A 70,311-nucleotide genomic window follows, 5' to 3' on the forward strand; every position below is an offset into this window, starting at 1 on the left:
AAAATTTTCACCTAAGTGAACATGATGTAAAATAAATAGACCGCTAACTTTAAGTGTTGTTTTACACCAAGCAAAGTTCGCAACATATCCTTTATATTACTAGGTTGTCACATTCTCATTGTTGTCTGTATATGTTTTCCATTAAAACATGTCATACCAGTAAGAGTAATCGGATTTTAGCGGATGAGATCGTGTACCTTTTTTTATTTTTTATTTGAAATAGAATGAAATCATGAATATATAGGGAAATGCATGAATTAAAGATTACTGAACTTGGTAGCACTCAATGTCTCTATCAATGTCTTCATTCTCCAATGGTTTTGTTGACCCTTCAAGCTATCGAACTTACAACAAAAATTGAAGTCTAGAGTTAGCAGCTATACAAATTCAATTCAAATTCTTCATTGCACCCGTGGTTTCAAGTTTAACTTCAACTTTACTGTTTGACAACAGCATGGTTAATTGAGACTTAATTTGCTGTCCACAAATTGTCCATAATTGGCTTTATTTTATTTTATTTTATTTTTGTATAACAATTGGCTTTATTTTGTCTTGTATAAATTAACACCTCTTCAGCCATCACACACACTCACGGAGAGAATTGAGAGAGGGAGAGAGGTTCATTAAAGAAATGGAGAAAAAAAGCATAGATAGAAGAGTGCATTGTCTAGTCTTAGCATATCCAGCTCAAGGCCACATTAATCCCATGCTTCAATTCTCAAAGCTTTTACAACATGAAAAGGTGAGAGTAACACTGGTCACCGCCCGTTCCTTCTGCAAGAACATGCAGAACGTACCTGCTTCCATTGCACTTGAAACCATTTCTGATGGTTTTGACAATGGTGGAGTTGAAGAAGCAGGGAGCTACAAGGCCTATTTGGATTGCTTTGGGCAAGTAGGGCCAGAGACTCTTGCTGAACTTCTAGAGAAACTTGGTAGATCAAGTGATCATGTTGATTGTATTGTTTATGATTCATTCTTTCCTTGGGCTCTTGAAGTTGCCAAGAGATTTGGGATAGTTGGAGCTGCTTTCCTCACTCAAAATATGTGTGTCAATAGTATATACTACCATGTTCACCTAGGAAAGCTTCGAGTTCCCCTCATAGAAAATGAGATTACCCTTCCTGCATTGCCCAAACTTCAACTTGGGGACTTGCCTTCTTTCTTCTTCTTTACAGGTGTAGATAATCCAGTTTTGCTTGATTTTGCAGTGGGCCAATTCTCCAATATTGAAAAAGCTGATTGGATTCTCTGCAATGCATTCTACGAGATGGAAAAAGGGGTAGACAACTCAAGTCTTGTAACATACCATTACACTCTCACACATACATAACTCTTTGATTTGCATTTTTCCCTAGCACTTTTTATTAGGATTTCAAGTGTTAAGGTCCATCATTGGTTGAAAATAAACTAAGCAAACACTGTATAAGTGAAAAAAATTATATTTTTTGTCTTAAAGTTTGAATTAAGATATGGTATTCAGTCCATTGTTGGTAGTTCACTCATTTCCTTTAGCTCATTTGGGTGCTAGATTAATTTCATTCCTATGTTTTTTTCTCAATAAATATTTTTTTTTTTGACAAGTAATGGTTGGGGACTAAGAGGTCAAATCTCGAGTAGCGGTAAAACTGTTTCTTTGTTATAAGGATTGTTCTTACCCCCATTTTCACTAGTCAGGATTTAATGGTCAGTGGTTTTTTAATGGTTGGTGGCTACAATTGCTTGTAGGTAGCTGATTGGACAATGAAGATTTGGTCCAAATTTAGAACCATAGGACCATCCATACCATCTATGTTTTTGGATAAGCGACTTAAAGATGACCAAGATTATGGTGTTGCACAATTCAAGAGAGAAGAATGCTTGAAATGGTTAGATGACAAGCCAAAAGGGTCTGTTGTTTATATTTCTTTCGGGTCCACGGCAGTAATCAATGAGGAACAAATGGAGGAATTAGCTTGTGCATTGAGAGATAGTGGAAATTATTTCTTGTGGGTGGTGAGAGCCTCTGAAGAGACTAAGCTCCCCAAAGATTTTGAAAAGAAGTCAAAGAAGGGCTTGATAGTGACTTGGTGCTCACAACTGAAAGTTTTAGCTCACGAGGCTGTAGGGTGTTTTGTAACTCACTGTGGTTGGAACTCCACACTGGAAGCTTTGAGCTTAGGAGTTCCAATGGTTGCAATGCCACATTGGTCAGACCAGAGCACCAATGCTAAGCAAATTGTGGATGTTTGGAAAACGGGAATCAGAGCTTCAGTAGATGAGAAAATGATTGTGAGAGGAGAAGTATTGAAGCATTGTGTAAGGGAAATAATGGAGAGTGAGGGAGGCAAAGAGGTGAAAAGCAATGCCATGCAATGGAGGACTTTGGCTGCAGGAGTTTTTGATAAGGATGGAAGTTCTCATAAAAACATTGCAGAATTTGTGAATAGCTTGTTCAATTTACGACCACCATGTAGTGAACCACAAATTATTTCTTGATAAAACAAGCAGTTCTTATATATTGTTCACTGATTGTTGAGGTTCACTATGGTGCACCATTGCAATGATGCATGATACGTTTTCGGAACATTGTAAAATGAGGCATGGTGCGTCATAATTTATCAGCTTTCCTTTGCATTTCTGCTTGTACTAATTAGCTTTATTTATTGCTTGTACCCCTTCTATATTGCTTTATGTTATATTTTATTCCCAGTTTTCAATTGCTTTGTCTATGTTCCGTGGCCTTGCAATGGTTAGTAACTTATCCAGCTGATCATCAACTCTCATCCATTGGACAAGACTTACCTACTATTTTTTTTTTTTGGAAACAAACTTACCTACTATTATTAACTGCATTGTTCTATCCAAGTCTTTCTCCAAACGATGCATGAACATAGACCTTAATATATACAAACAAGAAATCTAGTCACGCATAAAGCAAGTTAATATATAAATCTGAGAAAAGACAACAAAGGAAAATTAACAAAAAGAGGAAGAGATAAAACTAAGCTTAGTCTAGGAGTGTAAATAGACTAGGCTGCTCTAGACTTTACCATAAAAAGGTCAAGTCCATGTAAAATACTTTAGGTCTGACTTGGTTTGTTAGCCTTATATAGATTCAAATTATAAATTTTATTTTGTATATTTAAAAAATAAAAGTCTTGGCCTTAGTTTATTTAAGTTTATTAGGCATTCAATAATTAAAATAGTACTACTTTATTATTCAAAATCATTGAAATAATAATTTATTTATTTTATTTAAAATAAATAATATGATATAGGCAATAGTCTGTAGGCTTATAGGCCTAGCATATAAAAGAAAGTATGTGTCCTGCTTTTTTAAATAGGTTTTTTTAGGCCTGAATCTGTTTTATTTGACTATATGTAATAGGTCGAGTCTAACATAATATAAGCTGAGTCGTAGGCCTTTGCCAGGCCAACTAGCCCATTTACACCCGTAGCTTCGCCCAATAATCTTCCTTTAATCCATGTCATGGCCTTCTTGCCCTAGACACTGAAGTTTGTGAAAAGTGTGCAAAGTATGCTCTTTTATTTTTAAGGGGAGTGTATCCTCTCACATTAAAATTTCACATAATCTGATCATGTGAAATTTTTATATCTATATCTTTTCACAAGCATTAAATAAGTGAGATCTAATTATAATAAATAAAGAAAAAAATAGATATAAAAATTTCACATAACCAAATCATGTGAAATTTTAACAAGAGAGAATCCATTCCATTTTTAAGTCTCTTTCTTCTATTTTTCTAGTCCTATTCAGGTTTTGTTTATTGATTTTTATTTTTATTTTTATAAAGATAATGACTGCTCAATTATCAGCTCCATCAAGTTTTGAATTTGGATAGGACTTTGTGTTTTGATAAAATCCTTTTTAATTATCTATCTTTAAGATATTTCTAAATTTAGTCTAAAAATCTTTTAAATTTTTATGAAAATTTAAATCAGACATAGTAAAAAAGACTAATTTACTTAAAAATTAAATAAAATTAATTAAAACTAAAAAAATTTATTAAAAAAAACCTACAGATAAATAAGTATAATTTGCAAGGCATCACCAAAAATGTTTTAGTGTTATCATGTGCTAGATTCACAAAATCGACCCATCAACCGATTCGATTCTTGCAATGGACCGGACAAGTGATCGACTCGGTATCGACCAGGTGAACCAGTCAAGAACCGCGGTTCAACCGGTTTTCGAAAAACTATTTTCAATGTTGAAACTGCTGGGATTCGAACTCGAGTCTCATGAGAATGCCCAACAACAACTTACTACTGGACTGAGTTTGTTTGTTGGTTAATATGCACCATTTAATATATATATTATCATTTAATAGAATTATTTTAAAATAACATTTAGTGGGAATCGAACCCTTGTTATGAAGAAATAAGTTATAGTCTTTACCACTAAATTATATTTGATTCTTAATTCACTTGCACCATTTAAAATATTTATTATATAATTGAGTATAAAATATAAATTTATATATATATATCTGATTTATACGGTTGAACCAGTAACCCACTGATCAAGTACTCCGACCAGATCGATCACCAATCCATAACATTGCCTAGATTTTTTTTTTTTTTTTTTTTTTTGATATAAATGGAGGGCCTAGCCCAGCAAGAACTACAACTGTAACTGATGCATGCTACAATTCACATGCTCTATCAGCAAATTCAAACTAAAAGAATTCCATATCAAATCTAAACTAACAGGGGGAGACTCAAACAAACATAATTCTTCACCCTTGTAGTTTAACCCTATCTTAGCAAGAGAGTCTGCTAAGACATTGCATTCTCTAGGGATATAATCCACACGGAAATGCTTAAATTCCTTGGCTAAGTTCCTGATCCTATCTGTTAGAGCAGCAAGCCTGCAGCCCGCAGCCTCATCTCCAATGCAAGCTATGGCTTCCTTGCTGTCACTTCCCACCCAAGCCTGGTTCAGATTTAGATGCATAGCTAATTTGATCCCCTGCAGAATAGCACAAAGTTCAGCTTCCAAAGGAGATGTAGCCCCTATACCGTATGCAAAACCCTGCAGCCAATTTCCACTTGATGAACAAATAAATCCACCACATGCACTTCTTTTGGTAGCTAAATTAACAGCCCCATCCACATATATTCGAACATCAGGATTCAAAATCACAAGGCTAGATCTGCAATTATTAGGAATTTCAGGATCTAATTTAAAGGGTTCCTTATTTCTACTTCTCTTCATTTCCTTTAAATAGCTTAAGATTCTAAGCACTGGATCCTGTGGTCTAGTAAATAACTCCTCATGAATAGATGCATTCCTCCACTGCCATATAAACCAGCAAGTTACTACAAAAATTTCATTCCAAGAATGCCAGAGATGGGATGAAAATGGCTTAGTCAGGTTTACTCTAAACCACTCCAGGTCCTCAGCACAAAGAAAGCTGTTAGGGATCTTACCAGCAAACCAGATTTCCCATATGCTCCTAGCAGAGCTGCAATCCCTCAACATGTGCATCAAAGTCTCACTGTCCTGTACACAGATGGGGCACAGTACTTCTCTTCCACTCCAGAGACTAGTAATGCTCCTCACTGGCAGCTTATTGAGGCAAGCTAGCCATAAGAAGACAGCTAATCTATAAGGACCTCTCCATTTCCAAACTAAAGACCAAATTTTATCCCTCTCCAACTTAGGCTCAAGCAGTAGGCAATAAGCATTTCTGACCACTGATTTACCCGAAATTACTTTCTTCCAGCAGAGCCAATCATCAGAACAACAGGGATTTGGGACAGCAATCTTGCTCAGCCTATTACAAGTGAGAGAATCCAGAAAGTTGTTCAAGTAGTTTCAATCCCAATCCTTTACTCCAGTGTCTACCACATCATAAACCTTCAGGTGCAGATCAGTAATAGGAGGTTTTACTGCTGCAATCTCCAGCAAGGGACTCTGCCAACCTCCCCACAAGTCAGTCCAGAAAAGTACAGTCTCACCATTCCCAATATTCCATTCTAAATTCTGGTCAATCTTGCTTCTTGCAGCAACAATATGCTTCCACAAACCCGAATCACCACTCTTGGAGGTTAGACTACGATTAGGATCAAGTTTTCTACCATATTTTCCAAGCAAAACTTGAACCCACAGACTGTTTCTATCCTCTACAATCTTCCAGGCCAGCTTGTGCATAAAGGCCTCATTTTGAAGCCTAAGGTTGATAATTCCCAGCCCACCACACTCCTTTGGTTGACACATCTTCTCCCAAGCTACATAGTGGGCTTTTCTTTTGGTTTCCACATCACCCCATATAAAGTTCCTCTGCAGTGATTCAATCTCTTTACATACATGTACTGGTATCAAGTTGTTCTGCATATGGTAACAGGGAATGGCTGAGATGACACTTCTAGCCAAAGTGATTCTTCCTGCCATAGAAAGGCACTTGGTCTTCCAGCCCTGCAGCCTCGATTGAACCCTGGCTTTGACTTCCGAGTAGTGTCCCCTTCCTATTCTGCCATGCCTGAGCAAAGCTCCTAGGTATCTGCCAAGATTTTTGACAGTTTTGAACCCACTGACATCAGCAATAGACTGCATGGTTTCCACATTCGTGTTTTTAGAGAAGTAGATGCAAGACTTCTCAAAGCTAACACATTGACCAGACATTTTTGAAAACTTGGCTAGGCAATTGATGATACAGCTGAGTTGGCTTAAGGAAGCTTCTGCAAACAAAATTATATCATCAGCAAACATGACATGAGAAATTTGAGGTCCAGATCTGCCAGCTCTAATGGGATTCCAAGCTTTACCCTCCACTTCATCCATGATCAAGTGTGTCAGCTTCTCCATACACAGAACAAAAATATAGGGTGATAGAGGGTCCCCTTGTCTTATTCCCCTTTGAGATTGAAAGCTAGGAGTTCTGGAACTATTCCATAGCACCTCCATAGTTGGACTGGTTACACAACCCATGATAGCTTCCACCAATGATCCAGGAAACTTCAATTCCACCAAAACTGATCTAATAAATTTCCAACTCAGTTTGTCATAGGCTTTTTCTAAATCAATCTTGATGGAGAAGAATCCCTTTCTACCTGTCATCATGTGCATAGTGTGAATGAGTTCTTGGACAATGATTATATTGTCCTGAATGTGTCTCTTAGGCACAAAACTGGCCTGATTTGGGGATATCAACTCTTCCAGCATAGGTTTTATTCTATTAGCCAGAATCTTGCTGAAACCTTTATATATGGTATTGCAGAGAGCTATAGGCCTGAACTGCTTCATCAGGCATGGCCTTTCCACTTTCGGGACTAGAACAAGGAGGGTGTGGTTTATCTCCCCAAGCTTATCTGGGTGTTTCAAGTAATACTGCATGCTGATATTGACTTGATCTTTAAGCATCTCCCAAAATTTTTGATAGAACATTGCTGGATACCCATCAGCCCCTGGGGCTTTTAAAGGAGGCATTTGAAAGAATGCTTTTCTCACTTCTTCTTCAGTTACCCCTGCTGCCAATCCCTCACTATGATCCTCCCTAAGCTTCGGCCAGGAGTTAGTGGTTTGGATCCAGAAATCTTCATCCTCAGCTTTCTTGAACAGATTAATAAAGAAACCCCTTGCTAGATCAATTAGCTGTTCTTCTTCAGATACCCAGTAGCCCTTATCATCTTGAAGTTTCAAAATCTTATTCCTTTTCCTCCGGATGACAGTACTAGTGTGATAAAACCTAGTATTCCTATCTCCATCTCTTATCCACTCACCCCTGGATTTCTGGAACCAGATTTGTTCCTCTAAATCAAGGATGTCTTCAAGCTCCTTCTTTAAACTAGCTTCCAATTCCTCAAATTGACAGTTGTTGTAAGAGCTAAAACTCTTCTGGATTCCCTCCATTCTGGCAATAATCCTGTTCTTCCTTAAATGAGTGAAACCAAAAATGTTCTTATTCCAATCTTTCAGCTTAGGAACAAGAGCATTTAGGTTATCCAGCAACCCAACAGAAGAAGACCAACTAGCTTTTAGGAAAGGTAAAAATCTTGAGTCATTTTGCCAAGCAGCCAAATACCTAAAAGGCCTTTCTTTCCAGTTACTATCCTCTTTTATCAATCTGACTAGAATAGGATTATGATCCGAAAATAGCCTAGGCAATGTGATAACATCAGCCTCCTCAAAAGCAGCTCTCCAAACCTCATTGCCCACTGCTCTGTCTAGTCTTTTAAAAACTCTTTCTAAGTGTAAGAATTTTCGGCCCTTTCCAAGTGAATCTATTGCCTCCCCCTCCTAAATCCAAAACCCCACAAGAGTTGAGCATATTAGCAAACTGATTGCACCTATTAGTATCCACAGGACCTCCTCCTTTTTTCTCGGAGGCCATAGCTACCTCATTAAAGTCACCAGTCAGAAGCCAAGGTTCATCCATACCCCTTCCCAGATGTTTAAGTTCCTCCCAAAGCAACTGACGAATCCTTACTTGAGGGCTTGCATAGACAGCAGTCCAATAAAATCCCTTCATCTGGAAAGTCCACCCACACATGAACAAACTGTTCATGTTTGGCAACTAGCTTTATTTCAACATCCCTACTATTCCATAACAACCAAATACCACCAGCAAAGCCATGTGCATCAACAATTATATAGTTAGAGAAACCTAAGCTACGTATTATTTTAATAGCTTTAGAGCCACTCACTCTAGGTTCAAGAATGGCAGCCACTCCTATACGATATTTCCTACAGAATCTGGAAAAAATATTCTTAAACTGTTTTTTTGCTGCTCCCCTACAGTTCCAAGTAAAAACATTCATTATGAAGACTGATTAATTTGCAAGTTTTCAAAGCACTTGCTGCTTAACACATGCTTATCAGAGCAAGCTATCCTAGTTACAGACATCTCCTTATCATCAACATGCTCACAGACGACAGCCATAAGAGAGTTATCAGGTTCTTTATGAGAGTTAACAGGTTTTACATGAGTAAGTTCAAACTCCATACCTGATTGACTCACCCCCTCCTTACTAACCACAAGCAAAACTGGATCAGGAGGTTCTGGCTCAACTCCAACATCTTCAAAGCACACATGCTCTTCTGCCTTTTTCTCCTCAAACTGATCCCCATCTCCCTTCTCCAAAGGGCCTTCTACATCCATCATCAAGTCTCCCCAAAGTTTCCTTTTGCTCTGTTCCCCACTTTTCTGGCCTTGCACCACCTTAGGAAGTTGCCCCACCGACAAGCTAACTGAAGCCACACTAGCAGGGCTATGAACAGCAGCTCCTTTGCCTTTGTTAATTGTCTTCTTGACAACTTGATTTTTGTTTGAGAATACAGTATTTTTTCCACCAGCCTTCCTAGGTTGATTTGATACTTCAGCTGCGAATTCCATCCCCCCAATAGGGGTTTTAGCTTGACACCTCCCATTCTCATTCTCCTTATACACTGGATTGCTAATGATACCTTCTACAGATCCCTTCGCTGGCCCTGTCTCCTGACTGGTTGCAGTATGCCTATCTGGCTTCTCACTCTCCTTTGTACTCTTCTTATTAGAGATATCCTCTCCGAATTTCCTACTAATTGGAGTCTCCTTATTCTGGTAGTTCTGCTGATTTCTCTTCCTCCTCTGGACCACCATCCAGGGCCCCAAGCCTTGATTATGTTGTTCTACCACCACTTGATGTGCAGGACCACACTCCTCTGTACTCGGTTGCTTAGGCTTGGCATACTCAGGGCACGATTCAGCATTGTGCCCATATTTACCACATTTGAGGCAAATAAGAAATAGACCTTCGTACTCCACTTTCTTTCTACAGCCGTCAAGAATATATTCTCCACGCAGTGGCTTTGAGAGGTCCATTTCAATGCATATTCTCGCAAATCTGGCCCTATCCCCTGTAGATGTTGTTCTATCCACCTTCAGAACCTTCCCAATAACAGTTCCCAGTTGGCTCAGGAAAGGAAATTCGCAATACTCTTGAGGCACTCCAGGGAGACGAACCCATGCCGCTACCTTGTGTATATTTGCTTTGTCAGGATCAAAGCAAGGTTCCCATTTTCGCGTAGCAAGGTAGTGGCCTAGGATAATCCAGGGACCACCAGTGATGGCTAGATTAAGGTCCTCAAGTGAGCTGAACCTCACCGAGAAGAAATCATTCCCTAGATCTGCCACTGTAATGCCACCAGCTTTGGCCCAAAGAGATTCGAGCCTCTTTTTCATAAAACCCACCCCAATTTTCTTCCCCAGCAGCTTAACTATTAAGGCGTTCCTCCACCGTTGACGCATTCTCGCCCTTGCTTCCTTGTTACTCCTAATCTCCACTGATCCGTCTTCTCTGTAGATCGTCTGGAAACCCCAAGCTGAGATCTCACCCAAGCTTGGGTCCAAAGGCTCCAAATCTGGCTCCTCTTCATCGATCAACCAGGGTAAAGAGTCTCCAGCCACTCCGTTTTCCTCCCCGGTGACCTCAGCAAAGGATCGAGTCTTAGCTTTCCCTGATTCATCAGATTGAAAATTCTTGACCGCTTCCCTCATTCGCACCTCAGTCTGAATCTCCACTCCATTCTTCGTCCTCTTAGTGCTCTTCCGCGTCATCAGCAGCGCATCATCACTCACTACCTCAGATTCCTCCATTTCAGATCCCCAAAAGAGAAACTCACAAAAAACCCTAGCAGACGTAAAAAAATCGCACGCGTGAGACGACGCGCCTAACCCATAAGGATATTCTTTTCTTGCCTAGATTTACTATTCTGGTTTATTAAGTGTAATATGTAAAAAATGGTTGAACACATTATGGCTATGTGGAACTTCAAGGAACACACACCTTACTAAAAACAGGCACCTTACTAAAAGTAACAAGAAAAGAAATGCCATTTAATGGCGAAGGCTCACTTGGGTCCCATCGTGTTACTTTTGTGGACCTCTTCCTTGCGCATTCGAAAGCATATTATACCATTTTGGATTGAGGAAGTTAGAAGAAAAAATAGAATTAAAAGGGGAAGAAAGTTTAAGTATTGCTTTCCAATTTACGAGAAAATTTTACTACTTGTAATTGTATTTGTGGGTTTATGATGTTAAATAAGAAAAATGATATGAGCCTGTGTTGTAATTGATGTGGATGTAGCATGAGATTATATTCACTCAAAATATATTATACTATATGAACAAAATTAATTGCACTTTTTTAAACTTAATTATAACTAATGTCTCATAAAAATAAATTAATTTTCATGCTTTATGATTTAATTAGTGTTTCCAAAACTACAGGACTAATTTTATTTATTTATTTTCCCAATAACAACATTTGGGGTTTGTGGTGATCTTAATAAAAACAGAGAGAAAAAGTGAAAGAACTCACCACAAACATCAAAGACTAAAAAACCCCAATGGATTTGAATTCCTCTCCTTCCAATTCCAACAACACAATTGCTGTGAATGGAACAATACCTGTTGTTTCCACCTTGGCCACTGCTACCATCACCACCACCACCCCTTTGGAAAACCCTTCTCCGGTCAACGGTTCCGGTGACCGGAAACCCATCGCCTTGTGGCCGGGGATGTACCATTCTCCGGTGACAACCGCTCTATGGGAAGCAAGGAGCAAGATTTTCGAGAGGCTTCTTGACCCACCAAGGGATGCTCCCCCCCAGAGTGAATTGCTCAACAAAACGCCTTCACAGAGCAGGACCAGCATCCTCTACAATTTCTCATCTGATTTTGTTCTTAGAGAACAGTATAGGGATCCCTGGAATGAGGTCCGAATTGGGAAGTTGCTTGAAGATCTTGATGCCTTAGCTGGAACTATTTCTGTCAAGGTCCCATTTTAAAGTTTCAATTTTTTTGTTTTCCCCTTCTTTTTAACTTTTTTTAATTTTGTGTTATTTGGAATTTTTTAGGTTTTTATAGAAACTTATTATGTGGGTATTGCTTCTAAGTTGGAATGTAAATGATGAAGGGGATGAACTTCAAACTAGGATTGTACTTTGATGACAGGGCATTTGTGGTTTCAGCGTTTTTTTTTTTTGTTAATTTATTTTCAGTTGTGTTTTCTGAATTTTTTAGGTTTTCATTGGACTTGATTATGGGGGTAGTACTATGATTACATGGTCAAGTAGGGATGTAAATGGTGATGAGGTTGAACTTTAAACTTGGTTGTACTTTGATGAAAGGAGTTTGTCGTAAATGACTTGTTTGTTATGTAATAGGTCAAATGTAGTTTGATACTTACATTCAAGAAGTTTTGACATGAACATTCATTTAAATTCGGAAACCTGAACTGGGTATTGCACTAAGTAGATTTTGACCTTTCTTGCAATGAGCTGATTTGCTACTGACTAGCTTGCTTATGTTATTTTGAACTAAATGACTCCATTGTAAATTTTAATCAAGATTTCATGTACCTATTGGACTGAGTTATTTCCTCTTTGTTTGGGGAATAGCACTGTTCTGATGAAGCCGGCACAACCAGGCCACTTATAGTTGTCACTGCTTCTGTCGATAAGATTGTGCTAAAGAAGCCAATTAGTGTTGACATTGATCTCAAAATAGTTGGTTCTGTTATATGGGTTGGGCGCTCCTCAATAGAGATTCAAATGGTGGTTACTCAGTCCAAAGAAGGTACATTTCTTAGGGCTCACACATATCTCTGACAATTTGAGTAATTGATGGTCTCCAAGCTTAAAACAAACTAGTTTCTTAATTTCTCTTTGCCTCCAATGACATTGTTCAACATGTTGTACAAACCTTAAAAGCAAAAAAGATTCTCATTGTGTCCTCGTAACATTTATTTCTGGTGTTGTTGCACAAACTTTCATTGTAGAGTAATGTCATTTTCATTTTTTAATTTCCTAAACATTTTCTTAGATTCTCATTTTTTTTTCATATTAAACCACACTTGCTCCATAACCCATGCATCATCAAAATGCATGCAGAGGGCAGCGATTCAGACTCAGTAGCACTAACAGCCAACTTCATATTTGTTGCCCGAGATTCAAAAACTGGGAAGGCTGCTCCAGTGAATCGAATTTCACCAGAAACTGCTCATGAAAAACTTCTTTATGAACAAGCTCAAGCAAGAAATAATTTGAAAAAAAGGAAAAGAGAAGGGGAAAAGAGGGACTTTCAAAATGGGGAAGAAAATAGACTTCAGCCCCTATTGGCTGAGGGAAGAATTTTCTGTGACATGCCAGCCTTAGCTGATCGAGACAGCATTCTTCTGAGGGATACCAGCCTTGAGAACTCTTTAATGTGCCAACCACAGCAAAGGAACATCCATGGTCGAATATTTGGAGGCTTCTTGATGCATCGTGCATTTGAATTGGCTTTCTCAACAGCATATACCTTTGCTGGACTAGTTCCTTGCTTTCTAGAAGTTGATCATGTTGATTTCCTAAGACCTGTGAGTATTTTCTCCATTCCTTCAAAAATATCATAATTTGACTGTTACATAAATCTGTACACATCTGGAACAATCTTTGAAATTTCTTTAGCCAATTTAAATTCAACTACAGTTACTTGGAAAAAATATGATTCAGGAGTTTCATATTGTTTGAATAGACATCCAAAATCTAGAGTAATTTCTTTGTCGCTTATGTGTTTTGAGTCTGTGAAACAAGGGGAAGGGAAGTATTACAAATTACAGAGGTTTTTTTTTTTTACTGTTAATTTTGTGATATTGTTTGTGGCTCGAATTGTAATTAAGAGACCAAGCCTAGAGCAGTGATAAAATTGACTCTGTGTGATTGATAGGTCACCGGTTTGAATTCAGAAAACAATCTCTTTGCTAGAAGTGAAAGGATAAAGTTGCATGGATAGATTTCTCTTACCTCTACCCCCAAGTCGGGGTTCATGGATAGTGGGTTTTTTGTGTGTGATTCTAGCACCTTATGTGTACTTACAATATTTCATACATAATGATCCTTCAAATGTGTTTCGGCTCTTGTATTTCCCTAGCACCCATCTCCTTCCTGAAACTTTTTTTACCTATATTTTTAATGTTTCTAAAGGATAAAAATAATGAAAATCAAACAATTGGCCAGTCTCATATGTATTAAAGAAAGGGAACTATTGAGCAGGTTGATGTAGGGGATTTCTTGCGTCTCAAATCCTGTGTTCTGTACACTGAACTTCACGATCCAGATCAGCCACTTATCAATGTTGAAGTTGTTGCTCATGTTACAAGACCTGAGCTGCGATCGAGTGAGGTTAGTCTCATTAACTGTTCTTTAGACAATACATAATCATTAGTCAGTTGCTCTTTCATTCTTGCAACTTCCGAGTTACTGAAGATTGTAATAAGCTTTGTCTGTTCTGTTGTATTATGTGAATACAGGTATCAAACACTTTCCATTTCACTTTCACAGTACGTCCAGAGGCAAAGGCAATGAAAAATGGATTCAAGCTTCGAAATGTAGTACCAGCAACGGAGGAAGAAGCACGCCGTATATTAGAGCGCATAGATGCTGACAACTTGAATGAATTCTTCAGAACATAAGAAGAGAAACAACAATTAGCTGGTAAACTATTTAAAACATCTACTACTACTAATTATGTGAGCAGAAGTTCAAAGATTAGCTCTTATATAATAAATTTACCGTCCAATCATTGAGGGCTCAAGTTTGCCTTATATATCTGGCATCATAGGACTTGATAGAAGGTAACTGGCTCTTAGATAACATGTATATGAAACTTATTTCAGTAGGCACCTGCTCATATAATAGATGAAGACTATATTGTCTGGCGTGAATTTATCTACCTCCTAGCTTGTTTGTCTTCACATGTTTATTGTAATTTTAAACCTTGATTAAGCAGCTTTGTGAACTTAAGAGCTGTGCAAGTAGCATGAAGAAAAGCGTTGAAGTAATAAATTCATGAAAGAAAACATTCAATGTATTCATTCAGTCCAAAAATAACATCAATGATGGCTATAATGGATGCCACGTTTATTAGGCACTTAGGCATATAAATCAAGTGATCCCAAGGTGTTTTAGGATATTACTGCTTGAAGTCTAAATCAGATAGTTTTACATGCACTTTAGTTCACCTTCCATAGAATAGTGTCTCATTTTTAGCCAGAAGACAAACTGCACTATTTTGCCGTTTACCTCTTTATTTGGTCCATTGTAGTTCACTAAACTACACTATCCGCATCATTTTCGTGGCATCTGGTGCTGGCAAATGTGATAATGCATAGAACATTGAAGTTGTTTTCAAATGAAGAAGTAATCAGAGAATGGCAGTGAATTACATAAAGGGGTTTTGCATTTGTTATTTAACATGACACAACAAACTTTCCTACGCACACAATATTTTGTGGGGTCCACACTTTTTGAAGAAAAAAAAAAAGAAAAAAAAGAAATTACGGCACGCAAAACGAATCTCTATAACATTATACAATTACTTTTCTTACAACATAACTCTTATAAAACCTTTACATAAATTCCTTCCTCGGGTTTTGGGAGGGAATTTTTTATATTTAAGTCAGATGTTTATGCGCCTCATATGTATGTCCAAAAATTTTACATTTGAGCCAAATGTTAGTATACTAAATGCTTGTCAAATTAAATTCATTAAAATATTCTATGAATTTAGAATTGTTGATTTTGCTTTCATGTTTTTTTTTTTTTTACAAACTCATTCATTCGTATTAATAAAACTTGTTCAACTTATGAATTAATAGAAAATCTATATAATAACGAGAAAATTATTGATGCGTTCAATTGTTAAAACCTTATTGATCCATATAACATGACAAGATTTTACAATTGTACATCAACCCTCTTTTTTTGTGGTAAATACGTCAACGCTCTTTTAATTGGGTTTTATTAGTCTTCTTTTTACAGAAAAAAAGATATCTTATGTGCCAGACACAAACCAGCCATGGGTCCCACTTAAAAAAAAAACATGAAATAATAAAAATAAAAAATATAAGTAGACCCTACACCTTTTTCTTCGACAGAAAATTAATAAAGCCCTTTTTAATTTGAGGTAAGCATGAGAAATTAAGTCGTCATATATCTACGACAAAGAATCTTGAGCAATGACGAACTATAATTTTTTTATTCATGTAATAGAAATCATATAATAAGAACAAGAATTTCTTTTTCTTTTTTTTTTCCTTTTTCATACAACAGACAAACGTTTAGAGTGTGTTTGGAATAAATTGTTTTGGAAATTGACTTAATTTTTTAAAAAATAATTAGTCGATTGCCTAACTCTCATTTATTTATTAATACTCTTCTCTCATTGTTTTTAAACAAAAACGACATTTTAGCTAAAAAAATTATGTGCAACATTTTGAATTTTGATGGTGTGGCAACTCCAATTGCAAGCAAAGGTTCTCTCTAACTGAAAATTGAAAAGCTCACAAAAAACAAAAAACAAAAAAAAAATTTGAAAAGCTCTGTACATGCTCATAACATATCCTATTCATATAAGGCTAGTTTCCCAAAAAGAAAACCTTCTACTCTCTTTCTCTCTATATGATCTACATAAACTGAAAACTTTTACAAATTAACAAGAAAAAAAAAATTTACAACAATTTGACCAGCCAAAATCAACTGGTTCCAACTTATAGGTTGCCTTTAGAAGATGCAGCCAAGAAGCCACTCACATGAGTGATATAGCTAAGGTTATGGACTGTCATCACCTGAAGAGTTATCACACTGTTGTCTTCCATGTAATCCAGGAAGGGGTTGTGGAAGCATTGGGTTAACTGGAACAGGGAATTTATGGGCTGAACTAACCATGGTTCGCTCATTTATCATACCAACTTCTTTGCAAACTCGGTCAAGAACTGCTAAAAAGTCTCTTACAACCATAAAGATTCTAAATGGATGAGCTTCTTCCTTTGTCAAGTTCCCATGAAAATACTCAGTTATCTCCTTCACAAGGGACAAAGCAACACTTTCTTGGGCTTGAATTTTTGGAATTTCCTCCTCAGCCATTCTAATGAATTTGTTCATTGATTCTGTAAATTTATGACTGCTTTCATCTGATCCTGCCATTTTATTTAATTGCATAACCTCTGCAATGTTTGCAATTCCTTTGGAAAGTTTAAGGACATCACTGCTGAGAACTTCAGAATCCATAGCAGCAGCCTTCTTCACATTTGCTAGCTCTGAACTCAGATTAGATACAACTTGTAGGCCAAGCTTCCTACACTTGGCATCTTCACTCAAAGTAGAGCTTGAACTTTGGTTAGTACCAGAGAGACGAACACCTTCAGTTCTAATAATTTCCTGTACAACAAAATGCAGTAGTGTTGTTTTCCCATCTGCTCCTTTGACATCAGCCAGTTTGATAAGTGTATCAAGTTTGAAGGCTTGTGCATCACCACGGTTTGTCCCCACATTCATGCGGTTCCCAGTTTTAAGTACAGCCTCAAGAAGCTTCAAGAACATTCTACAATTTCGCAGCTCTTCACAGGCAGCCTGCAAAAGCAACAATCAAAAGATGGGCTGAAACGAGAACTCATGACATACAAGAGAAGCTTCCTGACAAATAACAGGGACATTACTGGATTTTGCTTGAAGAAAACTATGATAAATTAGCACAACTAGAGAATAATATAGAGACAAGAGTGAATTGAAAACATATTATGATGGTACTGGCATTTAAGATGGAAGCAAATTGTTAAAGAAGTACACTGGGTAAGCATAACAAGAATTAAAATGGGCTCACACCTACGGCATACCTGTTCAATAAATTTTACACGTTTAAGCCAAAAATATCAGAAACAAGAGTTCATCCTCAGTATTCAATAATTCTCATAATTGCAAAAAACTAACTTCATATCAAATATAAAAAAAATGTTTAAATAACTTCTCATGTTTATAGCATGAGTAATCCTCAAGAAATGAATAAACCGGTAAGAGCGTGACTGATTACCTCAAGAGTCTGAAAGGATTTCCTAAGATACTCCACTTCAGACTCAAAATTGACTACGTACAGCATTGCTTCAACCCTTTTAAATGCGAAAGGTACATCAAGCACTGCCTTCAAAAATTTCTCAGCTAGACCAAGCTTGGTTGGTGAGTCATCTTTATGCTCCTTCAATTTACGTTCTTCTTCCTTGCTTGGTGCCATTTTTAACAAGCTTTCAAGTAATTCTGTTCCAATTGTATCGGTACTACCTGTAGAAAGGTCAATTGATTTAGTTGCACATTCAATACCAATGTAGAAATTTGAAGGTGGTGGAGACTTGCAGCCAATTAGCAAACTCTTATGCACAATAACATAACTATTTAAAGACAAAGCTGTAATAATTCATTTTTGTACACAGAAAAGAAAGGCAGAGAAATCTCTACCAGTTGGTAAACCTTGAGAATAAATGATATCTGTAACTAAATAATAACACTGATCTTGTGTCTCTTGTACCCCAAAAAAATGATGTATGATTATTATAAGAATCTATGCTTTGAGTAAGCAGAGGAAAGAAGGAATACAACTACAAATATTACGCTGAAATACAGCAGCAAGTCAGCTTAACAAAATTGTTCACTAGCTTCAAGTGGGATTTCATAATCACAGATAATCATCAGTCTACATTTTTATTTATAATTGTAAATGAGAAACATACATATCATTCCTCTCAAGAAAGACTGCACCTAATTTCTACACTAAAACTAATACAAAAGGAAAAAGATATTGCGTGCCAAAATAGTGTAAACCAATCTTGCTGTTATTTATATTATTACAAATCTTATCTATTTATTGTTTAACATTGTGACGTTCACAAGTTCATTCCACAGTAAAAGAAAGGGATTGTCAAAAGTTCTTAACAACTCATTGACTACTAAATATTTCTCTTCTATTCTTTTAATAATCCCCAATGTGCCCGAGTAGTAGTTCAATTACAGGTCCAATCATTAGGTACCAGTCTACAACAAAAACTACAGAAAATTAAATCTTATCCTCAGGCCGGAATGAGAAAATACCTTCTAAAAGTGCTTCACACACTTCCTCTATTGTGACATTGAGAGCTCTCAGCAAGATTGCAATATTTTGGGACTTTTTGGGATCAAGAACTCTGTCCTCCTGATTTGGCGGGAGAAGAACTGAGTGTGGAGTAGCATCCTTGGACTTTGAGTTTGGTGTGTTCACAACAAACAATGTTTCAATCATTTCCTCATTCAATCTGCAGCCAACCCAATTCGATGCACTTAATTCAAGAACACCGATTGCAGCATATACACAAGAATTGTAAACTACAAAGTGCTATTCACAAGTCATAACCATATTGTACAAACTGAGATTAACAGTTCAAGAATAAGATTTCCATGAAAAATTGTTCAAAAGCACCATGAAATTTTCACAACCAATTTCAAGGGAATACTAAACTGACAAAGAGATATCTAAAAGGCTAAAAAGCTAATAAACATTAGAGGGTTTATAATGAGAATTGAGAATCTTACTTAAACGAGCTCGACTTCAGCTGATCCCACACCATTTCACGATCAGAGCTTGTTCTAACTTTGTCCCAATGAAGGGGCTTCAGCTTGGGTTTCAAGGTCTCTTCAATTTCCCCCAAACTCGGAGGCAACTCAACAGGGGAAACACTCGTTGGCTTTTGCAACACAAAAGGCCTCAAAGGAGGTACTAATTCCGGTGGCCGTAAAATGGGTTGACCAACAGGAGTTGAGGGACCTGGCACTTCCCAGTGCTTCCGCTGCCGCTGCAAGGGTGGTGGTGGTGGTGGTGGCGGCGGCGGCGGCGGCACTGGAATCTTCCAGTGCTTCCTCTGTGGAGTAGCTGGGAATGCTGCAATGTGATCCATAACATTGTCAACACTTGCTGATTGAGCAAAGGGTGTTGTTGTTGATAGTACAGGAATGTCCCAGTGTTTCCTCTGTGCCACAGCCACGCCATCACCATCAGCAACTGTTGAAGTGCCATTAAGTGCTCTTTCAGTTTCTGGTGACAAAACCAGGGCGGGTGATAAAGGCAGTGATGACAAACCCGGTAACCTTAACCCGTCGGAGACACTGGACATCCTCGGAGACTGATCCAAACTGTGATGATGCATCACCTTCTCCGGTGAAGAGGGCAGAGAAAAAGCTGAAGATGATGATATGGACTTTCTACTTCCATTGGAAGCATTAGATAACCTTAGTGATGGTGATGGTGATGGTGATGGTGATGTATCTTCTTTTTTCTCCAAAATTCTCTCATGTGAGGACGATGCACGTGCATTTGTTTCATCTTCAACGAAAGCTCTCTCTGGTGTTGAGCATGATGAACACAATGAAGAACAAGATTGCACTTGTTGATTGTTGTGAATTGGTGATAAGATTGCACGTGTGGATTCTGGTGATTTTGGTTGTGTACTCCGGGGACTTGAACTCGCCGGCGAGGAAAGGCTGATCGAATGATACCGGTCCGGCGAACCGGAAGTGGAAGAGCGGGGAGAACCAGAGCTCGATTCGCGGCTTCTCTCGGCGGCGATGATGGCGGAGAACGCTCGCCGGGAACCCGATCCGGTTCCGCCGGAGCTCTCGCGGCCTCCCAGAGACGACCCTCTCGGCGAGAAAAACTCCTCCTCTTCCTCCTCCGCGGTTGTCGAACCCACGTCATCACTCCGCGGCGGCGCCGGCGGCGGAACTCCTCCGTACAGCGCCGGACGCGAGAGCGGGGGGAGGGGATGGAGCTCCGGCGATTCCATTTTCCGAGTAAGCAAATCGCCGCCGTCGGAATCGTCTTCGATTGCGCGGGAATTCACGACGGTGCCTAGGTAGAGAAACTCGGAGGTGCCCATGGCGGTTGGGGGAGCATTGTGCGGGAACAACCTGAGGCTGCTATCAGAAGTTGGACTCTTGTTGTCGGCGGCGTCGGCGCGGCGGTTCCGGCGGCGTCGCCGACAGTAAATTCCGGCGAAAATGGCGACGGCGAAGACGGCGCACGCGACGGCGGAGAGGGCGAGGGGGAGGAGTTTGTTAGAAGAGGAGTTAGGTTGAGGGGAGTGAGGAATAACAAGAGAGGATATGTTTGCAGGGAATGAAGCAAAGGTGGTTGGTGAAGGAGGTGGTGGTGGTGGTGGTGGTGAAGAGGGGTAAGTTGGGAAAAATGGAAATGGTGATTGGTTTGTGGTGGTTGTTGTTGTTGTGGTGGAAAATGGGTATTTGGGTTTTGGGGTTGAAGAAGAAGAAGAAGAAGGATGAGTTGAATGAGGTTTTGGTGGATCATTTGGAGAAAGAGTGTTCATTGGCACAAAGGGTTCATGGAGGATCCTTCTGTTGTTGTTGTTGTTGGTTTGAATGAGAAAGTGTTTGGAAGAGGCTAATTGCTGAGGTGCACATGATAATAATAACAAGAACAATAAAAAGGACAATAAGAGGGTTTGCATTTGATGTGTTGTTGTTCTATTGTGTGTGTGTGTTTCTTGCTATCTATGAAAGTGTGAGAGTGAATGAGGGTTTGAGAGAGAGTGGAAGAAGAAGATCTGTGGGGACTATTGTTATAAAGAGTGATGGACTGTGCACAAAGAAAGAAGAGGAGTTTTTGTGTGTGATTGTGTTTTTTTTTCAAAGGTTGAAGTTATGGTTTGTGATGAAAAAGCAGAGTGTGAATTTATGTAGTGTTGCATACAGCTAAGATTCTGCTGATCTTTCTGTCTTGCTACTTACAGGTTACTGTGCCATGCAACTTCCCACTGTTGAGGTTTTGTGTATGCCACTTAACACCAATCATTGTTTCTTCCTTTCTCTTGTCTTTTTTTCTTTCTTTTTTCTTCCTATTTTTGAACTTTTTAACATGCTCCATTCAGTTGTTTCTAGCAAAAAGAATACACATATAAAACAAAGTGACATGCAACATTCATAAAGATTTTTAGGTATATTCGGTATAAAACATTATCCTTACAATCTGACATTAAGAATTTTTTTAATCTGACATTAACTTGTTTTCAAAATAATAAGTTTAGTGGTGATTCACATAAATAATAAGGAATGCACTTAATGATACAATGTAAGTGGCATGTCTTAAATTAAAAGTATCTAAAAATTTATCTCATCACTTATCTATTTAAAATTTAATGGATTTGGATCTTCTCATGTAAAAAAATAGTCATGTGTTCATTTTATTTGATCACAATCACTCATTTATAAGTCATACATTTTTCTCTCTCTTATCTTATTATTAATGAGTGGTTGTAATCAAATAACATTATCACTTTTTTACGTGAGAGGATCCAAATTCAAAATTAATACTGAGTGTTCGAAAATCGATTTGATTCTATTTTAATTAAAGAATAAAAATGAACCAAATCAAATTAATATTAATTAATTTGTTATGTTCAAGCAAGTGTACTTGGACATAATGAGAGATCGTTTTTGAGCTTTCATGGGTGAAGGTTATATGGTGATGGCAGATGGCTTCTCTATGTGTTTAAACAAAAGAGGGAGGTGTATTTATAAATTATTGTCACACAACCGATGATAACTCAGTTGGGAGTTAAGCAGATGAGGATGAGAGTATATGTTCGATCATTTTCGATATTATCTTTGAGAGAGATTTAAAACTTTAATCTTGAATCTGTCTCAAACAGATTGCCTAGTTGTGGAATGTGAAGCTAAAATACATACATCTTAAGCCCCTCAACGAAGGTCAAGGCCCTTGCTTATATGCAGCCATGGGATGGTTAGCCATGTTCTTAGTGATTGAAGTGAGAGTAAAGAACAACCCTTTTGGGTGAATTCACTTTGAAGAGTTGTTATTTAATACGATATTTATTGATGGTGTCATACAATTTGTCTTATCGTGAGGAGTGGGTAAAGAGCTTCATGTCGAGACCACGAACCAATTCTAAACAAGTTTAGTGTGGTATGATTAGTTTTTTATCAAACATTTTTTTCTTAAATAGAAGACAAATTTGAATTATTATTTTTCTATTCATGACTTAATTAACCACAAATTAATTTAAAAATAATAATAAAGCATCATGAAAAAATGAATAATAAGTTTAAAAAGTTTCATAAAACATCAATAAGTTAAACTTTAATCATCAATAAAAATGTATATTATTCTTTTGAACATATACACTTTCATCTTAGGAAATTGTAGTATGATAATAACCGTATTATGAAATCCATGATAATAATGTAGATCAGTAGGGGTCATCTTAGGAAATTGCATGCTTGTGTCCAAAATTGTAATTTGATAGGGTGTCCTTTTCCCATTTCTTCAAAAATACACTTTGGGTTTTACTTTAAACACTGCACATTAATTAAATGTTTTTCACTTTTTAAAAAGAATAAATGGGAGCACTTTTTAATTTGGAAAAATGACAAACAAGAAAGCCGAAAGTGTACTAAATGCCTTAAAGTCCGGGGAAAGATGGTCATCAACGGAAATAATCCATTATGAAGTCAAGGTTGGATAAAGAAAAATGTGTTTAGTTCTTAGACAAATCATAAGACAGATGATTTTATTGTTTCGTTCTTGATTAGGAGAAAATTGAAACTTTAGAACGAATTATATTCACCAATGACATATTATTTTGTAAATTTTAACCACTTTAACTATTTGTAAACAAAAGGGAAAAGCCTCTTTTTTTACTTTAAAAGAATATTTTCCATTTCATTTTTATTTAACCTTAGTCTATAGTTATGATTTTCAATCAAAGTTGAACACGTCGAACGGCGTTTTGTAACACACTGATGTATTTAATAAGGGAAAAATGTTTATCATTTTAAATGACATAAAATTATGTTATTTTAAGAGAGATAGACATAAAATAATTTTTTTATTTAAAATTTAAATTAAAAAAAAACACTCACTTTCTCTCTCACATAATTTTTATTTTTTGTGTCTATCTCTCTTTTAAAATGACATAAGTTATGTCATTTAAAATAACAAACACCAAACTCATTTAATAAATATGTATAAGTAAAATTGTGAAGAACGAAAATTGAAATATAATAAATATGTATAAGTAAAATTGTGAAGAACAAAAATTGAAATATATGAGTAACATGTATTATCCTTAATTTAGCAATATGTTATCCTTAAATTCAGTCAATTTTATATATAGTTGATAAGAAATGTCATTTTGAATTTCTTTAACCAACTTATTATATATAACATCTTAATTTGAATTTTACTAGTAAGTAATTAATAGATGTGAGTTGAAAGTTAAATGAAAGAAAAAACCAAAAATAATTCGAATTCGAATTTATATTTTCAGTATTAAAATAAGATTCAAAAAATTATTTTGTCATTTAATCTAAATCAAATCAATTATTACTGATACTTTAATTGAACTTTTACTTTATTTTCATAATTATTATCAATATATACAAATATAGTAAATGATCAACTAATATCCATATAAAACAAGGAAAATAAACATATGCTATTTTGTATTATTATTTAACAGAAGATTATTTCTGTATCTGTGACAGAAATTATTTTTCTGCCTGACACAAAATAAGAGTGGGCTTTATATTAATGTCTCTCCCTCTTTTTTATGGTTGGTCTGTCTCTCTCTCTCTTTTATGGTTGCTTTCTCTCAAATATTTGTGTCTGTGACAAAAATTATATTTCTACCACAAATGCAGAAATAATTTGCCCAAGTTTCTAAAGTTTGCTCAACTAATTCACTTCTCATTGCTGCTAAAATTTTGCTACAATCACTGCATTGGCAACCAAGTCTTTTGGCTGGGGTACAACAAATACTACTTGATTCAGTTTACACAGTATATGGTTACGTACTTTGCATTATATCTCTAAAACTCAACATAAACTCATAAAGGAAAGAAGGAATAATTGTAATATTAGAAATTAAACAATTTGACAGTCACCAGATTGTGTATTTGTATTTCTCTCTTCACATCATTATTGTGGCTTTGATGGAGTTGGGGATGATGGTGGCTTCAAATCTGGGTACTGCAAAAAAAAATAAAAAATAAAAAATGATGAAACGATTCCAAAAAGTTAAAATATAAGAAAGCAGTGGCACGCAAATATTTAAGTAATAAAATATAGATGTTCACTACGGCTCTGTTTCATGTTTTAAAATCGTGCAAGCAAATATTTTAGTAATAAAATCGACTACAGTTTTTTATAGTCATTTTCCATTTTTTTCTTTATATTCGGGATATATAAAAGAGAACACAAATGAAAAGGCAAAGTTGGAGTCTCTATAAGGAAACAAATCTATGGTCTAGTGTACATGTCCATTCGAATTCTGATAAATTTAATTCATTCTTAAATTTACATAATGACGTCACTTTGAGATACCAATAGTTCTTCGCATATGATTGTTTAAGATACAATTACTATCAAGATTCAATACTTCAATCTTAAAAGTATGATTCCTCATAATTTAAAGATATTGCATAACTATTAACTACACATGAAGTGAATCCTAAACTTTGTGAATTTGCATCAGAATAGAAAGAAAACTAAAGAAACAAATAAATAACATGCCAATGATTCCTTTCTTTTCTTTTTACATCCAACAAGGTTTTCTATAATTGATATAAAGGATTTAGCCTTCAAGGATGACCTCCAAGGATTTATTTTATTCATAAAAGGAGGCTACTAAATTAGCCTTCAGGCGCCAAGAGCAACTTCATCAATGCTGTGTTTTTTACGTTATTTATTTCAGTTTGTTCTGTTTCGATTTTTTCTATTCATACAATATTAGAGTTCTGATTCCTATTCCAATCACCAAACCAAACATGAAATGGGAAATGATCATTTCCATTTCATTCCCTCTAACACCATCCACTGATGATGCAGATGCAATGGATATTGCAGATGCAATTGCAACTTAGTGGAACGCACGTGACTTACATTTAACTGATTAAGTTAAAAGCCACAGCTGTATCAGTTACAACTGACTTAGTTAGCTTAGTTAGTTTTCTGTTATTGTTTAGTTACTGATTAGTTACTTAACTCAGTTAGATTACCTTAGTTGAGTTAGTTTACTTCATTTAGTTTAGTTTTTGTTCTGTGTATATAAGCCTCTGAGGCTTCATTTGGATGTATCTTTTTCACAATTAATCAAATATTTTTCATAAGACCCTCCAACCAAATATGCAGTCATGCACTTAAGTTATATGCAGAGGATGAACTAGAAAAAACTCATTGAGGGGGGTTGCAGAATTCATATTTTAAGAGGGTTGAAATCATATTTCATAAAAATAAAACTGAAAACGAATGGTAGTTTTTGAAATTTTGAAATATTTGGCTGCAAATATGTAGTTCTGCCCATGGTTATTTGGACCCTGAAAATTTTGGCTGGATTCTGTATAATGCTAATAACCCTAAGGATTTGTATTCAGCATCTTTCAGCCTTATTATAATTTCTGACCTAAGAGGTTTCTAAACGATAGAACCTGTCTAATTATCATTCTATTTCAATAAATCCTACTTCTCTTCCCAATTTCTATCATTAAAGCCATTGTCTATCATCTTCTACCACAACAATGAGGATATTACTTCATCAATTGAAAGGAAGTCAGGTCATTATCCAGCCTAAAAAAGAATAATGAAGTAGCTAACTGTACCCAAAAGAAAGAAAGAAAGGTTAGCTGAAGCATAGCCAAACTCAATTGAATTAGTTATTTCAAGAGCAGACAGCTCCTCAAATTTTTTTTCCTATATTTCTAGGCAATCTTTGGTGAAGACATACATTTAGGGATGGCAGTCATGGCACCATGCGAGGTGGAGGCAGGGGCGGGAGGTACCTCCTCACTCCCTGTACCGAATGGGACAGTCTCAGATATATTCCCAAAGATCACCAGAGACATACATTTAAGAATTTTGGTTGTTTTTAAGGCACTGTTCTCTTCAATACCGGGTCCACCTTACAACTGTATGGCACAGGACAGATTTGGCTATTTGAAATATTGACAGAAAATAAATAGAGGAAAAGAAGCTGTTGAGATTATATAAAACCATTAATGTATCCTCACCCAATAGCTTAAGCTTTTGGGTTGAATTGGTTCTTTAACATGGTATCAGAGCTTGCGTGACCACGAGGTCACGAGTTCGATCCTCACCGCCCCCTACTTTCTCTTGTAGAATTTTCTTAGCACAGGTAGGTGGGCCTGTGCATTATCCACCCTTCAAGCCCGGTGGGCTCTCATGTGAGGGGGCGTGTTAAAGTATAATATAAACCATTAAAAAGCCCTTATCCACCAGCTTAAGCTTTTGAGTTAAATTGGTTCTTTACATGGTATCAAAACATAGCGTCCCAGGTTCGATCCTCGCTGCCCCCCACTTTCTTTCAAGTGAAATTTCTTTGTTCGCACAGGTAGGTGGGCCTGTGCATTGTTCACCCTTCAAGCCCAGTGGGCTCTCGTGTGAGGGGGGGTGTTGAGATTTGTTGAGATATATAAAACCATTGATGTAGCCTCACCCAACAGCTTAAGCTTTTGGGTTGAATTGGTTCTTTACATGGTATCAGAGCCTTGTGTCCCGGGTTCGATCCTCATCGCCCCCCACTTTCTTTCAAGTGGAATTTCTTTCTTCGCACAGGTAGGTGGGCCTGTGCATTGTCCACCCTTCAAGTCCAGTGGGCTCTTGTGTGAGGGGGCGTGTTGAGATATATAAAACCATTGATGTAGCCTCACCCAACAGCTTAAGCTTTTGGGTTGAATTGGTTCTTTACAAGATTATATAAAATCATTAATGTATCCTCACCCAATAGCTTAAGCTTTTGGATTGAAATGATTCTTTATATACTGAATGAACCTTGCAATTGGTTTATTTGTGTGAAACAATGAATTATGGTTTGTTTTGTTGTTTGGTCTCATATTTATGGTTTATGTTGTAATGAGATTGGAATAGTTTATGATTTAGGTTTCAGCAAGATGCTGGTATATTTTGTTTTCTCTAATTTTTAGTTTCGTAGTAGTTTGTTGACTTTATGATCTTTAGTCATTGTTGGACTTAAGTTTATTTTATTGTGGACATTATTACTTAATTTGGGTTGATTTATGATTTTTATTGATCTTGTAAATTTCCTTTTATCTGTTGGTATATATTTGTTTATTGTCCAATCGTAGTCAGTTTACAATTATGTTGTAAGCAAGAACTGTATTGCCTCCTAGGTGTGACCTCTAAACCCATTTTACCTTTTTTCTACTTTGGCTTCTGTTAGAGTATAATATAAACCATTAAAAAGCCCCCGCCAGCTTAAGCTTTTGGGTTGAATTGGTTCTTTACATCGTATCAGAGCCTCGCGTCCCAGATTCGAGCCTCGCCGCGAGGCAGACCAAAAGATGGACTTGTGCAGCACAAGGCAGACCAATAATGAGCTTGTGCCATATCCACGCTTCAAGCCCAAAGGGCTCTTGCGTGAGGGGGTGTGTTAGAGAATAAAATATAAAACATTAAAAAGGCCCTCACACAACACCTTAAGATTTTGGGTTGAATTGGTTCTTTACATGGTATCAGAGCCTCAGTGTACCGGGTTCGATCCTCACCGTCCTCCACTTTTTTCCTAATGGAATTTCTTTCTTCGCACAGGTAGGTGGGCCTGTGCATTGTCCACCCTTCAAGCCCAGTGGGCTCTCGTGTGAGGGGACGTGTTAAGATATATAAAATCATTAATGTAGCCTCACCCAATAACTTAAGCTTTTGGGTTGAATTGGTTCTTTATACAGTAGAAGATGATAAACAGCAATGTAATGATAAAATTTGGGAAATAAGATAAATTAAAGTGGAAAAATAATAAGAGTTAATCTAAGGTTTAGAAACCTCTCAAATTTTAAATTTTTATAATATAGCTGAAAGATGCTGAACACAACCTGTAGGATTATTTACAAATTACTAGACACAGTCCAATCATCCAAAGCCCAAAATAACCTTAAGGTCCAGCCTCATTAAAATGTCACATGTTCCTCTTGTCATGTGACAACTAATTATTTAGAAAACAGATTAAAATGAAAACAAAACAGACTGAAACAAATAATGCAAAATCTAGAGCATTAAAGATATCGCTCGTGCGTCAAGGGTGAATTTATGCTAACCTGATATATTCAAGACAAACAAACCATACCAAAGTGTGTATATTTATGGATGTATCTCTGAAACCAATGAAAAATGTATGTGCAGCTCTAGTAAGTTTGAATGGTTAATATGGCCAAAACATTGATGTCATGTGTGAACCAAAATATGATCATACACTTTTACTGCAGCAATAATTTCATGCAAATTTACAGATGGGCAGAATGATTGCAATGAGGTAAAATTTTCAAGTTGCAAATCTCAGCAATCAACATTATGACTAATTGATGGTTCTAACTTAAATTTTTAAGCATGCATTTTTAGAACATTAAGGGACACAATGAAAGAGGGAGAGAGAGTTGAGGATAACATACATTGGGATAGGGAGAGGAGGAAGCTACTGAACCAATTTTCACTTCGGGAACAGACTCTACAGACCTTTTCACATGACCATTGTCTGTCTTTTGGTTTCCATTTTCAGGGGTATCTGGGGATAAGGCACTCTCATTATTGCTAGCATTTTGCGGAATGGCTCCATTTCCATTTGTAGTGAGTTGTTGTGAAGCTTTAGTCTTTTTCCTTCTGTATATATGCACAGAAGGGGGCAAAAGAGTATCCTGTATAGCCTGCAACCACAAAGGTTCAACGTATGAACTCGATTAACTTACTTCAAATAGATTTTCCACAACCAGATACATACATTCCTCAGTTGGCATCAAGATGAAGGGTGGGAAATGAATTGCCAAAATTTCATTTTTGAATCCCTTATTTAGAACTTTCTGTATGCTCTAAAAAGTAAGAATCTTTAATAGCTACATAAGTGCTTTGATAGAAAATGAAGAATGCCAACTTACATAAATAGTTTTGTAAGGTAAGAAATATATTTATAGAATGTGGATGGAAGTTTAGTGATTTCTGATAAACAAATAACAGGCAGAAGAGAAGAGAAAGGCCATACTATCCACCCTTTCTGGCCTCTAACTCCACCTTTGATTGCATAGGCCTCTTTGAAACCATTCTTGAATAGTAACTCAGCAACTTTCATAGAATTACCGTCAAAACTACCTTACACTCAAAAGAGAAACAAGTCAGGAATTTTGTAGACATGTACAGTATGGTTAAAGAAAATGAAATTACTTCTATCAACAATGTGACTCCTATAAAGAAGTCAGAGTAATACTATAAACAGATTTTTTTTCCAATCTTTAGTAAAATGTTAATGTAAAAATTGAAGAGACAACATAGGTGAAATGTCCAAACAAAAGCCATAATTAAAACAAATCATCTTGTAGAAACAATAAAATGCAAAATTGCAGAGGTAATTTTGACCAAAAGATCTCCAAGGCACTTTCCAAGCCAGATAACCATAGTTTGAATCAGTCCTCTATTCATTCCTTCACAAGGATATATTGAAGAATGAGAAGGGGGAAATATTTTGAAAAAATCACGGCAAATACAAGCTATCTATCATGTGCAAAGTCTGCAGAAAGATTTCACATTCAAATAAAATCAAGTCAAGAGAACGGTCACAAAACTGGAATATTATCTCTCCAAATTGTATCCCCACTCCCCATAACTTAGAATAGAAACAATAGACGCTGTATCTTATTCAAATTCCAATACTAAAATTTGTTGAGACATTTATTGTATCCCAATATGAGAAAAGCCAAACACAAACAAAATGTCAATTAATTAGTTAAATAACTTCATTTAGTTGTCATTTCTTCAAGCTTCATTTTGCTCATTCTTTTTTTTTCTTTTTTTTTAATATCTTATATTCTCATTTTAAATTTTGGTGGGTAAACATATAAAGCATATCTTATCACTATGACTTAATGTCACTTAGCAGCTCTACAAAACAAAAGGGACTTCTATTGGAAATACTAGTGTTATTCCAGCATATGCCAAATTAAACAACCCGTAATATCTTCTAAATGATCAGAGACTTTTTCCATTTTCGTTCTAAACTTAAAAATGCAAAATTTTATCCTTTTTTTTTTATTTAGTTTCTGTCCATGATTAATAATTTTTATTTAGTTTCCTTTATCTACTTCATTTACACATGATTCAAAATTCAATTTCATACAGAATAAGTTCCTATAAATTGCTGCAATACAATTTCTTTCTACTTACCTATCCAAAACACAGATAACAGTGTTTGGCGCGTCCTTGAATCTCTCCAACACCTTCTTCACAAACCCATCTTCATTTTCATCAGTGAACTCAACCTGCACCACTTCCTTCTTCAAAATCTTCAAATTGGGAGACCCCAGAAACCTCACGCCCTTCCTGTCCCTTATATCCAAGAGCTGAGAATCAGGGTCATCCCGGAGCTTCCTGAATGCATCAATGGCTGAAATAAACTTGTATTTCTTGAAATACTCTTCTGTCAGAGGGATAACAACCATCCAAATGAAGGTACACCCAGCAACGAAAAATGGGTATCGATTGAAAAAGTCATCAATTGAAACCAGAATCGATTCCAAGTTGATTTTGCCTGCATATGACTCAACCAAAGTGGGAGCTGTGGCTTCAACAGCAAGGCATGAAAATGGAGTGAAGATGTCAATCATTGTAAATGAAAAACAAGAACTTGCTAAGAGAAGGTTTTGAAGTGAGTTAGAGGAATGTGTTTGGGGTGCTGCAGAAAGTGTGTTTTTCTTGGTGAAGGGAAAATGGGGTTGTTGAGAAGATGCAGAAGATAGGATTGTAGAGAGTGATGGGTTATGGTTTGAGAGAAGAGAGAAGAGTTTGAAGGAATGGAGTTTCTGGGTTTTGGTGTGGTTTTTGTTAGGGAAAGGATAAGAAGAGAGGAGTGGAGAAAGTGAATCCATGAGAGGGTGCGAAATGCATACACCTCACTAAAGGTACTCTGAAAAAGGATCGAGAAATACATCTTATTCTTATCTAGGTATTTATAAATTATGCGATAGTGTATTATGTTTAGGGATAGGATATTGTGACATCTAAGTTATGTTACACTCATGTGACACTCAGTCAATCTCACCGTTAGATTGTTTATGTTGATCCAACGGTTATATTTATTTCCATCTTTGTAAGGTCATGATTTCCAAAATTTAAAGTGAAAGCATTGAATATGGGAAATCATAATTATACAAAGGTAGAAATAAATATAAAATATTAAATTTAGGAAATCATGACCATACAAAGATGAAAATAATGGATTAATATAAGCGATCTAACGGTGAGATTGACTGGGTGTCACATGGGTGTAACATAACTTGGGTGTCACAATATCGTATCGTTTAACTTTTTTTTTTTTATGCTTATTCTTCCTACCATTACATTAGAATTTATTTTATTTTTTGATAACATACATTAGAATTTTAAGAGGAGAGTGTGAAAGTAAATTAATTAAAATTTTGATCGGAGATAAATAGATAGAATTGATATGAAAAAATGTAGGTATAATATCTTATCTCTTAATTTATATATCAAAAAATATAACACATAATCCTGAAGGTATAGTTCAATTGATAAGTATATTGTAGCTCAAGAGTTAGACTCTGGTTGGTGGGGGATGAAGTTATGGGTTCGATTCCTATAATAAGTACTTTGGGGTCGTTGGTGAAAACATTTTCACTCCAAGCCGCAAAGGGATCAATCTCATCATATAGGATGGAAACACTATGAGTTTATATATATATATATATATATATATATATATATATATAGGATTTAATGTTTGTCATTTAAAAAGATGATCCTATTAGATGAATGAAGTGTATTTTTTTAAATTTTAAATTACAAAATTTTTCCTTCACTTTCTCTCCCTCATAACTTGTTCCTTTATCTCTCTTAAAAGGATATAAGTGTGTGTCCTTTTAACACTTTTCCCATATATATATATATATATATATATATATATATATATATATATGAAAAGTTATATTTATAAAAAATTTATTTAAAAATTTTGAGTGAAGTGATAGTTGACTTAACAAATCAATCATAGTGACTTAACAAACCAATCTTTTAAAGATGGATAATTTATTTTGTATTTACTAATTGCTAATATTATGATTTATCATAGTAATTTTCTTGGAACGATGATAGTTGCAATTAAAAGAGAGCTAATTTACTAGTTTATCAATTGGTTAAAGTCGGTAAAACAAAAGAGTTATGTAACGCTATATTGTAGGATTTTTAGGAGCTTTTCACAATAATAAATGTGGTATTCGGATTGCCCGCAGCCCAAATTGAATTGAAGGGTGGTGCAGTTGTACTACAGTTGCTCTTTTTTTATATACTACAATTTTTTTTTTATTTCATATAAAAAAAATTCATGGTGAGGTTTCTCTCCTTCAATAAGCATCATATAGTTAAAAAAAATACTAATAATTTATATAATTAAAAAAAATACGCCATTAAAAAAATCTTATTTTAAAAGAACTTAAGAATTTTTCTATTTAAGTTAGTTCAGTTATTCAAAATAAAGAGTCAGTAATTGTTGTTGTTGTTGCTTAAAGGATGAAGTGCGGATCAAACGATAAACTTATATAATCTTCATTCTTCACTCACTGAATTTTGCAGTAATGGTATTCATAATTCTTATTAATTCTTAAAATAGAATTGCTGTAGTTAAAACCTGCTCTAATAAACCTTACAGGATCAATGCTAAATTCAACACCAGATATTTTCTACATTATTATGACTTCTTTCCTGTACAAGATGTATGGATTTTGTACCTGCTAGAAACCGGATTTGAGATATATGCTGATCAAGGTTTTTTTTCCAAACTGTTTAGTAGATCTTCCATGCATGCTTTGTAAGCTTCCATGCCTGGAACATGCTTTGCAATGTCTAAGCCTATGGTCATCCATTTTTTGCCCACTTCAATTTGACCCAATCTCACTGGCACTGCTGCTCGGTTCCAGGCAGTCATGGCAAGCCACTTTCCTTCTTCAATTGGATACTCATCTTCCTTCAAACCAACCATAATCCCGTAGGCTTGCTTGTACATGCCATATACAAAATCATCATCTTTATCACCCTTGTGAATGCTGGCAATGGCTATAAGCTTGCGAACAACAAGAGCAACATTTTGATAATCTGGAACTGGTGATGAGAGGAAAGATGAGAGGCACTCGTTTAGAGCAAAGGTGGCTACTTCGTGATTAGACCGTGGTCCCTGTGAGGCAGAGAGACCTATTTGAAGGAGGTACTGGGGTTTGCAAGCCTTTGAACTGGCAAAACTTCTCACACTGAGGAGTTGTGATCCTAAGTCATTCAGCCTGCCTTGTATATCATAAGCACAGAAAGTGTATATGAAGAAAAGGTCAGGTTCAATGGTGTTAATTTGGTCATCATTAACAGAGTTCCCAGCTGAAATTGACTTTAGCATCTGCATCCACATAACAGGGAGCAAGTAAATATTCAGCAGAACTCAAAATTAAAATATAACCTACACTCCTACAGGAATTACTTTTGATACTATGATGCATCTTATTTTATGTATCTAGTCAACTTGACCCATTTGCAAAAGATTGATGCGTCAAGCACCACGTAATGAAGAAAACAACATTTTCATACCTGTCCCGCTCTATCTAGCAAATGTACAGCTTGCTTGACTTCAGTTTCTGACAAAGCTGTCTTCCTTTGAAATTCTAAAGCTATCATCGAAGATGCAGAAAGTGTTAACGATTTACAAACCATGACATTGTTCTCATTATCAGACCCTTCAACTAGGGCATAAAAATCTGATGCCAGTCTTAAGAACTCAACAGACAATTCAAAGTTCTTATCCTGCCCTGTTTTTGTACCAAAGTTCCATGAAGTCACAGCAAACCAATTCCGCTCCCGTCTTCCAACCTCCTCTTTCCCAAAGAAGTAATCAGGACCAAGCTCAGTTGCTCGTGTATGGGCATGTTTTAGGAATTTGAGAACTTGCTGCTCATTACCCTGTTCTTGAGAGAGGACTGTCAACAAGGTGCGCAGAACTGTTACTTCTGCTGTTGACATGGACTTTCCTGAAGCATAGAAGTTTAGCATACTTGATAAGGAGGCAACAGCAACAGGTAGAGCATGGCAAGCAACAGCTTCATGGGCTGAAAGTGAGAGAAAATCTGGTTGAAAGTCAAGGCACGTTGTCATCGCTTCAATTTGAGAAGTAGCTCCTTGGTGGTCATTCTTTTGGAGATAAATTTTGAACTGGGTTAAAACAAATGAGATAAGTTCTCATGTCATTCCAATTACAAACGTTATCCTTATGAGAAGCACGTGGGTTTAGTTGTAAGCCGTAACCAGCTTAAAGCATGACATAGGAAATCAAATGTAGAGTCTTCGTAGGATCCAAACATATCGGAAAGCATTATAAATTTGTCTGCTGTTTTAGGCCACCTATATTTATGGATACATATTTATACAGAAGCACCAACAAACACGGACAGAGAGAGAGAGATGGTACCTTCAGAAAAGCACAGACAATGTTGGGCTCAAGCTGCAGAGATGGAATAGCATGGATAATATACTCATATTTCATATTTGAGTGAAAATTAATGCAACAAATTCAAAATTCTAATTGTCAACAACAATACCTTTTCAGCCTCATTGATGTATTCCTGAGCACGATCCAACTGCAAGAGACCAAGGTGGCAGAGACACAAAACTCTGAAGCCCTTGGCTCGAAGTACCCTGTTCTCTGTATCATATGAAATATACAGCATTGATTTTTCAAAAAGTTCTGCACTGGTCTCATAATCTTTTGATTGAAAATTATCAGCACCGCTGAAAATCACACATAAGTATTGAGATCAGCGGGTTCATTTGGACATAAATCATGTATTCAAATCAATAATAATCTTGCAGCACATCATAATACATAAACAGTCCTGAATTTGAAGTTTAACTGTTCAAGACACACCACCCCACAATGTCACACTGTAAAAGGCACAAACCATATTCAAATGTACGCAACTACACAGCTAGCAGAAGAAACAGATTAGGAATGGATCAAAGAGTTATACCAATTCCAGAGAACAGAATGCATTGCCACCTTATCCTTAGCAGCTTCCTTACCAGCAAAGAGCGCCAACACCCTTTCATCAGACACAAGCTCAGCAACCACTTTGGCCCTTACTCTTGCTCCTTCACCACCACCACCGATCACCCTGTGCGCCACCCTCACCGCCGCACCGGCACTAATATGGCACCTCCCCAACAGCCCTAAAAACACCCCTTTGGCAGTCTCCGCCCCCGCCGTCCCCGCCGCAGCATAATACGCCTCCACTGCCGACACCCAAACTCCTTCCGGAATCCCTCGGTCGATCACCATTCCCCTCAATTCCCTCTCCGCTTCAACATGCCTCCCCAACCCTAACCAAGCTTTCATAGCCAACACCGAAAGGCTCGGATGATCATCACCACCATCAGCAGAATCTCTCAGAACCTTCACACACTTAATCACACTCTCAAATTCCTCCTTCTGCAAATGTATCGCGGCGATGAATCTCAACACCTTCCACCTCAACCCTCTGATCTCCACCTTATCTTCCCGTGTTCTCGCCACACCGAATCCCTTCTCGCAATTCTCCAACGCCTCGTTCATCAGCTTCAACGCTTCGCTCAAATCGCGATTAGAGTCTTCGCTGCACTTTGACAACGAGCTTTTGCCGAACGCCATGAACTGCTTCGCGAGCTCTTTGTAGTGCTCGCATGAACCAAAGAGCAAGCTCTTGCTTCTGTTCAACAGCGCCACTGCGAGGTTCTGGTCCCGAGCCTCCCATGCGGTTCGGGATCGAGCCAGGTTTAGATCCAGCAACAGTTTTCGCTCTCCGGCGTCGGAGATTGAAGCAATGTCGAGCTTGGAGACCAGATCCGTGGCTCGCTCGAAGCATTTGTTAGCCAGATCGAATTTCTGGAGATTGTGCCATATCAGACCGGTCTTGTAGTAGAACGATAACGATTTGATCGCAGGAGAGGGGACACCGGCAACTTCGCCGGCGATAGAGAGGAGGTCGGCGGTAATGTGCCGAAGTTCGGCTTGGTTTTCGTCTGCGGCAACGGTGACGGAGGAGCAGCGTATGGATGTGGTGTTGGAAATGTCGACGCAGGCGTTCCAGAGGCGGTAGCTGAGCTTCCAAATCTGAAGCTTCAGGGAGTTGGAAAACGGAGCAAGTTGACCCAGCTGAGTCAGGCATTGCCGGAGATCGGCGGCGACGGTCCCCGGTGGAGGTTTGTCGGCGGAGTGGGATTCAAGTTGCTTGACAGTTACCTCGATTTGAGAGAGGAGACGATGGGGAGCCTCTACATCTCGGTTAATTCGCCGGAGCTCCGGCGAGGATATCTCAGCAATTCTCATTTTGTTTGGCGGGAAATTTGTAAAGACTGGTTTTTCTTTATCGCCTTTGGTAAAAATTATGTTTTAGTGAAAAATTTCCAATTAAATTATATGAAAATTAAAAAATAAATATAATAGTTAAACTAAATTTACCGAATTTCATAAATTAAAAGTTCTGTTATTTACACTTATTAAAATGTTAATGCTTATAAAATATTTTTTATCTTAATTCAATTAGAATTTAACTATACAATATATGGAAAAACACTTTCTCTTTTAATAGGAGAATCATTTTCTCATATTAATATTTTTTTTATTTTATGGTGGGATCCATCTAAGTTATGTATATGCAAAAAAAAAATTAATTTCATGTTAAATAAAATATGCAAAGCCCCTAATATATACAGGGGAATTATTTCTTGATGTTGCACGAAAACAATTTCCCAATCCTGCACATGCATACGATGATGCAAAATTTTATTGATAGTTAAAATAATGGACTTTTTTTTTTCAGCATAACATAAATTTGTTATGCAACATTATTTTTGTTGAGCAGGAATATTCTAACTACCAAAATTTTTTACTATCAACTTACTACCTATCTAATCATCATTCGATTAACATTTTCTCTCTTTCTAAAAGTTTTTTAACATTATCCCTCTTTGATCCAATGGTGATATGATAGGTAGTAAGTTAGTAGTAAGAATTTTTGATAGTTAAAATATCCTCACTCATTTTTGTAATATATATATATATATATATATATATATATATATATATTGGAAAAAATATTTCTCCGGCAACTTGAGATGAGTTTATCTCCTACCACCTCAAAACAACGTCGTTTTATTTATTTATTTCTTTATATTAATTTATTCATCTTTGAATGGTTATGATTATCTTTTTTTCTCTCTTCTTTTATCACCATTGATCCATCTTTGTATGGTTATGATTTATTGCCGGAGATAAAGTTATCTCCGGCAGCTTATATATATATATATATATATATATATATATATATACATATATATATATATATATATATATGTATATATGTATATTGGGAAGATATTCTTACTACCAAAATTTTTTTTTTTTTTTTTGATAACATTACCAAAATTTTTAACTACTAACTTACTACCTATCTAATCATCGTTGGATCAAAGAGAGAGAATGCTAAAAAGTTTTGGAAAAAAAAAATTGTTGATCTAATGGTGATTAGATATGTAATGAGTTGGGAGTAAAAATTTTTAGTAATAAGAATATCTCTCCTTTTATATATATATATATATATATATATATATATATATATATATCTATCGAAGAGTTACATACATAATAAAATTATATCTCACCTGTGTTTTTCCCCTCTCCTTTTGTGGGTAGATCTCACTTATAATTTTGTTTATGCTACATGAGATATAATTTTTCTCTTTAGCAGAAAAATTGATTTTTGATATATATATATATATATATATATATATATATATGGGAAAACATTTTCTCATGTCGTAGGAGAGTTGTTTTTTCCTACTAGTGACCCTTCGATTTTCGTGCAATATTTATTTTTATTTTTTTTTATTTTTTTAATAGATGTGGACCCCACATAAGATGTGTCTATAACATGAGAAAATTTTCTCCTACCGCATGAGAAAATCGAAACCCTATATATATATATATATATATATATATATATATATATATAATTAGAGAAATCATACTTTTACGTGAGATTGATCTCTTATACTGCACTCATATAGAAAAAATGTGCATTTTTTTTTAAATCAATGGACTCCACTTTATTTATATCTACACATAAGAGAACATATCTCCAATTACATAAGAAAATTAATCGCGTGTAATTATGATATGATTTACTTACCCCACTTTTAGATTTTAAATATGATTTGGTGCCTTTAATATTTACAAGGGAAATCATTTTACTATGCTACATGAGAGAATTATCTCATGTAGCAGAGACAAATTACAATATTATAGATGGGACCCACAAAACAAGAGAAAAGAGAAAAAATAGAGATGAGACCCATTTCGATTTTGTGTGTGTAGGAATTTAACTTCTGTAATGTGAAATAATAGAAATATAACCCCATTTACAAATTCCATTTTCTCTTGATCAAAAGGTTGTTAGAGGGTATTTTGGTACTTCCAGACGTTGTTAAAAAAATATAGAAGGAAAACCTAATTCCGCCATTGTTACAGAGTGCCTCTCTCGCTCTATATACGAAACCTGGAGCATCATCATCATCATCTCTCTCTCTCTACAATCGCGAATGGAAGGGTTGAAGGTCTCAAATGCTAATTTAGTTGTATACGTTCATCCTTCTAAAAGCAAACAAGTTTCCCAAGCCGTTCTCCGTGAACTGAGCTCTTTGCTTTTCAAGTGCGTTTTCATACGCCATTCACTACTATTCCACTATATCTTAGCTTCAATTACTTCCAGATTTTCAAATGTCATCAAAAACGTCACCGTTTCAACATCTCATCAACAACGTGATTATGCTTGCTTGCAGGTTCAGCGAAGCCTTCGACGGCGTCGTCTTGGCTTACGATGTGAACTCATTGGACAAGTGCGCAAAGATACTTCCCGGTGTTCATCCTTATTTCGGTGTTAAACTAAAGGTTAATTTGTTACTTTTTTCTCCCAAGCCAGATATGCTTTTAGGTAACTATTTTTCTTGTTATTTGGTTGAGAAAAATTAAAAAAAAAAAAAAATTGTTAATTTTTAATTATATTTTGTTGCTTTCAGAAGGGAAAGTAGTTAAACTTACACAAGAGTCCATTCATGTTGTGGTGCTTGGTTTTTCTTCTGCGATTATATCTGAGAAAGACATTAGGAAAGAGTTTGTGTACAAAAATGTGAGTGCCTCACAAGAATTGTTCAATAGTTGCTACTGTCCAATTTATGAATATAACTGTTGTTGCTGCGTGATTTCTTGTAGAAACATGACCAAGATGTTTATGCCAGCAACTCTCACAAGCGACATTTGATAAAGGTTGGAACCATGATCCGGTTTTTGGTCAAGAGGTGATTGTACTCTTAGATTACTTCCTCTGTTTCTTTTCTCTAATCTTCACTCTACGGCTCAATTTTTTTGGAATTGATTGTGTCTTTAAATTTGAAGGGGAGCCTTGGCACGACGGTATGGAGTTCATAGGTTCAATTCATGTAATTAGCCTCTTGCAAATGCAAGGTAAGGCTGCTTACTATTGACTCACACAAATGGGTCTAGCCCTTCTCTGAACCCTGCATATAGCGGGAGCTCTATAATACCAGGATGTCCATAATAATAATAATAATATTGTTTCTTGAAATTTAGATATCTGTGTTAAGTTAACCATCCCTTAAGATGGGAAGCGCTGCTTATCTTAATTGACACAATGAAGAAACACCTTCTACACATTTGTGTGAGTAGTATCTAGTAAGTAATGAGTAATAACTGTTTACAACTGTATCGTTAGCTGTATCTGAACTTATTGGAAAACATTTTAAATGAAATCATCTTCGTAGTTATGCTCAGATTAGACTTATTGCTTGTATGGTTATGCATTTGTGGAGCCATTTTATTGAACTAATTAAAGTGGACACTACTACCATCTTGTTTATTGATAGTATAAATTAGTTTTACAATGACCCTGGAAAAGTTTTAAACTCATAAGGGTTATGAGTTCAATGTTTCATCTCATGATTAATTTTTATGATAAATTTTTGCAGTTTTGATGAGGAAATACTTCATGTGTATGGATCCTTGATTCCAGATCACACGGGCAGCATTTATTGGTTGGATAAGAACTTGGAAGTTGTTTCCCATACTGACAGGTTTTTCTCTTCTGACCCTATTCATGGGATCAAAAGAATACTTTTTAAAGTATATATATTTGTGCTTAGATGTCTTAGAAAACTGTACAGGAGTGCAAAGAAGAGAGAAAGTGAGGGAGAACAAAAAATGCTGGAGAAAGATGCTGCAGATGGGAATCCGTCAACCTTGGTCACTGTCCAAAAAATAAAAAATTCAAAGAAGCAAAAAATCAGAGAGGAATCTTGAATGTAGCATCAGAATATTATTTTGTAATGCAATTTATATTCACAGGTATGTTTTCTATTTTTAACAAAAGTATTATATAACAAATGCGTAGAAATTTGATGAAGATGATGATGTCCAGTTCAGTGACTATGTTTCTGCATTAAGTTTTTGACAATATAACTTTTGTTTTCATATGTCTGAGATTTAAAAGCTTCAACACTCAACACTAAAAGAAAGGAATCGTGTTTATATTCAATGAATGTCTGACTCCAGTATACTCACTAGGACAACTTTCACGTCATTAGGGTGAAAGGAAGAAATAACAACATGTGTAGAATAATATTTCCTCCAAAACAGCGAAAAATAAATACAAGGAACAAGAAAAAACTCAAGAATGAGTGAAGGCTACTCACTCTCCGCCTGAAATAGATCCCCCCTTGGAAGAAAACAAAACAGAAGCCAGAAAATATATCTGATCTCATAACTAATTTAGGGGTAAAGAGACAACATTAAAGTTGTGAGCATTCTACTCCAACCAGGTGCACCAAAGGGTTGCAAACACTGCACAGCAGCTTTGTTTTAATCAAAGACTTTAGAATGAAAAAAATCTTAATATTAAATATGTCTTCTTTTAGAGAAGGGCAAATCCCGGTGTACTAGGCTCCCCAACTTGGTGAGGACAAGGGTGAGAGTCAATTGTACTCAGCATCATCCTTGCATTTTCGCAAAGATGTTTTCTATATTCGTATATAGAGGAATAACTTTACCAATGCTCCAAGGCTTGCCCTTATATCTTCTTTTCTAGAGAAAAAAATAATAAAAGTCAGCATCAAACTCTTTTTAAACATGTTTGAACCAATTAAGGACAGACATGGCTGGAGCAGTTAATTATACTAGAGATAGAATGACTCTTTAGTTACTTATCCAGGGCTGCAGTCGCCACTTCACTTGGGGATTTTATTTATATAATGCTGAAATACATGAAAAGTATAAATTAGCAGATCAAGTAAAGATATCATCTTTAATCAACAAAACCCATTATGCAACGGCGGTGGTCCCTAATTAAAAATGCATGGATGAGATATTTCATACCCATTAGGAATTTGCAGTGAAGAGAAAAGTGAGGGTAAAGACAAAATTCATAGGATGCCTTAAATGAACATGGAAATTTGTGTTTATAAGAGGATATCTCAGTTTTAAGTGTTTTAGAATGAAAGAGGATGGTTTTATGGGTCTAAGTTAAAGCGTGGAGGACACAAGGGTAAGGAAGTTAGCATTCCCCTTCTATATATAATGTTAGTGTTATAGATAGATGTAGATATGTTTTCTATTTCTTTGTTGTCTTAAGGTCTAAAAACGGTCCTTCTTCATTTTTTGGAAGTGTATATTATTTTTTTTAATATTACAATGTAAACTATTTTTTCTTTTTATGATTAGGCTAACGTTGTAATATTGAAAAAAATTGAACCCAAGTAAAATATGTTTAATGTTCAACATAATGCATGCCACAATTTGATGTTGTGTGCACCCCTTGGTGTTACATTACTTGGTTCATTATAAAACACTACTGTGTTGTACAATTCGCATTGCTGTTGAAACTGATTTTTAGAGTCTCTTGTGCTCACTATTTTTTATTTTAGTCTTGGTTGCATCTGAATCATAGCTCGAGATGAGGCTTTTAAGATTGGATAATTATCTAAATTCAAATTTTTTCATACTTCTAAGTTCTAACTGAATTTAAATTTCCAGCATCTACATTTGTATAACTTTAGAGTATCTTTCTGGAGAGTTATTAATGGCTATAATCCGATTAATGGAAATGCAAAGTATCTAAGTATATGTGTTGCAGAGTTTGGACTTGCCATCTAATGTCAAGTATATTACATTTTTTTTAAGGACTTCCGACAGGGAAAACAAATTGGCATGTCTTCATTGATGGGGGGATGCATTTGCCTTTGGATTTCTGGAAGGATTCTCAAAGTTGCCAGGGACATAGGTGCACTAGTTGTTTCATTAGGTCACACTTCTTTCAGAATGTGTAAGATGGTAACTTGAGGAACCTTGCTTGTTGTATGTTTACTCTGTGATATGAGAAGCAATGGGGCCTTTTGTTCTTTTTCTTTTTTGATACAAAGTCTTGGTGCATTTTTAGTTTAGAAATTGAGGGGTTGCTGTATTTTCCTGTTATTAACAGCTTGAATTCTTTAGTGAGAAATATCCATGTATATTACTGAGGCCCTTATTTATAAAGGATAGCAAGAATGGTGAATTAGTAACTTAAAAGTTTGAAAAGTTTGCCTATTTTTCTTGGTTTGATCATATCAGATGATTATAAAGCTTTGTAGATTATTATAAAGCTTTTTTGTGTGACAATTTGACTAGATAGATGTCGATAGCCCTTCTCTCCTTAAATCTGGTGTCCTTTTATGTATATTTCGGAGCATATGAAGTCACAAATTCGTCGTAGTTTGTCAATTTCTTCTACAGGAAATATGATTGTTATTTGGATTTCCAGTCATAATGTTGATGAACTTATGTTAGTTTGGACTTTGGACGGCAACAAGAGCACATCTTTACAAGAATGTGAGTGAAGAGCTAACAAAGATAATAAGAAGTGTACTTGAAAGAGTTAAATGTAGAGATATAATAGTTTATTTAACGATTGAGATTGTGATAAAATATATGTACATGTATAATAAATTGTGAAATTGCTTAAATTTACCTGTTCAATTAATGATAATAATTTCATATTTTATCTTTTAAAGTATACTCTCTCCACTTTAGAGGAGAGCTGAATCTCATTAGGTGGTGATTTTGGTTTTTGATTTATAAAAGTGCTCGTGCGTGAAGGGTACGTCCCTTTTTTTCTTTTTTAGTAAACAGGCTACGTCCCTTTATGGGGAGGAGGGGACCCCTAAAATGAAATCCAAGCTTTTTTATTTAAAAGCTCAGGATAAGCATTAAAACAAAAGCTTCTACAAGAGAAAAGTTTTTTTTTTATTTAATTCTACACGAAAAAGCTTTAGGTAAAAGCTTAATTTAGGTCCCGCATCCTTTACCGAAAGAAACACTCGAAAATATTTGTCCTGCCCTTTTTTTTTTTTGTCCAAACAATGTTCTTTTTAAGCCACCCTCCTAACTTTTATATTTGCCAGTTTCCAGTTATACTTTTTGTTTATGCCGTGTGAAATGAAATTTTAAAATATGCTAAAAGCAATTAATTCAATAAACTCCACACCCCCCCCCCCCCCCCTCTTTTTTTTTGGAGCACTTATCAAAACATGTAAATCTCTTGTACATTCGGTGTATTAACTTAAATATTACATCAAACACAACTAAAATTAAAGTAATCTTAAGTTTGTAAGATTGTGGAATAAAATGAAGGACTTTATGTATAACATGTCACAGGACAAAAATAACATTTTCTGCAGACACAATAAACTGGTGGGGTCCACCAATTTATTTTTCTCACTCCTCAATTTATTTTCTCTGTCCTCATTATTGTCTCTGCTGGAAACGTTTACTCTATCCTACAACATTATTGTTGTATTTCCCTAAAATGAATGATAACAAAATTGTGAATAATTTTTTTCCTTTTTCAAACAAATTCGATTCATGTTCATTAACATTTAATTCCTTAATTACTAAGATTACTTTGATTAAAAGTATCTTAGATGAGACTATAACCCCGTAATAGTGGCCCACATAAGCTTAGAGGGGTAAAAGTTAGATTAAGGAGACTGGCTTAACGCCCTTTAGCACCCACAAGTGCGCTTTAGCGTGCTCTCCCTCTAATTTTGCGTCTGAGTAATGCGCAACGCTCAATAGCTCGTTGTAGTGCATATAACAGGTACTTACCTTGCATTTACAGTGCTATAACGCCTTATAGCATGTAGCCCCTTCAATTTGGGTGATCCTTGACTTAGCGCGTGCTAGGGACCTCAAGCATGCTATAGCACGCTCGAGTGGGTCTTTTTCTAACTTCTAAGCTAGCTTAAGCACCTTCCAGCACCCTGTAGCACTCTCAAAGAGAGAGATTTTGTCCTTAGCGTGCTAAACTCGAATTTGAAGTCTTCCGGTTGGTGTCTTTGACCTCTTCCAAGGGCATAGACACTCTTCATCCACCTAGGAAACCATACCATCAATTCCATCCATGGATTAATTGTTCTTGGCATTTAACCATCAAATTCATTACTAAGTATTGATCTTGATAGAAGTATTATCAAAAGTCAAGACTTTACTACACATGGCTGCACATTTACATATATATACCATTGAGACCACACATACAACTCATTACATATGGCATCCAATCATATATTTCAAAAAAGTGGTCCTAACATGCTACTAACATCAAACCAGCCAACTCAAAAGAATAAGGACTCTCATGCACTAAATGAGTTTCTTTCCCTGAGAAGTCCTAGCTCCTTCACCTGTTGTACCTAAAACATAATTCCCAAAAGGGGTGAGATAACAATCTCAAAAAATTCAGGGTCCTTGGAGGATTTCTCCACCCTTGAGTTCACTTTCCTACAAGAAAGGTCAGAGCATATGGCATAGTCTAATAATAGAAACCAACAACAATAGTGAAATAACTACACTCGTGCACCTAGTGCACGAGGACTATTCCAATGAGTTGTACCTCAAAGCTAATGTTTGTATGGAAGTTCCAAGAGCCGTACCTCTTAGGATAAATCCCCAAGGAAAGTCTATACCCATTCTATTGATCAATAAACCTATTCCATCAATTCATAATATAATGGCTAACAGATTAAAGCACATCATATTAAGCAACTAATTGCATACCAAGTCTACATGAATGCAACTATATCATAGTTCTAACAACCAATCACTCAATCAAGCAATTAACCAACACTCACAATGAGTGTGGTGGAACACCAATAGGGATTGATCTCAAGGTCCAAGAATTTACCTTTTAAAGTTAAACTATCCCAAGTCTCTTCATTTGTTCCAATATCCAATAACACCAATTCACCAAGAATCACCTATTATAAGTAATCATTCCAATCAACAACATATTTCACATATGAATTCACTGAAACCATTACTCAAACCATCATTTACCAAGGAAAAAACACTTACCCACAATCTTCAAGTTTCAAGGACCAAGCCCTAACTCAAGGAGGGCTCCAATGGTGATTCCAATCCAAAATCACCACCAGAATAAATACTCCTATATCAGTATACACTAAATACCCAACAATTTCATCATATTACAATCTAATAAAAAAAAACCCAAACTGATGAAACCCTAGGTTATAGAATTCTCAAAGAACTCAAAGAAAATTCACGGTTTCTTACCTCCAACCTTGTAGGCATCAAAAGAGTGGAGCTCCAAGCTCTAATGGAGGAAAACCCTTCTTTTTCTCTCCTCCAAGGTGGCGCCCCAAACTCAATGAAATGGGTTTCTTTTTCTTCTTAACTCATTTGCTTCTTTAGTTCCTATGATGGGTTGGGTGTAAGATGAAAGTAGTAAGGAGGTTGAGGTATGGTGACTTGGCCTTTCTTGGCCTCTTGGTGGACCAAGAAAATGGGAGGAGATGGAACTTGATATTTTGGAGAGGGAGGAAAATGTTAACCTTGGGAGAAAGAAGAGAATGGGAAAGGAAAAGCAAGAAATATCTTTTGACTCAAATATCTCAAAGGGAAATACCATTCTACCCCTTCTTAATTCTACACACTTACTAATACCCACTTTAAGCTCCTAATTTTATGATTTTTCGGCTACTTGGGTTTAGGTAAGATGTATCACCCTTAATTTATTTTGAGTTTTTACTAACTTTGCAAAATTGTATTTTAATCTCAAAACTTTTAATATTTACACTTTTATCCCGAAAAGTGTCTTAATTTAAAGTTTGACTTTTTCATCTAATTAACCATCTAATTACACATTAATCTCTAATAAATATAATTTAATTATTTAGATTATTATAAAACTAACTGCACAAGAGGCAAGAACTAGGAGACTATATTCTATCTATTACAAATCCCTTATGCAGAAAAGATAATTGACCAGGAGCATGGTGGTTAAAATCTGATTTAAATCTGTGATTTTTTGATTTTTTTTTTAATCAAAATGATTTCATCAAAATTCCAAATGCTTTTACGTTTTTACGATTTTTTACGATTTTTTTTACGTTAGAATTTTATGTTTTATGATTTTTTATCCTCCACCCGATTTTAGGTAAAATTTCAGTTTTAACTACCATGACCGGGAGCCTTCATTCGATCTCCATGTTTGGAAACTAATCCACAGATTATGCATTTAACCTTAGAGTTAGGATATTCTTACTACCAATTTTTTTTACTACCACTCTAATCACCATTAGATTAGAGGAAAAGTTGAATGAAGAGAGAGAAAAGAAAAATAACTTTTGATCCAATGGTGATTAAAGTGGTAGTAGAATGGTAGTAGAAAAAATTGATAGTCAAAATATCCTACCTCTTAACCTTATTAATATTTGGTTTGGTGGCGGTTGGACTGAATCTTTCTTTGACTTTAATTCAAAGCATTGTGAATTTGTTATCTATTCGGTGTCTTTACTTGAGCTTTGTTATTTATTGAATCCAAATGAAATTATTAAGATATTACATGGATTGGGCTAGAATAATTTAACGAGGTTGATTTAGTGGTAAAAAATGGGTACTTCTAGATTAATTATTTAGATTTTAATTTTGTTTAAAAAAGTGTATCTTAACAATTGTTTAAGAGAAGATAGCTTATTCTCAACATATCTAAAAAAAAGCAATGAATTTATAAAAAGTTTAATATTTCTGCTTTTATTACAAAATAAAAAATAAAAAAAATATGTCACATTCATATAAAAATAAATTGGGCCCATTATATTTCATTGACATTTTTTCTCTCTATCTATTATAATAAAATTTATTTATTTTTATATGAGCGTAACAGATCGAAAAAAAAAAAAAAAATCTATAATAAAAGCATAAACATTTTTCTTAGAAAATTTCATCTTGTTGTAAAAGAAATCTCATTCTTTCGTGTCTTAGATCTAAGTCCTCTATATCTAATCCCTAGCTCCCAATGTAGTATTGCTTTTCTCGTCTTCATATTTTTTCTGTTATGACTTGAGGTCGTCCTGCTTTCGATTTTTCAACTGTTTTTTTTTTTTTTTTTTGTCTTTATTTGCGACATGGTTTTGTCATTACTGATTCAAACTTTCAACTTTTCATTCTTTTTAAAGAGTTAAAACATATTTAATAATATTATTTTGTTTTTGGTAAATTATTTAATAATATTATTAATTGCTTGTGAAGGTTATTTTTAGTTTTAAAAAATAACATTGAGGTCTTCATGTTTTAGATTTTTGTGTTATTTTCTCGTCTTTGTTTATTTTATTTTTTCAAATTTTTCCACATCGACAAATCCGGTCTCTCTCTATCAAATTTTTAACTGTATCTATCTTTATTTATACAATATTACACTGTCCTTTCATATTTACGTTATCATTCTTTTTTTTTTTTTTTTTTTGATAACATACGTTATCATTCTTTTAAAAAAATGTTAACACGCATTTAATAAAATTATTAATTGTTGCTGAAGATTATTTTTATTTTATATAATTAACTGGAAAAAATTCAAAAATCCTTTTGTGGTCTACGCTTTTATCACTTATCTTCCTATGCTTTTTTTCTTATTACTCATCTCCTCTATAATATTTTTATCCAAATCCACATTTAACATCATTAGTAATTGAATTAATTTGCCTATTTTTTTTTTATTTGCATAAATTTTTTTAATTAATCTAATATAAAGATCTTAGTCACCAGCAACAAATTGTCTTTGATGATTTAGAGATTTTGACCAAAATTTGAATGATAGAATAATGCTTTTTTTTTTTTTTTTGATAACATAGAATAATGCTTTTGATATAGGCAAAATATGAATAAAACTGGCAAATTAATTCAATTACTAACAATGTTAAACGTAGACTTAAATGAAAAAAATCACAGGAAAGATAAGTGATAAGGAAAAAAAAAAGGGTGTAATTGTGTAAGTGATAAAAGAATAAATTATAAAGGGTTTTAAAATTTTTCTCTAATTAATATTATATTAAAAAATAGCATGGTACCGTTATGCCTTGAGATCTTGGTACTTTAGATTTCTCTGTTTTCTTTTTCTTTATTTAAGCCACTTTGTTACAAATTGAGTGATTATGTATTGTTGGAATTCACATACTTTGCAATGGATCGATTTTTGATTAGGTTATAGTTTTTGCCAGTATTGTTAAACTCGACATGGGCATTGATCCGGTTGGGGTACCAGGTCACTGGTCGGACCGGTGGGTTATTGTTCGGATCGATTGACCTATATATATATATATATATATATATATATATATATATATATATAAGATATATTTTTTTTATGTTGTAGAAAAAAAATTATCTCATGTTGTACAAATAAAAGTATAAGTGGGATCCACATGTAAAAGGATAGAGAAAAAAGAATGGTGGGACCCAACCTTTTTTTGTGTGTGTAGGAAAGTTGTTTATCTCATGTAAAATGAGATAAACAAAACCCTATATATATATATATATATATATATATATATATATATATTGATCTAACGGCTCGCAGATGAGGTGTCAAACTTCAAATTTGACACCGGTGTCAAATCGCAGATGAAGTGTCAAACTTCAAATTTGACACCGGTGTCAAAGGATCCTACCTCATATATATATATATATATATATATATATATATATATATATATATATATATCTCAAGCTGCTTGAGATAAGTTTATCTCCGACCACCCTAAAACTATGTCGTTTTGATTATTTATTTTCTTATATTTATTGATTCACCTTTGAATGGTTATGATTCTCCTTTTCTCTCTCTTCCTGTATCACCATTGATCCATCTTCGTACGGTTTTGATTTAGTAGCCGGAGATAAAGTTATCTCCAGCAGCTTGAGAAATGATAAGCCCATATATATATATTATATATATTATAAACATATAAATTCAATTATATTCTCTATGCCTAAAATGAATTAAACAAGTTCACTAAATAAGCTAAAAAACATGAAGCATAAATAAATAAAAATGCACGCTATTACTATGTCAATTTAAATTGCAACTCAGAATCCCCATAAACATATCTCTCAATGACATTGAACTCATATTTTCAAATTCAACTACATTAAAATGACATATGTCAGATTCTCTAATTTATTATTCCGCAAATTGCTTCAGTATTGAAAACTAAAATTGAAGTCATTATAGAAGAGTATACTAGCAAATAAAATTACAAAAAGTTTTTAAAATGAGTTTTTATTTTTTTTATTTTTTTAAATGCATGCCTCGACCGGGTCACTGGTTTTGATCGGATTTGGCCGATTTAGTCCGGGTTTTGACCGGGTTTGACTGGGTCGATGCATGACCGGTCAAATACTTGACCCGAATCGGTCTAATGATCGATTTGCCAGATTTCAGGTCAGGTCGGGTTTTACAACAGTGATTTTTGCACTGGGTTTTGAACTGACCATCACATTGAAAATTGATTTTTTTTTTAACTGATTTAGTGGTTAAAGATTCGATCTAAACCGATTCTGGATTAGTTTTGAATCGATTTTAAATTGATAATGAACTTAAATTGGTTTAAAATCTAAATCAGGTTTGAACCCGTTAGAATAAGTTATGGATGGCCTCTCAGGGCTTAACAAAGTGGGCCCAATGCTAATGATTCAAGTCTCGAACTTTTTAAATGACACTCTATGAAGAGCCATAAACTCTCGTCATAGAGTATCACCTCCCTCTGCATAGTTGTTCATCCTATATTTCATCCTATATTGAGTATAGATGCAAAATGCCTCACAGTAGAGGTGAGGTAAGGCTAATGGCACATAAACTTTTTCCTTTCTCTCTTCCATGTTTAGGGAATATTCATTCTCCTATATGCACTCATCTTTTTTCATTGAAAAGGCATCAGTGTTCTCATATTTTATGAGTTGTTACTTTGCTGAAATTTAGAGTCATCGTAGCCAAAAAAACATTTTTCCCTTGCAGAAATATCTGTTTAGCACTTGATAACTCATATTGTGGTTTGGTCTATACCATCGCTACTTTGATCATCCCTATATTAATATATCTAACCACTCGAGGAATACATTCTTGAATCTAAATTCGCAACAGTTCAAAATCGATTGAGTAAAAAACAAAACCAGTTTTACAAAGACTAATCCAGTTCTATTCAGTTCTTTATGCTAAATCGTACCATGCGCGTTATATATTCACAATTCTTTCTCCAGTGTGTGGCCTATATTTCTAATGTACTCTTGCTCTTATTCCATCCATATCCATCACTTTTTCTCTTGTGTTCTAACGCATTAGAGTAGTTGATGATGCAGCTGATTATTTTATATTATGTTTAGACTATATGATGGCATGTAGATTTGTTAACATGTTTAATTATTGTTATTTGGAGATTATGTTATGTATTTATTTAGACTCATGATTGTATCCTTAGAGCCATGAATTATTTATTGATGTTTTTATATCTTAGAATTAATATAGACTTGATGTATGCATTCAGTTAATTTGGGCATGGAGCCTTATTGTTTGTACTGACCCGAGAGGGGATCGCAGTCCTTGTGAGTCTTGCGAGCTGTCTGTTTAAAATTATAATTAGCAGGTCAACTGTATGTGTGAGGTCATGTTCCCAGTTATCCGAAATACAACCGTTATGCTGTTTGTGAGACTCCGTCAGGAATGACACTTGATGTTATATCAGGATGGTCAACGGCCACTAATACTGGCTAATGAGATTAATTAGTAGATGTATGTTTTAGATTTACGCTTTCACAGTATCTCACGTGAACATTTTTAGAAATGTTTTCACAAAATGTTTTGGAAAAAATTTATTCGTATTTTTACGAGACATTTTATTAATCTTTAAATAAAATCTTCCGCCGAGTACGCTATAATATCATGATATTAACAACCGGAGTACTACGAGGTATTATATTTATGGGTCAAGGACAAACAGAGGGGAGGGGAAATAAAGTGGAGTTGTCTTTCCTTAAAATTTGATTTTTTTCTCTCTCATTATATATATAAAATGATATTTTCCTAATAATAATAAATTATTAATATTAATAGTTAGCCCCTCCATAAAAAATATTTATAATAGTTAACCCCTTGTGTTAATTTTAATAACACTTAAAATTTTGATGTTTTATTGTTGTCTCCCCATCCTAAAAAATCTTAAATCCATTGTTACAAAGAGTCATCCCTTGATCCCATTACAAAAGTAAGGTGTTTCTTACCGAAAAAGAAAATCAATAATTATTCAGAATATATAACAAACGTACTGATCATGGATAAGAAATGCATTCTTTGTTGGGATGATTGACCATTGTGACACTGTATTTGAATTTTTTTTTGCCACTTTGCTTCCTTTTAAAACTATATATTACTTTTAACCTTTTATTAAAATTATATATTAATCTGTCGTTATTTAATCACATTGATCATCATTTACTCGAGTGAATGACCCGGTCACTCGAATAAATCAGCAAAGTGGATAATTCAAATTTGGTTCCACGAATATTTTTTATTCAAACCAAGTTCTAATATAACCAATGGTTTCAAATTCAAGTACTTGAGAACGCATTTGTGTTAAAACTTAAGGAGACGTTTGGTTGAAGAGATATTTTTTGAATACTAGAGAAATGTAATTGATAGGGAAATGGTTGGAAAGTGAGTTTGATAGGAAAGTTTAAAAATATCTGTTTGGTTGACCAAAAAATTACTGGGAAAATTAAGTAAGATTATATGAGTTCATGTTTGGTTGAAAGTAAAATATTGATGGGAAAGTTGATATTAATGACTAAAATAACCTTTATTTTAAATTTTGCTGTTGTTACAAAACGCTTTTCGTTCTTCAACAATTTCAACATCTCCATAACACTCACCGTAGACTCTCTCTCTCATTTGAATGCTTTAATCTGGGAGGGGCAGTCCCTTTTGGAACAATGTTTGCTCTAGTTTTCTTATAGTTTGGTATATCAGTACCCCTGGTCTTTGATGGGAACTATTGGCTTCTATGCTTGCTTCTGGTTTGTACCTGAGAGGCTGTAGGAATGTGAGGACTGGAAGCAACTACTGCTAGGAGGTTTCCTTCCCCCCTCCCTGAAAACCCTTTTTGTTTATTGTTAGAATAGCAGTTGGACTGTTAATTTGTTACAATATTACATAACAAGCTTACAACAGTACAATGGAATACAGATCTTTCATCAGTTGAAGATGAACTTAAACGTGTAGAGGAAGAGAAGGTTGCTGCAGTGGAGAACCTCAATGGGAGTAGTTGTGTGTGTACTTTGCTAACGGGGTAGTTTTGTCACAAAATTACACCACTCTTTGCTATCTCGCTATGCATCTTCAAATACCACGTTAAGATTGGACATATCACACAGTAACTTTGCTTCCTTTTTGCACGCGAAAGAGATGGCTAGGCAACCCTGAAAAGTGGGTTTATTTTTGGTTCTCCTCAACCAAACGAAGCAAACACTTATTCCCACTTATGGTTTACTGGGCATCTTCACAGATCTCTTGAACCAAACACAACCTAATAGGAAAAACTTTGCTGCCTATATGATCTTACTATGCTCGAATTGGACTAATCAAATAATCGATGAACCGATGAATAATATCCAATTAAAGTAGTTTGACGTGTAAGGAGTAAATATTGACGTGATGAAAATAAAAGTTATTTAAAGATGACAAAATCAGTTACAAAATATTACATCACTTTATATTTTAATCTTACTCATTTATGTTAAATATAATGGTTCATATTCGTTTCTCTTACTATCAAATGATTAAATTAAATAAAAATAAATAACGTAAGAGGAGTGAATATTGACATTACAAATTATAATTTTACGTGATCAATAATGGAAAATAATTTAAGGGTAAAAAAGAATAGATTATTCTACCTACTATTTTTTTGTCTATTTTTGCATACCATTTTCTAACACTGTCAAATCAGAATCTCAACTACATTTATTATTTATCTCTTCTATTAATATTCTAATCTAACAATATTAGAATAACCTATCCCGCAAAAAAAATCAGTTAAAAATTACACAACTTTATTATTTAATCTTATTCATTTACATAAAGAAGAGTGACGTGTGAAGAGTTAATATTGACGTCATGACTTTGCGTTATCAAAATAAAAGTTATTTAAAGAGACAAAATCAGTTACAAAATATTAATTCACTTTATATTTTACTCATTTATATAAAATATAATGGTTTTATTTGTTTCTCTTACAATTAAAATGTAATGATAAAATTATGTAAAAATAAATAATGCTAGAGGAGTGAATATTGATATTACAAATTACTGTGATCAATAATTAAAAATTATTTAAGGGTAAAAAAATCAGTTAAAAGCATTACAAGACTTTATTATTTAATCTTATTCATTTATATAGGGAAGAGTGACAAATGATAATCAATGGTTTTGAATTCGAATTCTTGGGAAGACATTTATGTTAAAAATTGATAGATAGTTTTGCAGCCCACGCAATTTTACTCAGCTCGAAATGAATTAATTAAATAATTGATAAACTGATAAATAATATCCAAATAAAGAAAAGTGATGGGTGAGGAGTTAATATTTATGTGATGAAAATAAAAGTTATTTTACAGATAAATTAGTTACAAAAATATTACATCACTTTATGTTTTAATCTTACTCGTTTATGTAAAATATAACGGTTCACATTTGTTTCTTGTACTATTAAAATGTAGGAAATGTAATGATAAAATTGTATAAAAATGAATAACGTGAGAGAAGTGGATATTGACATTACAAATTACAACTTTATGCGATCAACAATTAAATTTTTTTTAGGGTAAAACAATCAGTTAAAAATATTAAAAAAATTTATTATTTAATCTTATTCATTTATGTAAAGAAGGGTGACGTGTGAGGAGTTAATATTGACGTAACGACTTTGTGTTATCAAAATAAAATTTATTTAAAGAGACAAAATCAGTTACAAAATATTACATTACTTTATATTTTACTCATTTATGTAAAATAAATGAGTAAAATATAATGGTTTATATTTGTTTATCTTATTATTAAAATGTAACGATAAAATTATATAAAAATAAATTATGAGATAGGAGTTAAAATTGACATTACAAATTACAATATTCCGTGATCAATAATTATAAATTATTTAAGGGTAAAAAAAAAGTTAAAAATATTACAAGATTTTATTATTTAATCTTATTCATTTATATAAAGAAGAGTGACATTTGATAATATGTAATTTCGAATTCGAGTTCCTTGCAAAGCATGTGTTAAAACCTAGTATAGTGAGAATTTGATCGCCTACGTGGTCTTACAGCTTAAATCGAACTAATCAAGTATTGATAAATAATATTTAAATAAAATATCTAAATAAAGAAGAGTGATGTGTGAGGAATTAATATTGACGTCACGGTTTTCTGTTATCAAAATAAAACTTATTTAAAAATGATAAAATCAGTTACAAAATATTACATCACTTCATATTTTAATGTTACTCATTTCTGTAAAATATAATGGTTTATATTTGTTTCTCTTACTATTAAAGATAAAATTATTTATATATAAAAAGTTTTATACTTCTTATGTTATATGAAAATGAACGTTTTTATGTGGTAAAGACAAAAATTATGTGAGATTTATATATTAGAAAAAAATGATACGTAAAACCATATCAATAAAGAAATTAAAGAGTGTATAAAAAAATTTATTGAGAAGTTATAAAAAAAAAAAAAAAAAATTATTGAGAAATATAAAACTCATATATAAATAGGGAAAAATGTTTGTCATTTTAAATGACACAAAATTATGTCATTTTTAATGAAGCTACGTCGTTTTAGTGTGTTTTTAACATTCTCTCTCATCCATTTTCTTTTTATTTCTAATTTCATAAATTAAAAAAAATGACAAAATACATCAAAACGACATAATTTCATTAAAAATAACACAAAATTATGTCATTTAAACTGAAAAACACTAAATCCATATAAATATGATAAAAATAGAAGTTTAAACCCAAAAAAAAGTTAAGTTATCTGCAAATTCTCAGCAAAAGCGAGTCAGGTAGTCAAAAGAAACTTGTTTAAAGTCTTCGCTTTCCTTCACAGTCTTAGTCTTCTCTGTATTTGGAAACAAAAAATAAAACTTTGGCTATGGTGTGTTACTTGTTTGACTGGTGAATATCTTCTCTTTTCTGCTTTCTTCCTTCTTCGCAATTCTTCTATCACTCTCTTTTTTTCCATCATTGTAGTTCTAGTCTTCCTTTTCTGCAATTTACCAAGCTTTGCCCTTTCTTTTGAGCACAGTGATGTTTCCATGTTATTTCCTGAGCTGGGTTTTCCAATAACCCAGGTGGGTATTTGAGTACCCTTGTGCAAAATTCATGTGTTTTTGAATCTGGGTTGATTCAGTTTATGCTTGTATTGAGTTATATCAAAGTAAACTTTACTGGGTATCTGAGTTTTTTTTTTTTTTTTTGGTAATATTTTCTTTTTTCATATCTGTGAAGTAGTCTTTGGTTTACACTGTGAATTTTCGTTTGAAAGGAAATACTTGATGCCTTTTTTTTTTTAATTTTGTTTTTCTCTGTTTTGATGAGTTGATTTTTTTTTTTTTTTTTTTTTTGCAGGGGTATGGACTTTATGTTTTATGCTGTGGCTTGCATTAGATACCAATTTGGGTAAAGTATTTGGATTACTTCTTCTTTGATTTTGTTTGAGATGTTGGTGAAGATGGTTCTGAGTAGCCGAATTTTCATTGCTAGTGTTGTTGTTAGTTTGTTTCTGCTGATTAATTGTGGCATGACCTATGGGACTGAGACTGATATCTTCTGCTTGAAAAATGTGAAGAATTCACTTCAAGACCCCTACAATTATTTGCAATCATGGGATTTCAACAACAAAACAGAAGGATATATATGCAAATTTACTGGGGTAGAATGTTGGCATCCTGATGAAAATAGAGTCTTAAATCTCAAACTGTCAAACATGGGACTAAAGGGACAGTTTCCTCGCAGCATTCAGAATTGCTCAAGCTTGACAGGATTAGATCTTTCAATTAACAGACTCTCTCAAACCATTCCACAAGATATATCTACCCTTCTTAAGTTTGTGACAACTCTTGATCTATCATCAAATGATTTTACTGGGGATATCCCTTTGTCCCTTGCAAACTGTACTTATCTTAATAGTCTTAAACTTGATCAAAACCAACTCACAGGTCATATTCCTGCTGAATTGGCTTTGCTCCAAAGGCTTAAGTCATTTAGTGTCTCCAACAATCTTTTGACAGGGCAAGTTCCAGCCTTTAGAAATGGTATTGTTACAGCAGACAGTTATGCAAATAATTCAGGCCTCTGTGGTGTCCCCTTGGAGCAATGCCAGGCCATAGCTTCCAAGACTAACACTGCAGTTATAGCTGGAGCAGCTGTTGGTGGTGTCACTGCTGCAGCATTAGGATTGGGTATTGGATTGTTCTTCTATGTGCGGCGCATGTCTTATAAGAAAAAGGAAGAGGACCCTGAAGGAAACAAGTGGGCAAGAAGTCTTAAGGGAACCAAAGCAATAAAGGCAAGCTATATTGATGCATGGCTTATTACATATGTGATCATATTGCAAATTGTTTAATTATGGAAAAACATCTTGAATAGAAAATAATTTCTTGGGTAACATTTTTATTGCAAATTTTCTTCTTTTTTTTTTATAATATTTTCAATTGTTACATATTTTTTTTTAATAAATAATATTTCTTCATGAATTTTTTTATTATATCAACTCTGAAAAAATCTTTTACTTACTGCTGTGCCAAAGACAGGAAAACAATGTATTTTCTGCCCCCAACACACAAATGATACATACATTTTCTACAACAGACATTACAAAGTAAACAATGTATTTTCTGGCTAACTGTGCTTAATTTTGTACATCAGGTTTCTATGTTTGAGAAGTCAATTTCAAAAATGAACTTGAAGGATCTCATGAAGGCTACTAGTAACTTCAGTAAAAGCAATATTATTGGGTCTGGAAGATCAGGAACTATTTACAAAGCTGTCCTTCATGACGGCACATCGCTCATGGTCAAGAGATTGCAGGAATCTCAACAACACACAGAGAAAGAATTTCTGTCTGAGATGGGAACGCTAGGGACTGTCAGACATCGTAACTTGGTTCCCCTTTTAGGTTTTTGCATGGCCAAAAAGGAGAGGCTTCTGGTCTATAAAAATATGCCAAATGGTACCCTACATGATCAACTACATCCTGCTGATGGTGGGAGCACCATGGACTGGTCTCTAAGGCTCAAAGTTGCAATTGGAGCAGCAAGAGGATTAGCATGGCTTCATCATAGCTGCAATCCCCGCATCATCCACCGAAACATAAGCTCTAAATGCATCCTGTTGGACGTAGATTTTGAGCCCAGAATTTCTGATTTTGGCCTTGCTAGATTGATGAACCCAATTGATACACATTTGAGTACTTTTGTGAATGGGGAGTTTGGGGATTTAGGTTATGTTGCTCCTGAGTATGCAAAAACTTTGATGGCTACACCTAAAGGGGATGTTTATAGCTTTGGGACTGTGCTTCTTGAGTTGGTGACAGGTGAAAGACCTACCCATGTGGCTAAAGCTCCGGAAACTTTTAAAGGAAATTTGGTAGAATGGATTACACAGTTCTCTAGCAATTCAAAACTTCAGGATGCCATTGATGAATCACTAGTTGGGAAGGGTGTTGATCATGAGCTTTTCCAATTTCTAAAGGTTGCATGCAACTGTGTTACAGAAACTCCAAAGGAGAGGCCCACTATGTTTGAAGTATACCAGCTTCTAAGAGCTATTGGGAGTAGATATAATTTCACAATTGAGGATGAGATTATGATGCCTACAGATACTGGTGATACTGATAACTTAGAAGAACTTATTGTAGCTCGAGAGCAAACTGGTTGAAAAGGTATATCAGATATAATAGGTTATGTAATCAATTTTAATATGTAAGTATCTCTTACCTTATGGTCCTAAAATAAATGTTAGTGTTATATATAGGTTTTGTGGTCCAGATCCAGTTGTGTGCGATCAATATTGAAACATCAATTTAATATCATCAATGATGGATGCCCATTATATATAGTTGGCTTTGTTATAAACTATAAATCTTAATTTGTTCTAATTTCTTTGTTCTCCCTCCCTTGTGTGTTGATGTGTGTGGTGGAAGTCTACTTCAGAGTTCTGTAAATATTTTAGAGATCAACCACTGAGCGAGTGAGGGATCCGAAGCATAAATAAGACCATACAATAAAATTGTATTTGAAGTGGCAGTCAAAAGAAATCGAAAAAAGGGCAAGCCTAGAGTAGTGCAAAATTGCTCCTTTGTAACTGAAAGGTCATGAGTTTGAATCCGGAATTAGTCTTTTTGTAAATATGTAAGAGTAAAGTTGCATGTACAAGAATTGCCTTCATCCCTGGCCTTGCTAATCAAGATTTAATGCAGAGTGTTTAGTCAAAAGGGAATCGAAAGAGAAGACTTTTCATCTCCGGGGAAATATAAGTAAAGGTGTAACTCTATAATTTGTAGATTTTGGAATAAAAGCAAGGTTCATTCTATGTTTAGGACCAAATCAAGCTTCTGTACCTGTTCTGATAATCAAATGCTTACCTGGGGCTGGCTTGGAACATGTCTCCCAAACAATTTCCCCATAAATTTAAATCTGCACAAAGAAAAATGTAGAAGCTACTGATTATTTTTTGTTTATATTTATAGGAAAACAAATTCTCCCTATATGGGAAGCCAAACATCTCAATCATATCTTGTACATTCCTCACCATTGCCAGAAGTTATCACTAAACACTTCAAAAGTATACTTGTTGATAAACATACAATTGTATAAAAAGTATCCCAACTGTGAAGTTTATCATAGTTGCAAACAAGCAACTGTCAGTGCAAACTTAACGCCAAAGGTACGCATTAAGAATAAATTCAAATTCTGAAAAATTCTTCAAACTTATTTTTCTTTGGTTGGGGCATATTCAGATTTAATTGAAATATATAGGACGCACGGATATGACATAAAACACGAATATAATACATGAATACAGAGATACAACAAATTTTAAACACATCGCTGCTGGTTTGAACACAAATATATACCTGAACGGTTTGAATGTACACTCCAGGGTCTTCTTGTACTGTGGTTGATAATAGTGTTATTGTGGATGTTCATTAGATAAATTGGGGATGGTATACTTTCAACCTAAAGTGCACCTAATCAGGGTGGAGTATGCAATTAGAATTAAATGTGTACATTAAAGTGGAAATCCTCTAATTATAGCCATGGTTGGGGAATCATTGATTATCCACAATCGTTCAATTGTGTGATTCTTTTAGAAGCCCCATTAGATACTCGCTTTGGAGATGAGTGGATATTCTCATGTGAAAAAAAATATGATATGCTCATGTGAAAAATCATAATCATATAAAGGTGGTGCATCAATGATAATAAAGGAAAAGAGAATTTTTTTTTGAAATAAGTAGTTAACAAATCATAACTATTTATTCACCTTTGTATGACCAAATTTGTTAACTACCTATTTCAGCATGTCAACATAACGCCAAAAGTATCCACAACTTCGACTTGAGGTAACAAATTCAAATCAAAGATTAATGTCAACATAATATAATTGAAATCTTTCACGGCACATGAGCTAACTTATCTCCATTTACGTGAAAAATGTAGCAGTTTTCTCCGGCTTGTTCAATAGACTGGGTTTCTTAAATGAGGTCTCACAATCTTCAAATAGTTCAAGCTCAAGCAAGGCATTCTCAATAGCCAGAGCCAATTTCCATCATCGGCATTATGGAAACAATATCTTTTCCACAAGCAAGGTAAAAAGGACAAGTTACTCAATTATGAACAATATTAAAGGAGGACTTGGATGGAAAAAAATCACATAAGGGTAATTGATAAGAAAAAATATATAAGGGTGTAAGTGATAAAAGAATAAATCACGAGGGAGTTTATGAATTTTTTCCAATACTTTTTAAAGCTACTCATCCTTAGACAATAATAATTTTTCACTAGCGATACCTGAACCAATGTTTGATTATGTTCCCGTATTATGTTCCGTTGGAACATAAGAATCATGCACTTACATAATTTCCCACCGTGAAGTTTGAGTCATTTAAACAGTGTTTATATATATAAGTTGATGAGCGCTGTACCTTTGTATTTATAAGAGAGAGGAAATATAATAGGCTGCTACTGTGAAGATCATCTTGACGCGAAAATGATAACAATTTCAAGTTGGTTTGTCTTTATAAAACAGACATAGAAAGAAACTCTTTTAAGTAAAATTATTTTTAAAATATTTAAGGATATAATCATTTTTAATTTAAAATATATCACGATATAAATTTATTAAAATTTAAGCATGAATATATCTTTTCTTATGTGCTTTACAAACAAACTCACTTCAAAAAAGTTTTTATTACATAAAAACAGGATTGTCTCTAATTTAAAAAATAAAAATACCAGTGGAGCAGTTTTAAATCCCAATGGTTCATACCTATTATCTTAAATTTACATTTTTTTACTATAAATAAAATATTTTTTTAATTATCAAATGTCTTGAAAGTTCAACTTTTGTTGTTTGCTATAGATAGACTAAAGCTCAGACATTCCCCACTCCATAAAGATGCTTGCCACTTCCCCGAGAAAACTAGAACAGCATCAAAAGGTACTCTGGCCTTTTTCCTCCTACTGCACTCTTATTAATGCAATCCCAAATTCCAGTCTAAACATACTTGTCGTTCATCGTTCTACCAAAGACTAAGCACTCAATGAACCCATCCAAAACACGAGATAATACAACTTTCATTCCTTGTATAGAAATTACCCTCAAGGAGAGAAACCATTCCCTTTCCCCTAAAATGCAATTTCTCAGATAGGACACAAAAATTTACCTTCCCCTTATTATTATTATTTTTAACTACAAACAAAGAGAAATAATCAATCCTCTACTTCTCTTACCCATGTTTTCCATTCTTAAATATATATACTCCATTCCCTTTCATTCGTCACTCAATCATTAATCAAAATTCTCATTGAAAATGCCTCCAAAATATGACAATAGAAAACTAATTGACCAAGTACATTAATTCAGACTATATAATGCAAGGACACGAAATAAAATGCAAGAATAGTTCAGCCCAAGTCTCTTTAGGGCTGCCTGATCCTAGGATTGAATATCAATATAGCCGCTTTGCTTGAACTTTATCCTACCCTCTCCTTCTCAATGCCCTACTTAGACCTTTTTTGAAATAAAAAAATTGCACCGTATTGTATTCAAACAAGCAAACCAAAGTAAAAGAAAAACAAGACTAGTGAATCCACATACCCTGCAAAGAAAGACTATAGTGTTCTTCCAATTAACTAAATATTGATAAGTATGTTTCAACTTTCAACAGCTAATTTAATTGAGCATTAGTCCAGCCAATATATGGCAAACTCTCAAGAAGCAATGCAAAATGAACAAAATAGCATTGCAAACCAATCAAGTCTACTTTATTTGCCATGATACAGTACTTACTGCACCACAGAATCAAATATCTGAAAATTAAATCTCCAGAACTTCAAAAGCACAATGCATAACTGAATGTATGAAAATTTAATCATCATGCAGTGGATTCTTTGAGATATGCAATAAGATCAGCACGATCCTGAGGCTTCTTAAGACCAGGAAACACCATCTTCGTCCCAGGAATATACTGCACAAGAGGAAAAAAGAGAACACAAGTCAGTAAACATTGTGGTGTAAACAGATTTTCAAAGTCACCTTGCAATATTACCATAAAATTTAACAGCACAATACCATGACTATAGTAGAAAACACTAAATCCCAAAATGACAATTATATAAAGTCGCATGAAATGATTACTACACAGGTTGGTGCAGTAGATTTCACACTTGAATGATCAATGATTACTAATAGTTTAACATCCATTCAATACATAAAACACTTCCATACAGAAATACTGAAATACTAATTTATGCTGTACCTTTTTGGGATTAAGCAAGTAATCATATAAGGTCTTTTCCTCCCAAATCACAGCCATGTTCTTGTTAGCTGCAGAATATGAATATCCGGGAGTTGTGCCAGATTGCCTTCCAAACAAACCATTCAGATTGGGTCCTAAAATTTTCAACAAGAAAGCCAAACACTTTATCTTTAGAATATTACATAATCACATTATTCAAGGAGGGAATACAAGAAACAAAAAACTAAATGATATAACAGCCTAAATAAAGTACGATCAGATGAATGGTAGCACAATGGAAGCGGCAAAACTAATCATATGAGTTATTTCACAAATCAAAGAATCTCAACATAAGAAAAACATTTTTTTTATGTCACGAGGGTTATTTGACCTGAATTATGACAATCAACAAAATTCAAAAGATACTAAAAATTGCATAATAACAATATAAAAATTAAAAAAAAAAATTAATTCAAAGAAAAATAAAAAAGAGAGAAACCTATCAGTGAGGGAAAAATAGGTTAAATAATTCCAAAATTGTTTTATTCAATAGTGCAGCATGACGAACCAATCAATATAAGGATATTGCAGTGCATACGCAAATCCACTAAAATCCTAAACCTGACAGCATTCAGTCTTAACTTTTTAGTAGAACCTAATAAAAATTAATAGTAATTTTTTAAAATTGAGCATTTAATTAAATTAAGTTGCGACAATACAATAATTAAGCCTTAGCTACTGCTAGGGTTGAGTTCTACACATATCCTTAGACTGAAAGTGCTACTGAATATGAAAACACGCAATAAGGAAGAAAAAGAGAGAGTAATAAATCAACAAAAGTTAAAGTAGATGCAAAGGATTTCTAGATCTGAGTGTTGCAGTGGAGAAACAGAACAAATAATAATAAATAAAAAAAGGTATTAAAAAGAAAAGTGATGGAAAATACCTTGCTTGTGGCCAGCACCTTTTTCAGCGGTGTGGCACTGAGCGCACTTCATCTTGAAGATCTTCTCACCAGCCTTAGAGTTTCCGGGAGGTGCTTCATCGAACGACGCCATCGCTGTAGCCGACGCCGAAGCTTCCAGAAGAGAATCGAAACAAAAGGGGGCAAATGTAGTGGGAATATGCTTAGACTTAGACTCACAATATTTTCTAAATTGCCGAAAACCCAAATTTATTTGCCAGCCACGCACGCCCCTCCGCAGCCAGCAAAATGACATTTTTACTCGTTTCCCTTTTAAAATATAATTTAATTAAATCGGTCTATTATATAATTAACCATGTATAATGACGTCATTTTTTAAAATTAATAGTGACACCTAAAATGGCAATATGTTTATAAAATGGCTACTAAAAATGCTATTCTCCCTTTTTCTTTTTCTTTTTGTCAATAATCTATGTTACACCAATAGTGAGACGAAACACGGAATACGATAAGATACTCCGACATGTTAATTCTAAAAAATATTAAGTTTTGACACATTACAACATATTTTGATATTAAATGATATTTTAATTTATGTAGTGTATATTATATTTAATATTCAATAATTAAACAAAAAATTAAACTTGTAATACCCATCAATTTGCAAAGCAACATAAGATATAAATATTAGCTATTATATTTTTAAATTGAAAATATCTTATACACTCTAGTGAGATTTATTTAATATTTATTTTAAATTTTTATTATATCAGGTTAATAAAATATCGATCAATTTTTTTCATGATATGTAATGAAAATTCAAATATTTTAAATGTCGGAGCGTATGACTTATCAGATTTATTGAAGTGTCAATGTAATATAGTCAACTAGTTAACTTTATTTTACTTATACATTTCGATGAACATGAGATGGCAAGAAAAGAAAAAAAAAAAAAAAAACAGAAGCACAAACCCAACATTGCAAAACCACTAAATTTTAGCCCAAAACTGAGTCCTTCCGGAGCATCTTAGATACAGTCTGCAAGGCTCGCAATTGAGCCCAACAGTAACACCAACATTATTCTCCACTACCTCCAGATCAGGAAGTTATCTACCAATAAGAGTTATAGGAAATTCTGAAGATTGAAATTTATTTATATGAACAATTTTAGCTAATACAATTATTTAAAAAAATATACACTTATAACACACATATCCCGTGTTATCGAATAAATCTTTGGTACTATTGTTGTACCTAGATTCAGTGCATCTCATCAATGAAAGCATTATACATCAAAAGAGAGAGAAAAATTTTGACAGAAAAAAAAGAATTTTAACTTACATGTAATATTTTCATTGGTGGGATGCACTGAATCTTTAGTACAACAGTAGTACCAAAGATTTATTCCCTGTTATCGTGCTAGATGCATCTTCAGCTGTTGCATGAAGTATGTTTATTTAATCTTGCATTTTCAGAACCTGGTTGAGCATTGCTTATAGTAAATAGGGCTATTGTAAAAAAATACTATTGATATGGAAGGGGGAAAGAAAAAAGAAGAGGAACGTAAGGAAATAAAATTAAGATCAGATATTTATTTTGAGAACTTGGTCTGGTATTCAGAGCAACCACTAGAAAAGTAATATTTATGGATTCTATTAATCTCCTGTAGCTGTAGAGAAGTTATTTGCAGCTGACACATGCTTTTCAGGATACGGAACTGTTGCGACTCGACAAGTGCACCGGTCGTTAAGTAATAAAGTGTACCAGGTACGAGATCGTTCTCACGAGGATTGGTTTCAAGTACTAGTTCACTAATTACGGCTTAGTTGGACAAACAAGATTGAGATGAAGAGAATTAAAATTTAAAACAATCAATAACATGTAAATTCAAAATTAAAAGGTAATTAAAAAGATGAGTTGTTTAATTATTAATAACAAGTGTAGTCAGGGTTTCGACTTTCTCCAATTTTCTCTTTATGCTATGAATCAAATAGTCAAGAATTTACTTTCAAAATAATGTCAATCAATTCTTTCTAAGTTAATTAAGGCTCAATTCCTTGTTACCCTAATTATATGTGATCTCGAAAGAATCCTAGTTCCTCAGTTGTTTCTCAAGAAAACACGCATTGTGATCAAGAACTTAAAAATTGCACAATTGCCCTATGTTTATCCCTAGATCACAAGGATTATGATAAATTTATCAAATCAAGGTTCATGCATCAACATTCCTATTGTCATACAATTCTCCTAAATCAATCTATAAGGAGCAAACTCACAGAAAGCATTAAAAGCAGATAAATCCATTCAAATATAGAAAGAGAAGAATTCAGAGACAATTTAATTCATAAAACAAAGATTCAATTGAGTTTTATCTTCCCCTAACTACATAAAAACTTAGCCTAGCATATTGAATTCAAAAACAAGTGGAAAGAAAATAATTCCCCAAGACTCCATTTATGTAACGTTGTCTTGCCGCTTCAGTGCTCCGCAACAAGATTCCTCTTCTTGATTCTTCAAACGCTTCTCCTTTCAATGATGATCTTTCAATTGACCCCAAGCTCCTTATTTATAACCATGAACACATATCTTTTAATTCTCCAAAGAATCTCCCAATGACTCTCTATCAAATCTTACTCATATCTTTTTAATCCAAGATTCTGTAGATTGGGCTCGCATTGGGTGCTCAAGTGCGCTTCCACGTTCAAAATTTCTGAAATCCTCTGCCTCAACGCGCTCAAGCGTTCATCTGGACCCTCGAGCGGGCTCCTCAGTAGGAATTTTTCCTTTCTTTAGAGCGTTTGAGTGCGCTGTTGGACGCTTGAGCGCTCTTGATGGTTAGATTTGGCTAATTCTATTGTCCTAGCGAGCTTGACCGTTCTTTCTCGCGCTCAAGCGCGCTCTCGTGAACCTTGGATTGCTTGATCTTGCTCCAATTTGACTAGATTTGAGCTTCAACTTCATTTTCTAAGTTCCTTATCACTTCTAAGCACCATTTATTGTCAATTAACTTCAAAATGAACAAAATAGCAATACGTTAGCTTAATATCCAATCTTTAAGCTTTTCTCACCAAAACCCTAAGTTTACATGTAATTGACTATGTTTTCACTACATAATTGAGTCTTAAAACATGATAAACCATAGGTTTATTAGGAACCGTATTCTGAAAAGCATGTGACTGCGGTAGATAATTTCTCTTTCCTGCGGTTGAAGAAACATATTTCCCAATATCTATACGCCTTAATCACAGATTTCTACAAAAGTAAAGAAAGATAGATATGAAAAGAATAGAGCTTAAATTTGAAGGACAGCTGGTGCAATTTTTAGCATTATTATGTAATAATGTATTAACACATTATTAAGTTTTACATTGGCAAAGGATTAAAATTTATTTTTATTTTAAAAAAAAACAGATGAAAGCAAGGAAAACTTTAAATAACTACAATTCCAAGACTTCCAAGTTCCAATAACACCCAGAGATTATTCAATTTATCACAAAAGCCAGTGAACAAATATATGGAATCAAAAGACCAGACTATCAGCCAGGTCTGAAGACCCAAACAATCTTTTCATAATAATATACAGATACATATCCAGAATGGCCACCAATCTCAACTATAACAGCTCACTAGTTCAGCAAGACTGAAGGAGAAATAAAATCTAGAGCTAGTCGATGCCGCACTGAAGGATTTAAAGCTAAAATGAAAAGGGTAGTTAGCTGAAGGTATTTATTTGATCTTGCCATATTGAAAATTCTCAACATGAAGAATCATTGTTAGACTAAGGAGCAACAGCTTGTGCACTCCTTGCCCTTGAATCATCAAGGTAATTCTGATAGATATAGGAGGCAAAACCCCAGAGAGCCAAAAGCATAGAAATTATCTTCACGCCATTCATATTATCATGCAAAACTATAACAGAAGCAATAGGAGTTACAGCCAAAGAGACAGTGCTGGTAACATTAGAGTAGAGAGAAGACACTAGGAAAATCAAGCCAACAACACCAACAGAATAAACCTGCCATGCTACTGTTGTCCAAACCAAAGTCAAAACATAAGCAACTCAGGAGTGAAGTGGATAAAGAGAGAACCACTGAAGAATTTACAATCAAAGCTGTGAACTTTTGAGAATTGATAAAATATTAAGAAAACTGCATTAAAAGCTAACTGGGATGCACAAATCAATGAATAGGTTGAAGCAGAGAGGTATAAGAGTCCAATGGAATACATCATATTGTCAGCAGCAATTAAGACTCCCAAAACAAAATATATCAAAGCTAGAATTTTGATGGAAGATGAAATAGAAGAAGTTGGAGCCTCTAGAGGTGAAGGAATTATATAGAACGGAATGTATAAGACTGGGAAGGCAACAGTTTGGACTAAAGTAGCCATCCATTTACTATTTCCACCAGAAATTACCATTGCCAACGCTTATATTTATTAAATGGTAATTCAGAAATTGCTCCAGCTATGATCATCGGTTCTTCAGTATCTGTAATTGGAAGCAACATTAAATTTAATGCCTTCTTGAAGTATTTCAAAAGTAAAACTCCACCTTCAAGTTAATTAGTAGTTGAATATAAGTCTAGCAATGTTCATTCATATGGAAAAATGATGATGGATGACTTGGGTGTTAGATATGTGTATGATGGAAAGGTAAAATTTTGGATAACAATAACTTAATCAAATATTTTAAAGAAAGTAAGCCCCGATTTGATCCTTTATACATTTCCATGACACTAAAAGGGCAAACCCCAGTGCACATTTCCATGACATAAAATTGGTTCTCAATCTTATAATTTTTTATCAACTAGTGACATTGATTTGGTCCTTATAAACGGTAACTTTTGAACTATTTTGGGTTGTGTTTGATATATATTGAGTTACACCACAAACAGAACATTACAACACAATGGTTAAATCACAGAATAATTTTTTGTATTGTTAGCTGTTTTGATAACCAATGCATTGGACTAAAAACTTTGTGATATCTATGGATAGAATAAAGAAAATTTTATCATAATACATTTTGTGTCATGGGTTGTTTTGGAGCAAGAAAGTTGGGATAATGAAGGGGTATAGGTTTTTCTCTTTTTGTGAAAGTACTTCAACAATTGAACTTGTCTATCTCACTTTTGTGTGTGTGTATATATAGTTGGTTGTTAATTGGTTTCCTTTTCTACTGTTTCTTTTTCACTTTCTTTGGTGGAATAATTATGTTAATATTTTTTCATATCTATTCTATCTTTAATGGAGTTTGATCCTCTCATGTTTAAAAATGATTATGTGTTCATATTATTTGATCATAATCATTTATTTAAAAATTATATATTTTTTTTCTTATCTCATCATATGACTGTGATCAAATAATATAATCACTTATTGAAAGCTAGCTGTTACCATTCTACTTGTCTCTCTGATGGAGTTGTCTAGAACTCTAACGTGTGTAGGGAGGAGGGACACGTGGCTGGTTCTAGGGATATGGGAACTTTGATATGGTGAGTGGTGAACGAGCCATCTCTTGTTCTTTACAAAGAAAGATTTCCTATATTTTAGCTGGCGGATGCTCCTTCACTTATATTCACCAATGACCAAACCATTTGCCACTTACGTTTTAACTCCCTTTAACAGGAAAAAAAGTTTCTCGTTTAAATGGACACAAATTTATTTATTTTTGTGATTAATATTACATATTATGAATAATATATAGTTATAATATGAAGAAAAAAATTCTCTCTCCTTAATTATTTTAGCTGACGTGAAAAGAAATTTTTTTTTTTCATATTATAATTATATACTACCCGTAATACATAATTTAGATCATTTAAAAAGACATACTTAACCCTTTCACGAAATTAGAAATATTTTCACTTGTGCTTACCCCTCTATTACTTACCGCAACAACTTCCTGAAACTAACACTAAAAGACTATGACAACTGAAGAATATGAAAACAGGTAATAAGACAGAAAAATAAGAAATAAAATACAAGAAAGAGAGTAATAAATCAAAATTTTATGCTAC

At 34.4% G+C, this 70,311-nt stretch overlaps 9 protein-coding genes across 11 annotated transcripts; 4 read left to right on the forward strand and 5 right to left on the reverse strand.

Annotated features, from left to right (window-relative positions):
- Window positions 1–631: 631 nt before the first annotated feature.
- On the forward strand, window positions 632–2,478 carry LOC133311520 (UDP-glycosyltransferase 74G1-like). The gene is made up of 2 exons (XM_061512577.1): window positions 632–1,282; window positions 1,729–2,478. Exons 1-2 carry the CDS (start codon window positions 632–634, stop codon window positions 2,476–2,478), a joined length of 1,401 nt encoding a protein of 466 aa, XP_061368561.1.
- Window positions 2,479–11,270: 8,792 nt separating this feature from the next.
- Window positions 11,271–14,760, forward strand: LOC133311503 (acyl-coenzyme A thioesterase 2, chloroplastic). Its single transcript, XM_061512558.1, has 5 exons — window positions 11,271–11,764; window positions 12,389–12,566; window positions 12,881–13,347; window positions 14,024–14,152; window positions 14,281–14,760. The coding sequence occupies exons 1-5, from the start codon at window positions 11,336–11,338 to the stop codon at window positions 14,440–14,442; spliced, it is 1,365 nt and encodes a 454-aa protein (XP_061368542.1). The 5' UTR covers window positions 11,271–11,335; the 3' UTR covers window positions 14,443–14,760.
- Window positions 14,761–16,539: 1,779 nt separating this feature from the next.
- On the reverse strand, window positions 16,540–21,291 carry LOC133311527 (formin-like protein 1). Its single transcript, XM_061512582.1, has 5 exons — window positions 19,755–21,291; window positions 19,364–19,658; window positions 18,887–19,086; window positions 17,838–18,082; window positions 16,540–17,380 (listed from the first exon to the last, which is right to left on the reverse strand). The coding sequence occupies exons 1-5, from the start codon at window positions 21,289–21,291 to the stop codon at window positions 16,580–16,582; spliced, it is 3,078 nt and encodes a 1,025-aa protein (XP_061368566.1). The 3' UTR covers window positions 16,540–16,579.
- A 3,248-nt stretch (window positions 21,292–24,539) lies between these two features.
- LOC133311511 (rhodanese-like domain-containing protein 4A, chloroplastic) lies at window positions 24,540–31,771 on the reverse strand. Its single transcript, XM_061512568.1, has 4 exons — window positions 31,038–31,771; window positions 29,863–29,965; window positions 29,279–29,530; window positions 24,540–24,830 (listed from the first exon to the last, which is right to left on the reverse strand). Exons 1-4 carry the CDS (start codon window positions 31,736–31,738, stop codon window positions 24,780–24,782), a joined length of 1,107 nt encoding a protein of 368 aa, XP_061368552.1. The 5' UTR covers window positions 31,739–31,771; the 3' UTR covers window positions 24,540–24,779.
- Window positions 31,772–33,645: 1,874 nt separating this feature from the next.
- On the reverse strand, window positions 33,646–37,224 carry LOC133311528 (TPR repeat-containing protein ZIP4). Its single transcript, XM_061512583.1, has 5 exons — window positions 35,891–37,224; window positions 35,462–35,651; window positions 35,332–35,364; window positions 34,458–35,075; window positions 33,646–34,269 (listed from the first exon to the last, which is right to left on the reverse strand). The coding sequence occupies exons 1-5, from the start codon at window positions 37,222–37,224 to the stop codon at window positions 33,646–33,648; spliced, it is 2,799 nt and encodes a 932-aa protein (XP_061368567.1).
- A 2,214-nt stretch (window positions 37,225–39,438) lies between these two features.
- LOC133311514 (uncharacterized) lies at window positions 39,439–43,516 on the forward strand. Its single transcript, XM_061512570.1, has 7 exons — window positions 39,439–39,604; window positions 39,735–39,886; window positions 39,972–40,081; window positions 40,165–40,250; window positions 40,938–41,042; window positions 41,133–41,313; window positions 43,144–43,516. Exons 1-6 carry the CDS (start codon window positions 39,495–39,497, stop codon window positions 41,266–41,268), a joined length of 699 nt encoding a protein of 232 aa, XP_061368554.1. The 5' UTR covers window positions 39,439–39,494; the 3' UTR covers window positions 41,269–41,313; window positions 43,144–43,516.
- Window positions 43,517–56,441: 12,925 nt separating this feature from the next.
- Window positions 56,442–59,462, forward strand: LOC133311504 (probably inactive leucine-rich repeat receptor-like protein kinase At5g48380). Of its 3 annotated transcripts, none has more exons than XM_061512559.1 (3): window positions 56,442–56,519; window positions 56,973–57,912; window positions 58,272–59,462. In XM_061512559.1, exons 2-3 carry the CDS (start codon window positions 57,064–57,066, stop codon window positions 59,280–59,282), a joined length of 1,860 nt encoding a protein of 619 aa, XP_061368543.1. In that variant the 5' UTR covers window positions 56,442–56,519; window positions 56,973–57,063; the 3' UTR covers window positions 59,283–59,462. The 3 variants fall into 3 exon arrangements, with proteins under 3 accessions (XP_061368543.1, XP_061368544.1, XP_061368545.1); XM_061512560.1 differs by lacking the exon at window positions 56,442–56,519 and adding an exon at window positions 56,630–56,695; XM_061512561.1 differs by lacking the exon at window positions 56,442–56,519 and having other exon boundaries at window positions 56,985–57,023; window positions 57,108–57,912.
- Window positions 59,463–62,714: 3,252 nt separating this feature from the next.
- Window positions 62,715–64,539, reverse strand: LOC133311508 (cytochrome c). The gene is made up of 3 exons (XM_061512564.1): window positions 64,313–64,539; window positions 63,388–63,521; window positions 62,715–63,096 (listed from the first exon to the last, which is right to left on the reverse strand). Exons 1-3 carry the CDS (start codon window positions 64,422–64,424, stop codon window positions 63,004–63,006), a joined length of 339 nt encoding a protein of 112 aa, XP_061368548.1. The 5' UTR covers window positions 64,425–64,539; the 3' UTR covers window positions 62,715–63,003.
- Window positions 64,540–68,069: 3,530 nt separating this feature from the next.
- Window positions 68,070–68,710, reverse strand: LOC133311529 (probable purine permease 10). The gene is made up of 2 exons (XM_061512584.1): window positions 68,380–68,710; window positions 68,070–68,269 (listed from the first exon to the last, which is right to left on the reverse strand). Exons 1-2 carry the CDS (start codon window positions 68,708–68,710, stop codon window positions 68,070–68,072), a joined length of 531 nt encoding a protein of 176 aa, XP_061368568.1.
- Between the last annotated feature and the right edge of the window lie 1,601 nt (window positions 68,711–70,311).

This window comes from Gastrolobium bilobum, unplaced genomic scaffold (genome assembly GCF_033153095.1).
Source record: "Gastrolobium bilobum isolate Gb01-03AN ecotype WA unplaced genomic scaffold, APGP_CSIRO_Gbil_v1 utg1846, whole genome shotgun sequence".
In the NCBI taxonomy this organism is placed as follows: domain Eukaryota; kingdom Viridiplantae; phylum Streptophyta; class Magnoliopsida; order Fabales; family Fabaceae; genus Gastrolobium; species Gastrolobium bilobum.

Coding starts and splice junctions, on each gene's coding strand:
- LOC133311520 (XM_061512577.1), top strand. CDS start 632: ATGGAGAAAAAAAGCATAGATAGAAGAGTGCATTGTCTAGTCTTAGCA. Junction 1,283..1,728: donor TCTACGAGATGGAAAAAGGG/GTAGACAACTCA, acceptor AATTGCTTGTAG/GTAGCTGATTGGACAATGAA.
- LOC133311503 (XM_061512558.1), top strand. CDS start 11,336: ATGGATTTGAATTCCTCTCCTTCCAATTCCAACAACACAATTGCTGTG. Junction 11,765..12,388: donor CTGGAACTATTTCTGTCAAG/GTCCCATTTTAA, acceptor TTTGGGGAATAG/CACTGTTCTGATGAAGCCGG. Junction 14,153..14,280: donor CTGAGCTGCGATCGAGTGAG/GTTAGTCTCATT, acceptor ATGTGAATACAG/GTATCAAACACTTTCCATTT.
- LOC133311527 (XM_061512582.1), bottom strand. CDS start 21,291: ATGCAAACCCTCTTATTGTCCTTTTTATTGTTCTTGTTATTATTATCA. Junction 19,659..19,754: donor ACTATCAACAACAACACCCT/TTGCTCAATCAG, acceptor CAGTGCCGCCGC/CGCCGCCGCCACCACCACCA. Junction 18,083..18,886: donor GTGTGAAGCACTTTTAGAAG/GTATTTTCTCAT, acceptor ACCTTTCTACAG/GTAGTACCGATACAATTGGA.
- LOC133311511 (XM_061512568.1), bottom strand. CDS start 31,738: ATGGATTCACTTTCTCCACTCCTCTCTTCTTATCCTTTCCCTAACAAA. Junction 29,531..29,862: donor GAGGCCAGAAAGGGTGGATA/GTATGGCCTTTC, acceptor TTGTGGTTGCAG/GCTATACAGGATACTCTTTT. Junction 24,831..29,278: donor CCTCCTCTCCCTATCCCAAT/GTATGTTATCCT, acceptor TTTTTTTTGCAG/TACCCAGATTTGAAGCCACC.
- LOC133311528 (XM_061512583.1), bottom strand. CDS start 37,224: ATGAGAATTGCTGAGATATCCTCGCCGGAGCTCCGGCGAATTAACCGA. Junction 35,652..35,890: donor CATTCTGTTCTCTGGAATTG/GTATAACTCTTT, acceptor TGTGATTTTCAG/CGGTGCTGATAATTTTCAAT. Junction 35,365..35,461: donor ACATCAATGAGGCTGAAAAG/GTATTGTTGTTG, acceptor CCATCTCTGCAG/CTTGAGCCCAACATTGTCTG.
- LOC133311514 (XM_061512570.1), top strand. CDS start 39,495: ATGGAAGGGTTGAAGGTCTCAAATGCTAATTTAGTTGTATACGTTCAT. Junction 40,082..40,164: donor AAGAGTTTGTGTACAAAAAT/GTGAGTGCCTCA, acceptor GATTTCTTGTAG/AAACATGACCAAGATGTTTA. Junction 40,251..40,937: donor ATCCGGTTTTTGGTCAAGAG/GTGATTGTACTC, acceptor AAATTTTTGCAG/TTTTGATGAGGAAATACTTC.
- LOC133311504 (XM_061512559.1), top strand. CDS start 57,064: ATGTTGGTGAAGATGGTTCTGAGTAGCCGAATTTTCATTGCTAGTGTT. Junction 57,913..58,271: donor AGGGAACCAAAGCAATAAAG/GCAAGCTATATT, acceptor TTTGTACATCAG/GTTTCTATGTTTGAGAAGTC.
- LOC133311508 (XM_061512564.1), bottom strand. CDS start 64,424: ATGGCGTCGTTCGATGAAGCACCTCCCGGAAACTCTAAGGCTGGTGAG. Junction 63,522..64,312: donor AGGTGCTGGCCACAAGCAAG/GTATTTTCCATC, acceptor TGAAAATTTTAG/GACCCAATCTGAATGGTTTG. Junction 63,097..63,387: donor ACTTGCTTAATCCCAAAAAG/GTACAGCATAAA, acceptor CCTCTTGTGCAG/TATATTCCTGGGACGAAGAT.
- LOC133311529 (XM_061512584.1), bottom strand. CDS start 68,710: ATGGTAATTTCTGGTGGAAATAGTAAATGGATGGCTACTTTAGTCCAA. Junction 68,270..68,379: donor TGATTGTAAATTCTTCAGTG/GTTCTCTCTTTA, acceptor TGATTTTCCTAG/TGTCTTCTCTCTACTCTAAT.